Here is a 72,089-nt window from a genome sequence, read left to right on the forward strand (position 1 = left end):
AATGGTTTTCATGGTTTTTTAAATGGGTAAACAATAACATTAAAATGTTGGGATTTGAGAACTGGAGATAGGGAGATGCCTCATAGATGAGGCTACCTGCTGGATAATTGTGAGATTGCAAGTTCAGATCCACAACAAACAGCTTGCATTGGAGCTGGTAGCCTCAGTGCTGGAAGAGTTAAGTAGCAAAGAAAGAAGTTTCGCAGAAGTCCCCTAGCCAGCCAGCCTGATGGGGAATAGGGAAGACCAGGGGAATAGGGAAGACAGTGAGAGACTCTGTTTCCAGAGAAGAAGATGGAGAATGATAAAGGAGTACCCCCAACATCCTCCTCTGTAGCCTCTCTGCAAGACAAGTATATACATACATTACATAGGCACACAAACACATACACATTACACTATTGGGAATCAATATTACTTTTTATTTTGACATATGAAAGTGTGTTTTCACACTAAAGAGTAAAAAAAAATCATTATGAACTAATAAAACCTTTCACCAAGTTCACAAGACAAAGTCTTGTTATTTTGATTGATCATGAAACTCCCATGAAAAGATCTTCACAGTTCATATGACTAAGTATCTAACAATTTTAGCTGAGTTTAGGAAAATCTAAAAATCTCTGAGCATATTGTGTTTTGATTTTTCAGATAGCTAACCATTTTCAACTTGTCTAGGTTTCACCAACAATGTACCACAGAAGTTAAGGAAATATTTGAAAGATTCAGTGATAACGTGGATTCATTGTAAACTTTCCTTACACTGAATTTTCAATAAGTTGTTCATGGACACATCATTTTCAGAAAAGAAATGTTGTTTATTCTCCCAGAAATCAGCAAGTACCGAGCCACCCATTCACTGACCAATTCACACACAAAACAAAAAAGATCCTCCAAATACATACTACTAGTTTATTTACACCAATTATTTTGATTGGTTCCAAGAAATGATAGAGCTTTTCTTTCTGTCTTACTAAGTATTAAGAGCTATTGCAGTACACCACATAATGCAGTCATGTCGACATGACAAGAATAGCTTCCCATTGGCTTTCCAGTAAAACTCCTTCTCTTATGATTTTGATTGACAGTGCACCTCGTGCTTCTAAAACACCCTCAGATTCTCGTTTCTTAGTTTAAAAAAATTATTACTATATTCGCTCTAAATTATCAGCTTATTGTAGTAGCCTATAAAAGTATTTACCTGTAATCCAATTAACAAAATGAATGGTTAAACATACGAAGTAATTTAGCATGAAAATATTTCTGGTTAGGGAAAGTGTAGTATAAATCTGTAAGAATTAGTGACAATAGTGCAGTGCTCTACTACAGCTTATGCCACAGAACAAAGGGGTGAATAGAATGCCAGATGTGTATGAGAGAGCACACTTGCTTTGAAATAACACCCTTATGGTAGATATATTGATCATGAACATAGAGAATGCAGTAAAATAAAATTCGAAAATTTGTATTTAATCACTGGTGAAATCTGCATTGATTAAAAGGTTTCATCAGCTTGTTGTTTTGTTATTTCGGTGTGCAGCAATATTGTTAGTGCAACCTGAACCTGAAAAGATTCACTTATACTAAGTGTACAGTTCAATTATTTTTTCTAGGGGTGGAGAGATGGCTCAGTGGTTAAAACACATACCTCTTTTCCAGAGCACCCAAGTTTGGTTCCCAGCATCCATATAGGATAGGTAACAAACACCTATAACTTCAGTTCTCAGCAACCTGACATCCTTTTCTGGCATCTGCTGGCAGGCATGCTTGGGGCACACACATGCCTACATAACATGTAGGCAAAGCACCTACACACATAAAATAAAGATGAATAGACCTTTTCTACTCTTCTGTAAAAAAAAATTAAATCTTCTAGTGAATTTACTAAGTTGTACAGCCACCACCTCTGTCCAAACAGGATTTCCTCTCTCTCTCTCTCTCTCTCTCTCTCTCTCTCTCTCTCTCTCTCTCTCTCTCTCTCTCTGTCTCTCTCCCTCCCCCTCTCTCTATTCCCTTCCCTTCCCCCTCTTTAATTTAGACTACAGTTCACTAGTCTTTTCTTCGTTTTGTTTTGTTTGTTTGTTTTTTGCAGAGACAGGCGTTTGTTCTCACAAGAATCTCTTAAAAACACAAAACTGGAAGACATAATGTATATGCAAAGGACCTATAATACAAAAAGAAAATACCCTGTCAAAACATTATGAGACAAAGAAATTCCAATGATGCCATTGAATTTGTTTAGTGTTAGCCATCTGTGTTGGACATGGGCCTGTCCTCAAGAGTGGTTTGTAACCCCAGTGAGACTCTGTTGGGGAGAACTGATTTTTTTTTTATTTGCAAGTGGTTATCAGTTGGACGTAGCTTCTGGGTTACAGATGGTGCCTTGTGTTCCCTTCTCTCAGCACAAGGACCCTGTCTGGCAGAGACTCATGCATGCCCTCTAAATGCTGCTACAGTCTCTGTGATATGTGTGTTGATCCTGCTGTGTTTAGACAGCCTTGTTTTCCTGGTGTCCTCCATCCCCTCTTGATATTACAATCTTTCTGCCTCCTCTTTCTCAGTATTCCCTGATGCCTGAAGAGAGGAAAATTGATGGAGACATCCCACTAATCACTGAGTGTTGAAAGGTCTCTCACTCTCTGCACATTGTCCAGCTATGGGTCTCTGTATTTGTCCCCATCTACTGAGGAGGAAGCTTCTTCAATGATGGCTGGGCAAGACTCAGATCTATGAGTGTAACAGAATGTTGTAAAGATTCATTGTATTTCTCCATTTCTTTAGCAGAACAGTGGTATTTGGTTTTCCTCTAGATTCCTATTTGGTTCCCAGTTCCGAACCACCCAACGAGAGTCAAAGATGGGTTCTGTCTCACGGACTGATCTTGAACTCCACTCAGATATTGGTTGGTTACTCCTACAAGCTTTGTACCACTATTGTACTAGCCTATCTGGCAGGCAGGACATCGTTGTAGCTGAAGACTGTAGCTGGGTTGTTATTCACCTTTTCCTGTATTACACTTCACAGATCAATGACTAAGGCTGTATATTGGTTATTAGTTATTGATTTTTTTTCAGTTTAATAACTATTTGGAGAGGAGAGATACCTGATGAGTTACTTAATCAACCATTGCTAAAGTCCTGTTCTAAAATTGTTAAATGTAAGCAAAGTTACATATTCAAATGGCCTATATAATAAAACCTCTTTTAAATTAATGATGTAAAACAAAACAAATCTTACGAACTACTCTGTAATTTTCATTCTGGAAAGAAAAAAAAACTTTTTTCTCTTTTAAATCATGTTTTATTCCATTATCAACAATTCTTTTCAGCTAATGTTTCTTTTCTGTTTCAGAACTGAATCCAAAATACCACATTACGTTCATTGCGTTCAGCTTTCATGCATCTTTACTCTCCTGTGACAGGACATACTTCAGTCTTGCTTTTGTGTCCCGTTTTCCAATTGATGTGTTTACATCTACAGTAATTATGAACATAGATCAAAAGGTGCCAGCTGGCTTGCTATTTTCTGTTCTGTGAATTGGTTTCAATTTTACTTTCCTGACTTCTGTTTTCATTGTGAATTTTATGATTACATTGTGTCTTCCTTATTTAGTTGTCATTTGTACTTTCTGTATTCATGTTTACTCCAAATATAAAATACTTTTTAAAAATAATTTTAATTATTTTTGGAGAAATTTAGTATATAAGTTTTGTATTCAACACATACCACCCCATTCTTCCCTTCCTTTGTCTCCTCTATTTCTTCATGACCACTCTTTACTTATAGCTTTTACACACTCAGACACACACACACACACACACACACATAAATATGTGTGTGTGTGTGTGTGTGTGTGTGTGTGTGTGTGTGTGTTTTAGACTGACTACATGGAATTGGAAAACTTAGGAGGTTCTTATCCTTGGAGAAGACTGATTCTTTCAATAGAATCTGGGTGGGGGCCTGTGATATTTCCCCATTCATATTAGCATGTCAGCTGGTGTTGTCATCACACAGATATACTGTATATTCATTTGTCCATATGAAATTTCTTTTGATTTAAAAAAAATGTAATGTTTTAGAACACAGGTGAATGAGTTCCAAACTGAATTGACAGAGCTGACTCCTTGAACTCACATTTTCAACCATCCCATATCTACATTGAGCATATGGATACATGACACATTCCCTGGGACAATGATCAACAAAATAATTTACTACTAATGCATAAGAGCCTGCAGATAAGGGACAAGCAAGAAGAAAGATAGATTATGTAGATCAAAGTACAAGAGCATTCTTTAAAAATATTAACAGTAAAATATCATTTGTAAATAGTTTAAAATAATACCAATATATAGGTGCAGTAAATTTGCCTCAGTAAGTAAAATGTTTGTTGTAAAACAATAAAGTCTTTATTCTGTAATAATTATCATGACCATATGGGAGTACAGGACAGATCAATTCGGAGTGCCTAGAGATCAGATTTCAGTTTGATGTTTATCTCTCAAAGCTTCTTTTTAATCTCCAGAGAATGCTGAAGGCTGCATGTGAGGACATGCTTGTTGTAGTGATCATGTTTCATTAAAATTGGAGAATCAAATTCTGAAAATCCCAGTTGTCAATAGCATGTTCCTTCAATCAGTAAGTTTAGACTGTGATGTCTTATTTATGAAAATGCTAAGTAATTAGATGAAAGGCAATGAATAACAAAAGCAGAAAACATCCTTTGCTTTTTAAGTAAAGGGTTGCTAATCCCAAAACTATTGACGTGGTTTCCTCAAGAACAGGCTATTTTCATGTCCTTTAACTTCTTTAGATTCACACTTTCACCCTCTACACACACACACACACACACACACACACACACACCACTTAAAGGATAAGAAGTTGTACGGCCATTGTCATTCAAAAGTTTTTATATTTTTCATTACATACAATTCCCATTAATCTGCTTACTCAGCAATGAGAAATGCTGGTTCCTGACAGGAATTGTAATCAAATATTGGCAGGAAAGTACAAAAATTGTCTGCACACTCCTCACTCATTTTGAAGACTTGAAACAATTGTGCTACTTCACTTTCAAATTCTTTTATAAATCTAATTTTAAAAAGTACTCACATTGAGATGGCTTTAAAAGGTGGGCTGAGATACAACATTAAGGAAAAGACTGGATTGCTATGTCCTACATCAAGCACTTGAGATTGACTCCTTGATTAAACCTGTAAGGACTAATAAAATACCTCCTAGTACTTGAAACTTGATTGAATTCTTTGCCATAAAAGAATAATACCTTTCTCCATAGCTTTGAAGCACAGCTGTCTATGTGTTCATTCTATATCTGTGAATCTTCAATGTAATGTTCAATCTTTAAGGAATATGAAATAATTGAATAAAAAGTACTTGTTGGCATATTTAAATATTTTAAAGAGTTAGATAATATAATTCAAATTTCTCTTAGGAGACACTGGAAAAGATAGTCATTAGACATCTAAGATGCCAATTGTTTCAAGTGCTTTCCAAATTCTTCACAACAGTATTATGGTCTCAGTAAATCATGTGGTTTATAAGACCAACACAGTGCATAGTACATTGAACACAATACGTTCTTATGAAATTTTATTATATGGAACATAGGTTAGCTGAGACTTAATTAATTATTCAAACACTGTGTTTGTCTCTGCATAATATACAATAGAGCAACTTAGATGTTCAAATAGTTTTTATAAAAACTGGCCAAATTTTCTTCATACATATGTATATGAATATTGCATTTCAAATAATTTCTTTTAAGAATCTCCACATATCTATTTTATGTTTACTCTAACTATATAATAGCATGATAACCTAAATATTATTAATCAACTACTTGAGATCTTAAAAGAGACAATATGTAATTTAGGTCATTTATAAATAATGTAATTCAGCATCAAATTACTTCATAGCATGTTTAATGACTTTATAAATGTCAAAATATATGTAAGAATATGTAGAAAAAATTCATCACATGAAACTCTGATCACAATAAGAAATAAAGGGGGGGGGAGCTGGAGACATGGCTCAGAGGTTAAGAGCACTGGCTGCTCTTCCAGAGGTCCTGAGTTCAATTCCCAGCAACCACATGGTGGCTCACAACCACCTGTAATGAGATCTGGTGCCCTCTTCTGGCCTGCAATCATACATGCTGTATACATAATAAATAAATAAATCTTTGCCGGGCGGTGGTGGAGCATGCGCCTTTAATCCCAGCACTCGGGAGGCAGAGCCAGGTGGATCTCTGTGAGTTCGAGGCCAGCCTGGGCTACCAAGTGAGTTCCAGGAAAGGCTCAAAGCTACACAGAGAAACCCTGTCTTGAAAAAACAAAAAAAAAAAAAGAAAGAAAAAAAGAAAGAAAGGGAATACTTAAATTATAGCATCAAAATTTTAATTGTGATCTCTCAAGAAGTTGGATTAAATATTCTATGATCTTTGAGATTAAGGTAATCATCTTCATGAAAAAGAGTGCAAATTCTAAAGTTGTCTTTAAAACCTTCTCCCCTAAGGATGCCGTAAGCATTTATTCTTCAATTTTTTTTAAATGCCTTCTATGAGTTTGAGTATGTTGGTGCAGGTGACCCAGAGGATAATAAGTCACACCTGGGCTTTCCCTTCACCTCACATGCACACAAGCTTCTTCCTGGTGATTTTTCCTGCCCACTCTGAGTTACTATCTCACAGTCCTATGCACAAGACTCTGACAATGTGGATGAATGTTATCTCTACTTCACAGTCTCTTGCCAGGAGACACCAGTGGTCACATGGAAGACATTGAAAACTATGCTGAACTAACAAAGAAATAGCCTGCTCTGATGTTTAAATTTTAGTTCTACAAAAAATCTCAAGGTTTTTTGTCTTCCATGTTGGTGTGTATTGGTCAGCACACACATTGTGTGATAGATCTATACATAAAATTAACACATGCATTGAATATATATTGCTTTGCACATAGACATTTCCAGGTTAGGCAACCCTTACCTCTGTTTAAGAATATATAATATGGGAATACAAGGAATTCAAGTGAGTTTCATAGAACAACAAAAAATATGTTTCTTTTTCTATGAGACTCACTTCTTTCTGGGTATTCAATTTAGAATGCGTAATAGAGACATAATGAACTCTATTTTTAAATGTTATCTTCTAACCTGCTTTATCCTCATTTCTGACTGAATAGCAAAGGAAATCAATCATTAATTTGGTGTTCATATATTTAAAAAAAACCACAAGGATTCCTAGATTGCTTCAGCTGTCAAATTGACACAGCCTAGAGTCATCTAAGGGAGTCACAGTTGAGGGATTCCTGGACCTGATTTGTCTGTGGCCATTTCTGTGAGTGATTGTGTTGAATGATGACTGATGTAGGAGAGTCTATCCCATTGTGATTGGCAACATCCCTTTTCAGGTAGGGCTGGTCTACAGAAACAAACTAGATGAGCATAATCCAGTGAGCAAACCAGTAAGCAGCATTCTTTCATGTCCTCCTCCTGAGTTACTGTTGGAGCTCTTGCTCTGATGTCCCTTGATGATAGCCTATGGCCTTGAAATACAAACAAAATTAATTCATTCTTTTCCCAAGTTGATTTTAGTCAGAATGGCTTTTCAAACCAACAGGAAAACATACTAGACTACAAGGCCATTCACTTCCTTTGGAAATTTCAGTTTTATAATTTTTTAACATAAAAATCATAATACTCTTTTGCAGACAGGATGTGATCAGACAAAACAAAGTTGACCAATTCTTTGAAAAAAAAAAGTAAGCTATTTTGAATTAACTATCTGGCTCTACCATCTGTATTATCTTAAACATCTAACTGGTCTGTTCATATTTCTATAAAACATAATGGTTAAAAATGAAAAAAAAAGATATATCAAAGAATGGCAAAAATGATGAGGATCAATGGTGATATTTATGCAATACTACAGAAAATGTTAGCCTATGACTTCAGTTTATACTTTTCTTGGTGTATCATAAAGATGAAATATGTATATGTATATATATGTATATATATGTGTGTGTGTATATAACAAATATATATATATATATATATATATATTTATATATATATATATATATATATATATATATATATATATATATATATATATATTTGTTACCCAGTATGTCCTTCAGGATCTGTCTACATGTGAAAGTAATGTGCATCCAGAATCAGTCAATAAAGTGCAATTCAGAATTAGTAATAAACAAACTACAACTGTAAACAACAATGGAAGGCCTGGGTTGCATGCAGTGCAGGATAAGAGAAACAATGAGTCCAAGTTAGAATAGTAAAAGAAAACTGAGACCAAGCTGCCAGGAGGCCAGATAATCTGCCTGTACTCACTAACAAATCACGCCCTCTGCTATACCCTACATCCAATGATAGTCCATGCTGCTTCTAGCTCTACCTTGCAGACTCGGTTAAAATACGCTTATAGCTTCAAAAACAATGAAGACATTACTCACTTCACAATGACCAAAATATTTATTTACTTAAATTCTACTTGACATTTCATTGTAAAACAAACAAATGGAAAGGTAGAGATGATACATTTCACAAAGAAATTATGGTTTCTAATAAAACATTTGAATTAAGGTTCACCCTGTCTATGTAGTTGTGTTTATTCTTTGTTTATACTCCATTCTTTCAACAACTTCTGATTAACTAGCAATGATATTTCTGGATAAGAATGTATCTGATCTCTGAGATATGTATTTCTGAGATTGGTCCAGGGTCTTTGTAAATTACAATTTGTTGACTCTTTTCTGCTTCGAATGTCTTCAACAGTACAGTAACTGTTTGTCTCATACCTAACTACGGTCTATCAGCAAATCGAGCTGTTAGGATAATTCATTGGAACGGGAGGGTACAGCTTACTGATTTCAACCTTAACACAAGAGTCCAAGAGGTTTTCTTAGATTTTTTTTTTATCACGTGCTTCTTAATCTACTCTCCATCAGTCTTTATTGCTCCTTTTCCCCTCTTTTCTACAGTATTAAGACATACGGAGGACATCATTTACAGCACAGAGAATTCAGTCATATATCATGTTTGCACATAGATATAATGTGACTGTGATTCTGGAGACAAACATTTGAACACAGAATAGCACATAGATTGTGTCATCGTGTCATATGTAGCTACAGATGGGAAGCAGCCTGAACAAACCTGAGGTACTGACAAAGAGGTCGAAGAAATTTGGGGGTAACACAGGCACTGGCAGCTGGACAATGCTGGAGAGCTGTGCAGAGGTACTCAGCTCCTACTTTAGAATTGTATCTGAAAACCAAGAAATCATTTGGAGGATCTTAGCCTGCCTGAGACACCTCTTTGTGCTCAGCTGATCTTCTCTCTCACCATCACAACAGTTTACACATTTTTTTTATTGTTATTATGCTACCAAGTGCCCTTCCTTTCTCTTTGAGTTTGGCATGACCTGTGACCGGATCTGTGATTTAAAGAAACCACATTGAAACCAGTTAGATACTCCCAAATTCTAGAGAATTTAAAATCAGGTAATATTTCTACTTAGAATATGTATAACTTTAATCTCACTTACTCCTATTTCCTTAAAGAACAAAACAAAGCAAAGCAAACAGGAAAACAAAACCAAAAGCCAATCTTGGATATTTAATGCCATGATCAGCAACCAGGTAAAGGGTAGATTTTTCTTGTGATTGTTCACGTTTCCTACTGTCCTTCACGTAAGTGACATGTAAGCCACCCCCATGCTTCTGGATGGGGAAGCCACTGATGGTGGCCTGCTGCATTTTTAACACTAGAGCTGGGATCCCTGTGTGGAGGCATTTCTATCCTTCCCAGAGCCACCAAGACTGAAGGTTTCAACTTTCACATTCAGGACCACTTCCTCCTTCTTGGCTCACTCCGCAGGAAAGGGAAGTCTGTGTGGGAGTATGGAGCTCTCCCTCAGAATAACACGTTTCTGGCTGCTGGCAAAATCAGGGGGAAATAAATAAATAAATAAATAAATAAATAAATAAATAACAGCAGTAAGGATAAAATAGCTTTATTGAATGGATCACCAATAAAGGGAATGAATTTTTAAAAGCAACCAGCAAGCCTACCCCTTTGGGCTTCACAAGTCACCTCTTCCTTCCATAAAACATTCATCACCTTACCTCTGAAAATGATTTCTGACGATGACCCGGATATGAAAATTAGGAACCAGCCAGAAAGCATTTCCTCTCCTGTGTGGTGCTGGTCGCCCCCTCAGCGTCTTTTCATTTATCCTGGCAATGGTTTGTGTCTTTGCCTTTAAAAGTTAAGTCCACCTTCATCGCACATTGTAGGAAGAAGTGAAATTAAACTGCAGTGTGTTCCAGAGGAGAAAATCTACTTTATTCATCTCTCAGCCCTACTTTAACTTACACTGACCTAATTACACCAGGCGAGGCCCAGTTGGCGGAAGGAGCGCTTCTGCCACCTAGTGGTCATTGCTCTGAACTATGCACTGAGACCTCACCTTTTTTTTTTTTTTTCCCTTTTCTTTTCTTTTCTTTTTCTTTTTTGCTTTATTTTCTAAATGTATGGCATCGAAGTACAAACGGTCCTCTCTGGCATCTGCATGAACACTAAGGATCAGCGTCCGGCATTGGAGATGCAGGATCCGCTCTTTTGGAGAACCCAAAGTGTAATGTTCATCTAAAGAACTCCGTCTAGAGAACATTGAATTAATGGCTCCTCGGATGAACTATTGCTTGAGAAGCATTTTATTAAGACTGTATTATGTGATACGTCATGAAGATGAAATTGAAAAATCATAATGCAAATATTAATACTACTTAAAGCAACACTTGATGTACTACATTGAATTGAATACTTAAAGGTCTTACAACCCTCCCCACTAAATCAATTGCCCTCCCTCACAGCAACCACACAATTTTGCTAGCTGAATGATTTCTTCTGTGAAGCTCCAGGCTTGTTTGTTTGTTTCTGGGAGTGGGAGTGGACATTTAAGAATGCTTCGTTCTCTTTTTCTGGCCTCATTAACGAGTTATTGATTGGTAACTTGAAAGAAAAACTTGGATGAAAAATGTAGCCAGCCTGAATCACCAATGCTAATTAAGACCAGGGAAGGAAAGGAAATAAAAGGTGCTCCTGTCCCCAAGCACCAGGGTGGCCTGACTTTTCCTCTGCCAGTGCATTAAGGCAGCCATGGCCTTCCTATCTGCCTCATCTAGCAAGGAAACCATCTCTTACAAGAAAACCTCCAATGCATAACGCAAAGGAAATCTTTCGGTGCAGAGGGCAGTTTGTTCTGGGATCATGAAAGCAAAGAATCACAAATGCTCAGATTTCAATAAAGCATTCAAAGTGACATGATCATTGACAGTAATTTAATGTATTACGGCCATCTTTAATGCCATGGCTATGGACTGGTATATTATTAAATCTAAAAAGGGTGAGAAATATTTCATATTGTCCGTAGGGACTCCTTAAATCCCTACTGTTTACAAGACTTTGTTTAGACTCTGCTTATACACGAAAGTATGACTAAATGCTTGATTTAAAAAATGCTTCATAAAAACTCATAGTGTGGGACTAGAAAGATGGTTAAGAGCATTTGCTGCTCTTTTAAAGGACCAGAGTTTATTTCCCAGTACCCACATTAGACAGCTCGCAATTGACCATAACTCAAGCTCTAGGAGACCTGGTAGCTTCTTCTGGCCTCCTCAGGCACCTACATACATGTAGCATACATAAACACAGTCATACACACATACACATGAAAAAGTGAAAACATTACAAATAAAATAAACTATCTTTTATCATATTCAAAACAATGTGCTTATTTGTCCATTACTACTTGGAGAGTGATGTTTGAGTCCTCTGACAGAAAACATAACAGGTTTGTACAACTGCAAGAGAAAGCCAACCTGACTGAATTCAACTGGACCATTTTCAACTCTCACCAACCTGTAACCCAGAACAAGAAAGAATGAGTGTGTGCTTCAGTCTGTAAAACACAACCCATCCTCTATTTCCCCATTTAGACCATCTTTATTTGTTATTTCACTGGCTTCCTAGTGGGCCAAACTATTTCTACTGTACATCTGATTTCAACAGATTTTCAACAGATTCGTGACTTCCACTGTTGTCAGGTACATGAAGTCAACTCAAAACCTTCCAAGTTTGGGCACCAGAACTCATCTCTCTTTACAGTTATTTCTCCCACACCCAGATGTGTTGTGATTTTTATCTTTAAGGCAATCCTTTAGAGAAGCTTTGCAGGTTTTGCCCAAACTCACATAATGAATTTAGTCTTAACATTTTATAAGGGACATAATTTTATGGAACAGCAGCAGAGATTAAGCTCTGTTGATCTTATCAGAAGTACTGTAAAATTTCAACACAACTCCATAGAATCTGGCTATGATGGCACTATGCTATTGCTAGAATAATTTTGACCATTCATTGTTTTACTTTTTAGCATAAAGTGTCAACACATTAGGACAGGGAGAGAGAAAGAAAGGTAGAAGATGATGAAAGAAGAAGGAGGAAGAGGAGGAAGAAGGGGAGGAGAAAATAGGGAGAGGAAGAGGATGGGAGGAGGAAAAAACAAGAGAAGGGAAAGGAAAAGAAGGAAGATGAGGGAGGAGAGAAGAGGAGGGTCAAGAGAAGAGAAGGGAAGGGAGGAGAGGGGAGTGGAGGAGAAAAGGGGAGAGGAGAAAAGAAGAGATATTAAAGTGCTAATGGAAAGCAAATGCTAAGAAGAGAAATGAGAAAAGCAGAATAAAATTAAAAAGAGTAGAGAGTAGGTAACAGGGTAAAAACAGAAGCTTAATCTTTATGTTGTTCATATCACACACATAGATTGTCCTTCAAAACAGTAAGTGCATCTATTATTCCCACTTTCATATGATGGTCTAAGTCATCGGGGGCTACTGTCACACAAAGAGCTGCACTGAAATTAAGTCCTAGTCCATTCCAGCTGCTTCTTCAAGTACAGTCATTATGAGAGCTGTCAGTGAAGTATGGTGCTCTGGTTGAATGATATACAGGAAATAAATCTAAATCTAGTCTAATATTTGCCCTGACTTCTCTGTGAATTTGAATAGGAAGAAGTAAAGTCACATGGCTTCTAGTAAGAGATGAGAAAGCAAAGTCTTTTACTATGACTTTAAAGCCTTGAATTGAGGAAGAGGTCTACACATAAGGACAATAGGTCCAGGAGAATATGTGACTACTAGTGAACCAGTGCACACTATCCCTGGCTTTCCAACACTAATATCTTATTTTGCAAGAATCTAATACATGCCGTGAAAGTATTTCAAATCACAATTTAGAAGGAAGGAAGTAGAAAAACAATGTTTAACATAAGGAAATATATTATTTATGAGCTAGAATGTGACATTAATTCATGGACACATTGGACACTGAACTCAGAGCCATAAACATATACCACACTTTAAATTTTTATCTTTATCATTTTTTAACTAGCATTCAAACTAGTAGCTTTCACTATGGTATTTTTACACATACTTGCTTTAAGGATAATCCTCCACCACTCTCTTTTCCCATCCTTCTAACACTCCTTCTCACTCATCCCCTTCCTCTCTCCAGTGGTATCACTTCTTCAGGTTAAATATAGTCAGATTCCCCTGCAACCATTGCATGGTATCATTCATTACTGCGGCTTTTATTGCCCCTCTGCATCACAGAACTCCTAAACATATTCTTTCTGTCTTACTCATATGAAAACTCTATAAAAAGTTGACCTCACACAAGTTGATAGTAGAACAATAACCCCAAGAGACGGAGGAGTTGGGACACTGGCAGAGATGCTGGTGAGAGAGCGGGGTTCTATGTTATATGCAGTCATCAGGAAGACATTAAAATAGCAGAGTGAACCTCATGGATATCTATGGAAAGAGAGATGTACACAGAATATCTTTGTTGAAAAACCACTTCCCTTGGATGTGACATACGTCTCTAAAGTCTAGCAGTAGCAAACATGTGATGAGTAAGAGGCTAGGTGGGAAAAGGAGTCTATAAGCAATGGACACTCCTTATAGTGTTTCCAGATTGGAGGAGCTCTACATCAAATTTAGAAGGTGCAATGCCTAAAGCACATAATAATTTTAGGAGTACATGAAACTTTTAATTTCTTTTAAATGCAACGATAAAATAAAATTTTCTATCAAATGAAATGTTTTACTATGTTATTAACATATTTGATTCTATCCTAATGCAGTGCAGAAACATGTACTTATAATTTTTGCAGAGGAATGAAGCCCAGAGGCCACAATACGTAAGTTTCATAAAAGTCACCAAGTACCCTGTTTTGGATATTCACTCAAGTGTGGCAGGATGCCAGCAGAAGTAGCAACTGTGAAGAGTTTGACAGTCTGAGCAGAAAGACTTCTCCTTCTGAACATGGAGAGCAGTGGAGAGTGCAAAAAGGAAGCAGAAAAACACAAGAAACAAACAGTAAAGAGTTTTAGGTGGAAAAAGTAAGATCTCAATCCTGGCAACCAAACTAATAATGTAATGAGAAGGAAGGCTTGACTTTACTGGACAAAATAGAACATCTCTTGACTTGATTTTTATTTATTTACTAATTCATGCATTTATTTAGGTTTTGGTGTGGGTTTGGATTTTTTTGTTTGTTTGTTTTTTGTTTTTTGTTTTTTGTTTTTTGAGACAGGGTTTCTCTGTGTAGTTTTGCACCTTCCTGGAACTCACTTTGTAACCCAGGCTGGCCTCGAACTCACAGAGATCCTCCTGCCTCTGCTGGGATTAAAGGCGTGCGCCACCACCACCCGGCGGGTTTGGATTATTTTTAATTATGTTGTTATTTCATGTGTATTGGTAGTTTGACTGCATGTATATTTATGCATCACATGGAGGTCTGGTGAACACAGAGGCCAGAGAGGCATCAGATCCCCTAGAACTAGAGTTATAGATGGTTGGGATCTGTCATGTGGGTGCTGGAAATGGAACTCAAGTCTTCTGGAAAAGCAGCCATCTCCCCTTCCCCAGGGTGAGCTTTGAAACTGAGGAAGTCATTACTAATGTATCAAGTTTTTCACTGAGGTTTCTTATTTCACTGAATTTCTACATTTTCATTGGTACCCTCTAGTTAATATCGTTTGGTGAAAAGACATTTAGATTTGATGAATAACATTTTGACAAATTCCACTGGAAAAGTTCATAGAGTCTTGGTACAAAAAAAAATTTACTAAACAAAGTTTAGGTTTTTACTTCAGATAGAAATGATAAACCATGTGTGAAATTTATAAATACCTCAAATACAAGTGTCATTGATGTTTACAATTTAGTCAAATTATAATTTAATACTGTTTACGTTCTTAAAATTTTACTTGCTTATGCCTTCATTCAGAATATAACTTTAACTTTCATTTTAATTCCAGCCCATTAGACTCATGTCATTCTTGAGAAAAATATAATAGTAGTATTGTATACAGTAGTTCAGAGAAATGTAAATTACTACAAATAAAGAAAAGTACCTGATGTATAAGCCTTGTTTGTTACTTTTTCTTTTTCCTAGTCATTCTCTACTTTAACAAAGTACAAGAACACTGGTGTAAGGCATATTTTGTAATAATTTCCTCCAAATAGAAACATTCTCTTCTGGAGGAGTTTTTTTTTTAATGTAGGACTAAAATAAAATACACTAGTCTCAGGAAAAGTGATGCATAAGCCTTAGGAAGTTCCTGAAACTTACAGGATTAACAAATCCCCTTCTAATGCTGTATAACTTGATTACAGAGAAAAACTCCACCAGCAAAACCTCCTACAGGTTGTTCAAGGTGATCCAGAGATGCAATTACAGTGATGAACCTGTCTTTGAGTTATCTGTGCTCCTATAAATAGCCCCTCATCTATACTCCCACACGCATACTCTCCTCATTAAACTAACTGGCTCTTTAAACCAGATTTTGGTGGAATTATTTATTTGGTCTCCTGGTGGTGCAGTGAACAGACATGTGTTCAGGTTTCCCCATGAAAAGTCACACAACAATGTCTTTATTTACATTTCTATTTTTGTGTGTGCACTGTATGTGTGTGTGTACGTGCATATGTGTGTAACATGATTTAAGACCTACTCTAGAGTTTGTTTCAGTGAACATTTCACTCCAACAACTTTTCTTTGGTATGCATATATTTTAGAATAGTATAATTTTTTAAAGAAGAAGAAAATAATAAGAATCCAGCAAAGCTAGATAAGGAGAACTTGGAATGTGTTCAGGGGGATTTATTGCAAGTTTCAATAGATAGATTTATTGCAACTTGAAGAAACTATGCTATTGTCACTGCTGATACCTTAGGAAGTATACTATATTAATAGGGCACCATGTGGACAGTGACATTTCACGTGGTCTGTTCTGTAGAGGCTAGGAAGTCAATCAGGTGAGAAGGAAGTGAGAAAGAAATGGGAGAAAAAAACCACTGGTATATTCTTTACTATCAAAAGCCTGTTAAATTTGTAAAAGCATTAGATATTATGCTTAATGAATTTGAGTATTCAGGTGAAATTACAATGGGTGATATCATCATGATCAACCAAGAACATGGAAGCTGTTGTGTTGAGAATTGATGTTTGGAAGGTACTGAGGACAGGCAGTATCCAATCATGGTTTGGCCTGAGATAGTAATATGAAAAGTAGCTTCTTCATGGCTATATTTGATTATTGATCAGTATTTCCTGGAGAAACATATGTACAAAGTGAAGAAATCCATGAGTAAAAAATAATATAAAGATGAAGTGTTTTTTATCTTTAAAACTGGAAGAAGTAATTGAACATGACACATAGCTAAAACACTGCGATCCAAAGAAGCTGCGGTCATAAGATTGTTTGTGTGAGACTAACCTGCATCGTGTAGTGAGACTTCTAAAACTTAGTAGATTTAATCACTGTTAATGGTAAAGGAAAAGACAGATGATGGACAATTTGGAGGGAAGAGAATCAACAGTTCTCATACAGATATAGAAGCTTAAAATGTCTGTATGATCTCCAAAGAGCCAGTTCATACACTAGGGATAAATCCTGGCCCCACTGCCAGTGGCCCCTAATACTGCTCAAGCCACACATCTGTCACTCACATTCAGAGGACCTAATTCGGTCCCATGCAGGTTCCCTAGCTGTAAGTCCAGAGGTTGGTATATAAAATGGAAAAACAAAACCTTTTAAATAAAAAAAGTCTATATGAAAAGCAACAAAAGAGAGAGATAAGCAGTTGTATGTCTATGCATAGAAGAATTTGTAGTTTTTCAGAAGACAACTGGAACTTCATGCCATCATACTGAATGCAGCCACCAAAAGTTAGAATACAGAACAAAATACAAAGACAACTTCAGTTTTGAGGAAATCCATCACTAAGATCCAAAGGGAAATATGCAAAAGAGAACAAATCTGTGGACACACAGACAGTCAAAATTGAGAAAGTGTTGTTCTGGATTAACACTAAAAGTTATTACATGGAGAGGTAATCAACTGTAATTCTTCTCACCAACTTAATGATTATAAACACTGACCATTGGATTTATCAATGTAGAGATCACTAGGGTTTCACAAGAGAATATGGAAGAATGTTACTGAAGTGGGTTCAAGTAAGAACTGGATGAAAGGAAGTAAAGAATGTGCGTGTGTGTGTGTGTGTGTGTGTGTGTGTGTGTGTGTGTGTGATATTTGAAAATATAGTAGTATTGAGCATTATTTCTATTTATGTTTATATCATTGCAAACATTTAGAGAATCAGTAGTGAACTATGAACATCAAGACAAAGCTAAACAAATTCTTGAGCATTTTTTTTTAATTAAGTTCTAACAAGGAATCTATTCTGAGAATTGTGAAGAAAAAGAGGATGTTTTAAAAAGAGAGAGAGCAAATTAACAGACCTAAAATATACAAACTATTTCTATCTAAGTGTATTTTTAATTTCTAATTTTATTGACAAAAAGGGGGCTAAATACAAAGGGTTATTGAATTGTGGGAATAATTATAACCAATGCCCCAAATGGCCTAAATAAAGCCAGTGTGAAGGTCAAGTCTATGGTCAGCTGAACCCATCACTGATCTTGGAGAAGCTCAGTTCTTTGTTTTGTCATCTTCCACCTGAAATGCTGAAAACAGATGAGTCACGTATTTTCAAATGTGATCAGTTATTCAGGTCAACAGTAGATAGGAAATGAGCAACACAATGTCTTGTGATTTACTGGGTAAGTCCAAGTGTTTTATTTCCTAAATAAAACAATTAAGTTTCCAAAATGAATTAGGATGAGTGATTTAATAACCTATCAGGTCATAAGTTGACAGAGATTGATTAAAATTTATTGTAGTAAAGGCAAGCATAAATAAAAGCAACAAATGTTAACCTTGGTAAATTGGATACCTGAGACCTGTCAAGTGTGCCATGTAACACTGGGCATTTTTTGGTCTCGAGTGTCTCTACTTAGCAGAATAGAATTTGAATCCTAGTTAAGGAAAAGATAATTTTTATTTTGGAAAACAAATATGTAATTTGAGAAGTAATTCACATAGAATCAACATAATAATAGAAATTATATATATATACTTGGCCTAAGAACAAGGGGACAAGAAAGAAAAAGCACAGTCAATACAGTCATGGAATGACGTCATAATGAAGAGCAGAATTCAGATAGCTGGATGTGTCTCTAAGGTGTGGTGAGATGGAAGAGACCAGTCTATGCCATATAAAATGTTTGTTTAGAAACAGATTAGTTCATGATTATACTGAAAGTGTCTTTTACATTTTGGCAGAACACTTTAAGGAGTCTTTAAGTCAATGCTATTTTAAAACATGAACTTAAGTTAATCTGAGGGAAATGAAGATTTCATAGGACTCTTTCAATACTTAAAGCACAAAGGCTTCTCATTGAAGAAGGCGGAGTATTTGAAGATGTAAGTTTCCTGGCCTTTACTTTATAAAGTTAAGAGAAACTTTTCAAATCCTTCTTATTTTCTCTCTAACTTTATGAATTTGAGATTCCACATTTTACCTACATAGAAAAAGTCTTGAAACTTTTGATGTTCACCAATACCAGTCACTTAGATGAATTTACTTATTTATATTGTATACAGTAGGACAATTTAAGAAGATGTACTAACACATTTACATAGATCACATGCACAAACACACTTTAAAAAGAATTAAAACTGAACATTTGTTTTGTATTAAATATTCATTAGGATATTTGAGGGAATAAAATATATTCATAAGCTGTTTTAAATTTTTAATGCAAAAGATTTTTACCGCCAAATGGATTCATTAAAGACGAATCTTAAATTGATGTGTTTTTCCTTTAATAAATATGCCAAGTTTAATTATCCAAATCTAAATAGTATAGGAGAGAGTGAACATTAAATCCACTGTAATATTATTTTATGCTGTATTATCTTTATTGATATAAATTTAATTAAAGTATGAATTGGCAAAGACCAAATTGCTTAATTATTTAAACAAAGCTTTACTTACTCATCGCCAAACCTAAAGCTTAAACATGCCCCAAACTAGCCTGTCTTTAGTTTCCTACAAGAACATTCCATGGAAATAAATTAGGAAAAAACATAACAAGTACATTTTTTTAATGTTTTAATCCAATAAGTAGACACTTTAATCAAGAACTTCAGAGAACACTCAGTTTTTAGCTGGTCAAAAATAAAGTTCTGAAGGCATGTCTAGGGAATGTGGTTTTCTGTAATTCTTTTTAGGTTTTGTATTTTATAACATAGAAACAAATATTACTTGAGCTCATATATTTTCAATCATTTGCCTTCTGTTGGATTTTCACACAATTGGAAACATAAATGAAGCCATGATAAATTATTCCCTGAATGTTACACTCCTATGTACATGTTTTCTTCATTTTTAATATCTAATTTATAGTTGTGCAGTAGAAAAAATCTTGAAAAGTGAATAAATGAAAGAACGAGTGAATAAATGAAATATTTCTTCTTCCTTTAAAAAAATGGAAGCACTCAGCCTTGTGGCATTAAATTGCTTAATTGTGATAATTGGAAAGATTGAAGCTCCAGCTGATAAGCTAAGAGTCTCACTACAGCATATATTCTCATAGAATCAATAGCTTAAGTACATAAGAACTGTGGAAGTAGAATTTAGAAGTGATATAATAGCAAGAACTTGTAGTTCACTGTCTCCATAAACATTAACTCAAATGATCTTAAAATTAAAGATAGCAGACAATGAATGAAATCACTACTAGATCAGAGAAGTAAATGAAGACTCTAAGCCAAAGAAGAGTATGTGAGATATAAGATAAATTTCTGTGATCTGGTGAACAAATATATAAATTAGATAAGCATTCTCAAAACAAAAGGAAAATTTAAGTAACTTTTGCAAATAAGATAGAAAACATTTGTGTCCTTGTAGAACTTAGGTTCTGCTGCCTAAGCTCCAATATGAAAGTACAAAAAGAAAAAAAAATGTTTGGAATATAACTAATTCTTGATAAGGATCCTTCATACGAAAAAACCAGAATAATGGCTCAGCGAGGTAATTACTAAGCAGGCCTAGCAAGCTGAGTTCAACACTGAAAACCCATGTTGGAAGGAGAACTGACTCTGCGGAGTGGTCTTTTGACCTCCACGTAGTAACTTGAGACAATGGTTCCTCTCCCCCTCCACACATACATCATATACACCTATACAAAATAGTATTAAGTAAATAAGTATTGAAAATAAAAATTAATGGTCCAAAGCAGCTTACTTATGTCTTCAACACTGTGACACATAGAGGGCCAAATGTAAGACAGGAAGATGAAGTTCTCAACATCAAATCTAATAGGACTCCATAAAAACAAGCAATGCAACTCTATTGTTCACTAATTTCCTTGTCTAAGGATGTGTGTACCACTGCTTGAACAGACTAAGGCCAGAAAGAAATGGAAGAATGTTCTTTCCATCTTGATTATAGAAAAAAAAAAAAAGGATGTGATAAGGAAATTATGATATTTTGAAGGTTCAACATTCTAAGTTTTGAAGAGTGTGAAGAGAGTAACATGAATGTGTCTGACAGCAATTAATTAAGAGTCCAAGATAGATTTGATGCTAAGATGTTAACTATGGTAATGACACATTGGTCTTTATCCACATTGAACACATGCTTAAAGTCATTTATGTGAATAAATGAATACTCTACTGATCTCTTCTTATTCTTCTACAATGTCAAGGTCTTTTTTATTTGCAGGCCTTTTTACCAGTGTCTCATCTATGCAGAGAGTTCTTGAATGTGTCTCCTTAGGTAGTGCCTTTTATAGTTCCACTAGACAGAAATACCAACTGCTCAGAGTGACCTTTGTAGAACATGGTCCATCGTACATGCCAAGCACTTTTGTATGGATTTTGCATACATTAATTTCATGAGTCAAGCCCCATGAACTAACTTCTATTATATTTTACTTTGAGAAAAAAAATGATGTTAGAAAGTGGTAACCTTGATAACTGAAAATAAAATGACTAAAGCCGTTTCTGTGTTAATAGATGTTCTTAGCTACCAATTTCTGAAGCCTTAGTGTACACTAACCCACATCTGTAGATCTTACAATGCATAACTCCTTAAAGTTACCTTAGTCAAACATTTCCTAGTAGATTTTGTGGTGATAGGTTGTGTACCCTAATAAAATTTGCTTGAAGATCAGAGAACAGAGCAAGCCACTAGATTAAACATGGGGCCAGGCAGTGGTAGCACACACCCTTAATCCCAGTTCTTGGGAACCACATGCCTTTTATCCCAGCACTTGAGATCTCATGCTTTTGCTTGGGAAGTCACATGCTTTTAATCCCAGCACTAAGAAGGAAGTGATATCGTGGGCAGAGAAAGGTATATCAGGCATGAGGAGACAGGAACTGAAGCCATTTGGGGGGAGGCATTACTTTCGGCTAGAGAGCCTTTTCAGCCTGAGGAGTCCCAGAGCTAAGAGGTGGCTGTGGCTTGTTCTGCTTCTTTGATCTTTCTTTCAGCTTCCATCCCAATATTAGGCTCTGGGTCTTTTATTATAAGACCTTTAGAAATTCAAACAGTAAGATGTCCATTATTTACAGAGATCTCTCCAAAGAGATGAAATGCTTGCTCTATCCCTATATTTTCCATGTATATATGAATTAAAACACACCTCCACAGCAAAAAAGAGAAACTGGCTGATATCTTAATTGCATTAACTTTTATATTTATACCCTTGGAACAATGTGCTATTTTGGTCTTTCCCACTTCAGTGGATTGTATTTTTCTGCCTTACATTTACATAAAAAACACTTTATATTATGGGGTAATAATGGTGGTAACTTGGCCAAATATAGAAACAGCATGTAGGCCTCCGCACCAGAGAAGGCATGACTCGCTCACTGGTTCAAGGATCAGACCCAGATGAAGTGACCCAATGCCTTGCTTATCTGCAGATACAGAAACAGAATAATGATTCGCTACAAGGAAAAGGACACCAAGATTAGGGTGCTACCATTGTTAAGGGGCTAAGTTGGCTGACGTTGCCCTTGCAACAAGCTATAGGCCCTGAGGACATGATTAGTAGAGGAGGGGACAACATCACCGGAACTACTGTAACAGGATAAAAGATTAAAATTACTATTCTACAGTGTAATTGTAATTTGTAAATTATCACATGAGGTTATTTTTAGATGAAAAGTGAACCTAATAAATGTTTAAAGTAGGAAAAGATACCTCCTGAGAAAATAAAATGCTGACAGACATGGATCTGCCTTTCCAGTTAAAAAATAAATAAACATTAAATCTGAGAATGACCTCTAAATGACTTTCTAAGCATAATTTAGAAAGGCCAAACAATACAGAGTTTGTTGGGTTGGAAAAGAGCTGGCTGGCTGATCTCTAACCACCTCTAGACAGCAGCAGCACACTCTCAAAATAAGATGTGCTACAGAGTATTTTTTTTTCCAGTATAATGTTTGTGAATGGCAAGAGAATATACAACTATGTGATACTTAAATATACCATGTAACTGACTGATTTGTGTGTGAGCCACAGGACTATGAATAGAGAGATGAAAGGAGCAAGTGTAATTGGCCTAATAAAAAGGATATTTTTTGAAGAATCCCAAACACCCTTCTGCTAGGTAGATTTGAATCTGCTCATACAAAGGAAGGTACTACGTGATAGAGAAGAAGGAAAGATTCTGTCCAATTAAATGTGACCACAAACTCTCTTCCAATACTCTTATTACTGAAAGTTAAAGACTCATCTACGGACTTTGTACTATGTGTGTTTAGAAGTTCATATGTATGCATTGCATCACATGTATATGGAGACCAGAGGCCAACAATGGGGTCTTTCACTGGACCTATAGATTACTGATTGATTCAGCAGCTGAATGGGTCTAGCTATAGACCCATTGGATAGAGCTCCAGGGATCCTCCTGTCTCTGCTCCCCCAACAGTAGGATTAGAGAAACAGGATGCTCTGCTGGCTTTTTATGTGAGTTCTGGGAATCCAAACTCTGACCCTCAAATTATGTACCAAGCATTTTATTAATTGAATATTTCCTCTGCTCTTATTCTATGTTTTTACGTATGTATTATTGATTTTCTTATCTGTTGGGAGAAATGGAATATAGCTAACACCACCCCGCCCCCAATATGGCAGCTAATTTCTCCAGCTGTACATGTATAAGCCATTGTGACTACAGTTTGAAGAGTTCTCTGGGTGGCTTCACCTTCAAAACACTTCAATAAGCACTAGAATAGTTAACCCATGTAGATGTGAGAGTCAGACTTGAAGAGATGGTTCAGTGGGTAAAAGTATTTGTTGTGCAGGTGTAAGGACCTGAGTTCAAATCTCCAGAACCGATGTTGTAATTTGTATGTCTGTAATTCCAGCACCTATAGGGAGACATGGGGGGAAAGAAACAGAAGAATCCCCAGAAACTGGGAGTCAAGTAACTTGATATAAGCAAGAGGAAAATAATGAAGTGGACCCTGTCTAAACTAAGGTAGAAGGTGAAACTTGACTGCTACTGTTGTCCTCTGCCCTCTACTTGTGTTCCACAGCACACGTTCACCCATGTTCACACACACACACACACACACACACACACACACACTCACACACACACACATACACGCACACACGCGCACACACACACACATGTACACATCATATACATGCACCCACACAAAAGAAATATGAGCATATGCTGGGCAATGGTGGCACATGCTTTCAATTCAAACACTTGGGAGGCAGAAGCAGGCAGATCTCTGTGAGTAAGAGGCCAGCCTGGTCTACAGAGTGAGTTCTAGGACAGACCCCAAAGTTACACAGAGAGAAGCCCTGTCTCAAAAAAACAAAAACAAAAAACAAACAGTAAAAGAGAATAATAAAATTGAAGATTTAGCTTCAAGGTAGTAAGTGATGTGAATGCGACATAACAAGTAACTAAAAAGAGAAAGACAACCTAAGGATGGAAGAATAAAGAAATATAATTAGCCAGGCGGTGGTGGTGCACGCCTTTAATCCAAGCACTTGGGAGGCAGAGGCAGGTGAATCTCTGTGAGTTCAAGGCCAGTCTGGTCTACAAAGTGAGTTCCAAGAAAGGCTCCAAAAGCTACAGAGAAACCATGTCTTGAAAAACCAAAAAAAAGAAAGAAAAAAAGAAAAGAAAAGAAAAAAGAAAGAAAGAGATATAATTAGACAGTAGAACATTCTATTACATTGTATGAAAACAGAAGTCAACAGTGCTGGGAAATATATGCTATTTCATTGAATGGTTTCACCTTCAATACAGTAATAGTGGGTTTTGGTAGAGTTGCACACCCTTGTAACTATGCTTACTTTTAAGAGTCAACAAAATCCCCATTACTTAAAACAATTATTTTGAACTTTTAGTCATTGTGAGTCTGCGATAAAATCCTATGGATATTTTAGGCCAACTTTACTGATTATAGAACTTGCACACAGTATTATACACAGTAATTGTCTATAATGCACAGCTTGATGAATTCTGACAAGTAGATTAAGACATGTATCATTTTACATTTAAGTGGGAACCAGGAATTTAGCCTGTGTACCCTCAGGCCAGGATTAAATTAGCAAGAATGACTTATTAATAAACTATTTGAGGATAAGTAATTATAGATGTTAAAACTCTCTGACTTCATGTATCAAAAGAAATGTCACATAAAATTGCCAAACATGAACATTATTTAAAAGGAAAAAGTAATTAAAATAAATATTAAGTAATTGAAATATTTATAAGATTAATTTGTAAATTGCCATTTATGTAAGGTGTATTTAATACATGATAAACTCCTAAACACACATTTTAAAGATTTATACTTAAAACACAGTACAGCCAGGCATGGATTGTGTGCACCTGTCACCTTGGCACTTGGTTAGTCACAACTTGTAATTCCTACACAACTCAAACACCATTTTTTTTTAAATCACCAATCTCCTAGACTGCTAAATACAAATGTTTGTGTCTCTGTGTAGACATGCATTTGTCTCTGTGTGTATGTATATATGTGTGTGCATGAAAATAATGAGTATACAAATCAGATCATTTAAACAGAAGACATAAAAGTAAGTCCAAACACTTTGTAGTTTATGAATAATAACTAGTCTATAACTTGAAAGAACTATGTTGGAGGAAGAAAATCATGAAAAGGACTCTGTCTACCTTACTGTCAGACATGAAGAATATGCTGATGTATGCAAATGAGTCTAAGCAGAAGAAACATTGATCTTTTTTGTGGATCTTTTATATTTTTGGATCTTTTATATTTTTAATATTTGAGAAGAACTATTGGGTCTGAATCACTCTGCTTGTATTATTTCCAAATTGCATTATCACCCTATTCTAAAGTTGAGTTAATTTATTTCCTAAGGAAATTTTGCATCTCACATGGGTTAGAGCATTGGAAGAATTTTGATTTGCTGTATATGTGTAAGAATTTATCTATATACATCTGATGAAGGAATAATAAATATAATATCAAATAACTCAATAACATTTCAAAAATATAAGCTAGTTAATGAAAAAACTGAACCATGAAAACTGAAGCAAGTGTTCTCAAAAGAAAAACACAAATGGTTAATAATATTTTTAAGAGTTTTCAACACCATTGAAACATCAAGGAAATGAACATTAAAACTGTTGATTCAATCTCACTCAAGTCAGCATGAGTATCATTTTTTTAAAAGGTAAGGGAGGGCCCTGGGTAGGGGAGACAACAAATGCTGGTAAGATCTGGGAAAAGAGAAACATGTGTTTATATGTTAAGTGGGATTATCAACTGCTGAAGCCACTATGGAAATCAATATGGATATTTCTCAAAAAAGCTAAAAGGATAGCTACCCTGTGGTCCAGCTGTATAACTCTTGGACCTGTGTCTCTATTTCACTACACTGATACTTGCACTTAACTTTTCAGTGATGCTCTAGTAACAATAATTAGAAACTTATGAGTGGATAACGAAAATGTGGTACATATGGGAATTTTATTCATCTGTAAAGAAAAATGAAATGTGTAGGAAAATTGATGCAACTAGAAAATATCACACTGAGTGAAATAATCCAGTCACAAAAGACAAATGTTACACACTGTTTCTTATTGGTGGATCCTGGCTTTATGTTTTATAACTACTTGGAGTGTCTCTAGAGGACAAGGAGAAAGAAATGAGACTTTAGAAGGGTGGTACTCATTAAGTGAATGTAAACAGTAGAACACACAGAAGGTGCATGTAGAGGGAGTAATATGGGGGTGGAAAGAATTAGTGGGAAGTGGAATTAGGGGGATAAGGAAAGAACTAGCTCAGGGGGGCAGTAATAAAACTAAAGTTATATGAAAAAGAGAGAGAACTATATTAGTTTAGGGTAATTAAAATTTTTAAATAAAGAATTGAATGGAAGTACCCTGCAAGGTTGAACGATGTTGCTCTCAGAAGTCATTGGTTATTAAATGAAAATTTAAGTGTCAAGTGTGAGACACCTCCCTAGGCATCATAAGTCGGGGAGGACCCAAAGGCTCCCTAAACAATACAAGCTATTGCTATTTCTCATGTTTACTCAATGCAACTAGATAACAAGACACTATTTCTCAAGACCCCACACACCTTGATTGCAGAAAATAGAGAGCTAAGCTAAAAGTTTGCTCCTTGCTGGCTGTCTTTCAGAGTGCTAGAAGGTCCTATACAGGCTGCTGAGGGAAAAAAATTAATAGTCTTTCTCAGCTGTGAACCATGCATATTATAGTACCAACCTGTCCTGTAAGATGTGTCTATAGATATAACAGTGTCAGAAATGTTACTGTGGTTACCAAACATTTTCTGATTAAGAAGTTGAAACCTCTGAAGCATAATGGAATTCATGATATATGCTAAATGTAAATTCATGGTGTGTGTGTGTGTGTGTGTGTGTGTGTGTGTGTGTGTGTGTTATATGGTATGTGTGTGTTATATGATGTGTGTGTGTGTGCTAAATTCATGGTACTATAAATTTGATCAAAAACCCATAGCTAGGGAGGACAGAATTCCAAAGGATGATATTGAATAACCCATTAATATAATTTTCTGTGGGGAAGACTATTTCTCTCACTCTAAGTATTCCTTAGCTGCCTGCAGTTTTTTGTCTATGGTTGAGGCCTCATGTTAGCATGTCTATTGGTGTGGTCCTTATTCAGGTCACATATAGGCATTCATGTTGATGGGACTGTATGGTAGAGTTTTCTGACATACCAGAAGACACAATCTCACAGCAAACTCCCTGTTCCTCTGGCTCTTACATTCTTTCCACTCACTTCTTCTGCATGAACCCCAAGCTTTACGTACAGGAGTTATGTTGTAGATTTGTTCATTGGGACCCAGCTACACAACCTCATATTTTAATTGGGTGTGGTTTTCTGGAATAGCCTCCATCTGTTACAAAAAGGAGCTTCCTTGATGAGGGGTGAGGACTTCACTTATATGTACAATTTTTAAAGCAAGAAATATATATATATATATATATATATATATATATATATATATATACTCCTTATAACACTGAAAAATAAGTTTTTTACATGTTTGTGGATGTATGCTAATATAAGCGCAATTAAATATATGTAATAAACATACTTAGGATAATTGGATAAATTTAATACTGTATAAAAGTATTGACCAGTGTTGCACTCCTTTAATAAATCAAAAACTACATTTCTTTGTTAAAATGTGTCTTATGATATATATGCTGAAATATTTATGACTGAAGTGTCAGAATATCTACAGTTTAGCTAAAACATGCATATTTGTGAGTGTGTGTCAGAGAGCAGAAAATGAAAATGTTAATTGGTAAGTCTCAGAAAATGTATATTGATGTTCTCTTCACTCATTATGCAAATATTGCAGATATCTCCAAGTACACATTTGTACTGGATTTCCTAGCCTAGAAATGGTTGATTCTTTCACTTATTTCTCAAACTAAGAAACCCTGTTTTGCTTTCTAACACACATCCACAGTCCCAAGTCATTGCTGCTTGTTAGTTCTCAGATATACTTTGTCTGATAGTCTCAGAACCCATCTCATGTCTTGTATCAATGTCTTTGGAGAACGTGAAATTTTGTGTATCTAGTGTCTGTTTCCTGTAAGGAAGTCAGAATTATCTTGCTGACCCATCACCATACTTTAAACACCATCTGTGTTGTTCTATTATCATCAGCACAAATCTCTGTAAGAAAATTGCAATACTTCTGTCCCTCACATTATTTAAATTTCAGCTGAATGGTTCTTTTAATCTGGTTCAACATTGTATTCTTTTGATGGGGTACATAATGTATGGTCCTTGGCCAAAGGGTCTCCGTGGGAATCCCCAAACATCACAAGCTATTGCCAAGGCTCTTGGTTACTCTCCATATGGCAAAATCCCAATTGCTGAAGACAATACTCACATATCTTGTTGAACACAGAGTAATAGAGCTGGTGACTGACTAGTTTTACCCCTACTGACTAGCTTTCATGATACTAAAACGTACACTGCATTTTGCCAGAGGAGAAAGGTAGTAATTAACTCAATTATAAATCCTGGGACCTACAACAGTAGATATATTTGTGCAGTAATGGTACAAATGTCATGGGAGTAACCAACCATTTTCTTATAAATTTAAGGTCAATGGGTTCCATCTCAGGGAAACCATATCTGACATTGCCGAAGTGGACAAGAACCTGAGACTAAAGCCTAGGAGAAAACAAAATATGACTATTCTCTGTCTTACTCATCGTTCTATTGTTGCAAAGAGACACCATGACCAAGGCAAGTCTTTTATTTTATTTTATTAACATTTTTTCATGTATTTTGCATACTGACCACAGTTTCCCCTCCCTGCTCTCCTCTTACTCCTCCCCTGGACTCCCATCTACCCCTTCCCTATCCACTCTTCCTCCATCTCCATTCAGAAAGGGGCAGACCTTCCATGGGCTTGAACAAAGCATGGCACATCAAGTGCCAGTAGGGCCAAAATCCTCCCCCAGCATCAAGGCTGGGCAAAGTAATCCAGCATGGAGAGCAGGTTCCTAAAAGCTAGCTAAGCACCAGGGCCAGGTCCTGTTCTCACTGCTAGGAGCCTTACAAACAGACCAAGCCACACAACTGTCACACACATGCATAGGGCCTAGGTCGGTCCCATGCAGGCTCCCTAACTGTTGGTCAAGAGTCCATGTGCTCCTAGGTGCTTAAATCAGTTGTCTCTGTGGGTTTTCCATCATGGCCTTGATGCCCCCTGGATTGTGCAGTCCCTCCTCTATTTCTTCAGGAAGACTCCTAGCACTAGACCCAGTGCTTGGCTGTAGATCTCTACATCAGTACCCATCAGTTACTAGATGAAGGCTTTTTCTTGACAATTAGTGTATTCATCAATCTGATTACAGGAGAAGGCCAGTTCAAGCATGCTCTCCACTATTGCTAGGAGTCTCAGCTGGGGTCATCCTTATAGATTCTTGGGAGTTTCCCTGGCACCAGGTTTCTCCCTAACCCCAAAATGAAACCCCCATCAAGAAGTCTCTTTCACATCTAGTATCCTGTTATGAGTGAGTACATACCATGTTTGTCTTTCTGAGTCTGGGATACCTCACTCAGGATGATTTTTTCTAGATCCATCCATTTGTCTGCAAACCTCATGATGTCATTGTTTTTCTCTGCTGAGTAGTATTCCATTGTGTATATGTACCACATTTTGTTTATCCATTCTTCAGTTGAAGGGCATCTAGGTTGTTTCCATGTTCTGGCTATTACAAACAACGCTGATATGAACATAGCTGAACAAGTGCTCTTGTGGTGTGGTTGAGCATTCCTTGGGTATATGCCCAAGAGTGGTATAGCTGGATCTTGGGGGAGATGGATTCCCAATTTTCTAAGAAATCGCCATATTGATTTCCAATGTGGAACAAGGATGACTGGACTGCTACTCACATCACCAGGCAGGCTACCTGGAAAACAGGACCCCAAGAAAGACACAGGGATCGCCCAATGACAGAGAAATGGAATGAGATCTACATGAACAGCCTGGACATGAGTGGGGGTAGTGAAGGGCGAGGGTCGAGGGAAAGAGAGCTTGGGTGAGTGGGAGATCCCAGCTGGATCAACAACAGAGAGGGAGAACAAGGAATAGGAGACCATGGTAAATGAAGACCACATGAGAATAGTAAGAAACAAAGTGCTAGAGAGGCCCACAGAAATCCACAAAGATACCCCCACAACAGACTGCTGGCAATGGTCGAGAGACAGTCCGAACTGACCTACTCTGGTGATGGGATGGCCAAACACCATAATTGTCGTGCTAGAAACCTCATCCAACTACTGAGGGATCTGGATGCAGAGATCCATGACTAGGCCCCAGGTGGATCTCTGGGAGTCCAATTAACGAGAATGAGGAGGGTTTATATGAGCGAGAATTGTTGAAACCAAGGTCGGATAAAGCACAGAGACAAATAGCCAAACAAACGGAAACACATGAAATATGAACCAATGGCTGAGGGGTCACCAACTGGATCAGGTCCTCTGAGTGGGTGAGACAGTTGATTGGCCTGATCTGTTTGGGAGGCATCCAGGCAGTGGGACCGGGTCCTGTGCTCACTGCATGAGTCGGCTGTTTGAAACCTGGGGCCTATGCAGGGTCCCTTGGCTCGGCCTGGGAGGAGGGGACTGGACCTACCTTGACTGAGTCCACCAGGTTGATTTCAGTCTGTGGGGAAGGCTTTGCCCTGGAGGAGATTGGAATGGGGGGCGGGCTGGGGGGAAGGTGAGGGGGGGGAGGGGGGAGAACAAGGGAATCTGTGGCTGATATGTAGAACTGAATTGTATTGCAAAATAAAAATTAAAAAAAAAAAGAAGTCTCTTTCATTACTCTCCCCCTCCATCCTACCCCCAGCCCACCTCCAGTAAGTGCCCAGCCCTCCCAACCTTCTCCCTCAAGTTCCCATCCCTAGTTTACCCAAGAGATCTCTTCTATTTCACCTTCCCCAGGAAAATCCATGCAGCCCTCTTTGGGCCCTCTTTGTCATCTAGCCTGTCTTCGGCTGTAGATTGTAGGTTGGTTATCCTGTACTTTATTCCTAATATCTACTTATGAGTGAGTACATAGCATGTTTGTCTTTCTGGGTCTGGGTTACCCCACTCAGAATGATTTTTTTCTAGTTCCATCCATTTGCCAAGGCAAGTCTTGCACAGCCTTGATGCAAGGGGAGGGGCTTGAATCTGCCTCTACTGAATGTACCAGGCTCTGCTGACTCCCCATGGGAAGCCATACCTCACTGGAAGAGGGAATGGGGTATGGATTGGGGGGGGGGGAGGCTGGAGGGACAGGAGGAGGGAAGAGAGGGGGATCTATGGTTGGTATGTAAAATGAATTAAAAAATTCCTTAATTGAAAAAAAGAGAAAGCATTTAACTGGAGGCTTGCTTGCGGATTCGAAGGTTTAGTCATTATCATCATGGTGGGGAGCATGACAGCATGCAGATAGGCTCTGGAGTAATAGTTGAAAGCTACATCCTAATCCATAGGCAGAGAGAGAGAGACATAGGGCCTGGTGTGAGCTTTTAAAACATCAAAGCCCACTCCAATGACACACTTCCTGCAAAAAGGCCACACCTTCTCCAACAAAGCCACACCTCCAAAACCTTCTAATTCTTCTCAAATAGTGCCACTACCTAATGGCTAAGCATTCAAATATATGAGCCTGTGGTGGTCATTCTTATTCAAACCACCATATTCTGCTAAAGGAAGATAGCAATAAAAGGATTCCTAATGACATTCTGCTGTATGCACAGATCAGTGGTGCATTCAGCCATCATCAGAGAAGCTTCCTCTTGAAGTATATCAGAGACCTACAACTCTACAGTGTGCAGAGATTGAGAGAGTTTAGCGCATTCAATCCTAAATGGGTTGTCTTCATTGAACCCCTCCCAAGATTCAGGGATCCATGTGTAAGGAGCCAGAAGGGATGAATGACTTTAAGGAAACAATGTATTACATACAAAAACAGGACTGACACACATATGAACTTAAAGATACTGTGGCAGCACACAGAAGGCCTACACAGGTTCAGTCCAGATGGGGTTCCCAACACTGAGTTAGTAGAGAACACTGGCTTTTACCACTAGTCAAGAAACTATCCATAATTGATACCCACTGAAACAGGAAACATTAAATTTATACACTGGCATATCACTGGGTATATTAACCATATTTCAGGATGGGTCTCATGCCTAGGAGCACTTGGCCAACACAAACTCAATGGTATTTTTTTGTAGACATTTTGTCTTACATTGCTTTCTTTGGGCATTTATTTTTTGTCTTAGTGGTTTCTGTTCTATAGTCTGATTTCCATTTCTGTGTTTTTGTGATTTTTTTTCATGTGTTTATTTGTTTTCATTTTTTTCTTTGAAGACATAATGAGAAAAAGAGCACAAAGATGGATAGATGGAGATGATATGGGAGGAATATGGGCAGGGAGAAGTGTGCTCAAAATATATTCTATAAAAAACATTTTTTTTTCAACTAAAAAAAAGAAATTATATTTCTGACACCTTCTTGCAAATTCTTGTGGCTTAAGTAGGTCTCATTTGAGATGCACTCTTTCAAAATGTCTTACCTCAACCCCAAGCCTGTCTCAAATATTCACACCTCACACTCATCAATACCTGTGCTTTCTCTGCTCCCTATATCCTGACCATCAGTGTGTTTTTGTTCTTCAACTTATTTTGTGTCATTAGCATCTGCCAGAGTACCTAAAATTGGTGCTTTCAGTGAACAATTGTCATGGCTATATAAATTTGTGATGAAATATTTATTAATTTAAACACAGTATTACAGCAGGGCTAATCAAAGGTGTTAGATGACCAATGGGAAATTGAGGATTTAATACTTTTTAATTGATTCACTTTCACCCTCCTAAGATAGTTTACCACCTTATAGTTCTTGCTCTCCTAGAACTCTTTATGTAGACCAAATTGGAATTGAACTTACAGAGGTTTACCTGCCTCTAGTTTTGCAAGTACTGGGGATAAAGTTGTGTGTCACCACCCTAGGCAACAGTTTCCAATATGAACAATAGATTGTTTAGGAGCTGGAGTGCTGTCTCAGCAGTTAAAAGGTTCTTACCACTCTTGTGGGACCCAGGATTAGTTGCTAGCACTGCATGCTTCCTCACAAGTATCTATAACCCTAGTTCCAGAGTCTCCTATGCCTTCTTCTAGCCTCTGAAGTTACCAAGGATGTACAAGGCTTTCATACATGTAGGTAAAATGGCCAAACACATGAAAGTAGATAGATAGATAGTACATTTACATCTCAGATGTAACTGGTTGATTTCTTTTGTGGAAATGGGTCTTGGTAGAGGAAAGAAAATAAGTTTAAAATACAGCAAAAGAATTAACAAGGTCAGAACTCATAGTGCTTTGCCTAGGTCTGAAGTCTGAAAGAGTTAAATTAACTGAGAGAGGCATGAGATAAGTAGAAATACTCTAATAATCCTGGGTTTATGCATGGGTATATCACTTTGTTAAAACTTATTACAGTAGAAAGTAATATGGGCCAGCACCTTTCCTTAAAGTTGATCTCATAAATGCATTAGTAATTTCAGTAACTCCTCAATAACATTCCAGAAGAGAGTGTTTTTCAGTTTCAGTATTGGGGATGAATACTAGGAGATATTATTAGTTAAGATTCCTGGATGGTAGTAAGAATTCTGAAATCAATTTAAAGAGCCTTTTATGGTAGTTTGTATATCAAAGCAAATTGATGGATCTCACACTAGTATTATTCACTGATTATACCACCAAACTGTTGATTTTCCCCTTGCTCATGCACAGACTACCAGGAAATTAAGACTGTCTTGCTATATCATCTGCCAGCTGTGGGGAAATTGAGAACAACAGTCATTCAGATCTCCAGATCATTATCATCCATACAAGAACACAGAACCTCTGCAACCATGATCAACACGGCCCTGGGTATTTCTTTTCCATATCATATCCATATATCGAATAAAAAACAACCAATTATCTGACTAGAAGGTAGGTGTTTCTGTGCATATACACTAATTGATTCTCACTTTTTGATAGAGATATCCAATATTAGGGCTATGCTGGGGTAATTTTAGGGAAGAAGTCAGAAAAACTCAAGCAGGAATGATGAATCCAAAAACCTAAAATATCTTACAGAAATAACTGTAAAAGATGTGAATACTTATCTGAAATTTTCTTGTTAACTGTCTAATACATATCATGTCAAACCAAATTGTATAGAGCCAAGAAACTTTAGCAAAGCTTCAGATCTTTTAAACCAGAGATATCCCTTGCTTTTTATTGTATCAGCTTGACACACACACACACACACACACACACACACACACACACTAAAGACAATTGAGAAAGGAAGGATTGATAGAAAAATAGAGGACAAAATGTTACTAGCGCCGGGCGGTGGTGGCGCACGCCTTTAATCCCAGCACTCGGGAGGCAGAGCCAGGTGGATCTCTGTGAGTTCGAGGCCAGCCTGGGCTACCAAGTGAGTTCCAGGAGAGGCGCAAAGCTACCCAGAGAAACCCTGTCTCGAAAAACCAAAAAAAAAAAAAAAAAAAAAAAAAAAAAAAAAAAATGTTACTAGCTACCAGATGCATGTTTTGTGAATAATGGGTAGAAGTAGAAGCGAAGAACTAATTAACCCTTTCTTTCAATTGAGATAAAATTTGCCTAAAGTACAAATCTTAAGTTTTCCAGTGCATTTATTTTTTTTAACATTTTTTTTTTTTTACTGATTCTTTGGGAATTTCGCATCGCGCAGCAGAATCCCACTCATTTCCCAGCCCTTCTATGTCCACCCGCCATCGTTACAGCCTCTCCCACAAAAGAAAAGAAAAAGTAATAACATGGGAGGCCTACCCTTTTCTGAAAGGAAACAGAGGAGGATGAGTGCATGGGGGAGGTAGGAAGGGGAACTGGGAGAGGAGGAGGGAGGGGAAATGTGGTCGGGAGGCAAAAACAAACAGACTTTGCTCCTCCATCCTGCACACCTCTCCATCACATATTCCTTCATCTTAGTAGTGTTGGAAGCTGCAGTGTGTCATGCAGTACATCCTTTTGCCCAAAGAGCTTTCCTCACAAATGTTCACTGCAGTAAGTTGTTGGTCTGGTTCAAGGCCTCTGGCTTCTGGTCCACCATCAATACTGGATCTTCACTGAAACTTCCCTCGGGTATCCTGCTCTTGCCCCCAGTCATGGAGATCCTGCAGCTATGGTTCCACAGGATCATTACCTTCACGAGGTCTAGCAGGTCACAGATGGGGTAGAGGTTGCCGTGGGCCAACTCAAAGCCCTGGATGTGATCTGAGTGATAACTGAGTTGATCAATCTAGGCCTCCACCAGGAACCACCCCGCAGAAGAGGATCAGGGCCATCTCTCTTATGTCCAGGCCACCCAGCCAGCAAGGATGGGGCCAGCTCTCACAGGGCCGGCAAGGGGCGGGGCTTGGTGAGCACGTATCTCTGAATCATCAACATGGTTTTAGGCAACAGTCCAGACCATGGACATCCTCACAGACTTTGGTGGTAACACAGGCCACAGACATTAACCCAGACCTCAGCTGTGTAGGGCCGCAGACCCAGACATCACCGGGTCTCAGGTGGCAGTGCAGGGCTCTCATATCAGCCTGTTCCTCACTGCCATTACATCTCCAATACTGCCTCTCTCCACAGCATGTGAACCGCTCGACTTCTCTCTCCCATTTCTCTACCATGTTTGCTCACTGCATGGTGCTCAACAACTGCATGTGAGGCTGTGGGTAGACCTCTGACTGCTGTCTTCTGCCTGGCAGTGGGTGGGCCTTGAATACATGAAGAAACAAATGACTTCATTACTCAGAATGTTATAGAGCACATTATATCACTCTAGAAAGTTCTCTATACCAAGTTCCCATAAAACTCTCATTCTGAGGAACTTTCTGCTTATTATAGCCATGGATTAGCTTTATCTATTAACAGGTTTGGCACAAATGCAGCCCCGTGGCACAGTCTTTTCGTACCTGGCTTCTTTCTCAAAACCGAATATGCCTGAGAATTGCTGCCTTTGTATGACCAGTGGGCCTGATGCTTACAGAAACTTCTATTCCTTTCTTCATTTTGCAAAGCTTGTAGTTTAAGTTCTGCTTCTGCTCTGAGGTGCCCATGTGATCCTCAGTGCACAGGGTGAGGAGGATGTGGAGCCTGAGTGCCATGGGGAAGGTTGCCCATGGAGACCAATGGTAGGTGAGGTCCTGGGGAACTCTCCAGGCTGAGCTGTAGCACATGCTGCAGGAATCCAGCTAGGGTTGAGAGTGGTAGTACCAAGCGCCACCAATAGAAGATGAAGGTTCTCCGTTTCATGTTCAGCAATTCTCCCTGTGTCTTTACACTGTGACAATTCACTTGTTTCTTTAAATCTAGACAATATTCAATTTTCTGAAAATACCACAGATTATTTTTCCATGCACTTAAAGGAAATCTTGGTTGCTTCCACATTTTGATAGCTATGAATAAATGTCCACAGGTGTGAATACCCATTAATATTCACATGTAGGTTTTGTGTGAATAAAAGTCTTCAAACATTTAAGCCAATACCAAAGGATGATCTGTGTTATATAGTGAAAGTATATTTAGGTTCATTAGAAACCATGGGAAAATCTAGTTCCAGCTGTGGGAAGGCTGAGGAAAGAGGACTGTCTGAAATTCAAAGAGGGTGGGAGCTGCCACAAAGTGACTTACAGGTAAGAGCCAGGAGTACCTAATGATATTGTGAGACTCACAATCATACAGGTAAATATAAACTTGTGTATTATATAATGTTATATTATATAATTATATGATATGTATTATATACATATCAAAATAAATAATTAAACAATTAAATGAAACACCCTCAGAAGTTTTTTGTTTGTTTGTTTTTGTTTTTAGATGAAGGTATATTGTCTTTATCAACATAGCTTCAAAATTATAAACATGGTTTTATTAAACTTTTAAGGAATATTGTTTTACAAGTTTTAATACTTTCAAACTAAAGATTATTTTCACAAATGATGTAATGAAATAGTTTGTTCATGTAAATAATTACTTGATATAAATGCCAAAATTTCTGAGAGACTTCCTTTTTTTTCACATTTCCATCCTTTATTACATTAACCTTCTTCCCAGAACTAACACTCTACAGACTTCGAAGTTTTTATTGTTTATTTTTTAAGAACTATTTTTGTAAGTTTTTTTATTATTATTTTATTTTATTTTACAATACAATTCAGTTCTACATATCAGCCACGGATTCCCTTGTTCTTCCCCCTCCTGCACCCCCACTTACCCCCAGTCCACCCCCCATTCCCATCTCCTCCAGGGCAAAGCCTCCCCCACGGACTGAGATCAACCTGGTAGACTCAGTCCAGGCAGGTCCAGTCCCCTCCTCCCAGGCCGAGCCAAGGGACCCTGCATAAGCCCCAGGTTTCAAACAGCCAACTCATGCACTGAGCACCGGACCCGGTCCCACTGCCTGGATGCCTCCCAAACAGATCAAGCCAATCAACTGTCTCACCCATTCAGAGGGCCTGATCCAGTTGGGGGCCCCTCAGCCATTGGTTCATAGTTCATGTGTTTCCATTTGTTTGGTTATTTGTCCCTGTGCTTTATCCAACCTTGGTCTCAACAATTCTCGCTCATATAAACCCTCCTCTTTCTCGCTAATTGGACTCCCAGAGCCACCCTCAGAAGTTTATACCCTTACCAACCTGAGTCAGCATTTTATTGGCTCTGTGCACTCACCAGGATTTGATATGTTCAGGTCTTTGGGTTTTAGCTGAGCTAATAGGAGTGTAGTGACTTCCTTTCATTTTGTGGTTTTCACATCCCCCAGTGACATCCAATGCTGGATATGGTCACACATCAGGCATTTCATAGCCCATGTTGAAGTTTACAATAGTAAGTAGGGACAAGAAGCATCTTTTAAATTCTGGCAAAAAGAATAATCTAGAATTGTCCTAAGAACTGCATTGTATAAAATAAGGTATAAAAATGAAAGAAAACCTTTATCTGATAAGGCACTATTATCCCAAGCATACATAAAGGCAAGTAAGTATGTTAACAAAAAAACACAAAATGAAGAAAAGATTATTTAAATCATAGCTACTTTCTCCTTGTGCCCATTTTTTGTTGTTGATTTTGTTTGTTTTTATTTCTTCAAGGCAGCTCTGCCATGAAAAATAGCTCTTATGTAAGACTTAACAATTTCTGAACTGGGGAGATGGCTCAGACATGAAGAGCACTTGCTGCTCTTGAGGCAGATTATGGTTCAGTTCTCAGCACCCACACGGTGATTTATATATAACCACCTGTAACGACAATTCCAAGATTTCTCACACCCTTTCTAGCATCCATGTGCAAAAAGCACTCATGTGGTACACATACATGCATATAAACAAATACTTACATGCATGCACATGAAATAAGTATTCATCAATTTCTGAAATCTGATTATATTTTATTGCTGTTTTTTTATCTAGCTTCTTAGTGTCTAAGTGTATTCCTTTGAAATTGGGAATTTTCTTATTATGTATCTTATGTTTATTATGTATATTATGTTTAAAAAAAAAAACAGTGTTTCAGGAGCTATTCTAGTACCTGATCACAAAAGTGATTATATCATCAATATTCTCTTCAAAATATTTTCTAGTTTTTTCTCTTTGGAGACTCAACAGTTTTTTTTAGATTATGTATTTTGTAAATATTATTTTTATATTTTTTATTTTTATAAAATATTATTTTATATTATTTAATTTGTAAAACTTAAAGAGCTTCTTATTGACCGAATTATCAGTATCTGATTTTATTTCTCTGTAATTAGGCAAAATTTATGTCATGGTTATATTTTAATTTGTCAAATACACAATGTAATTTATATGTAAATATTTATGAACCATAGAATATTTTTGCATTATTTAATTTGGAATAAATAGACATGTGGACGCCATTTAAAGCTGAAAGTTTTTCTGTGTCCCACCTGTCCTGTGGTCATGACAAATCTCTCTCACCTGCCGGTCATGCAGCCACTCAGACCCAAATAAACACACACAGGCTAATATTATTTTTAAACTGTGACCATAGCAGGCTTTTTGTTATCTAGTTCTTATATCTTAATTTAACCCATTTCTATAAATCTATGCTTTGCCACGTGACTTGTGGCTTACCGGTACTTTTACATCTTGCTTCTCATGGCAGTGGCATCTGGCAGCAACTCCTTGCTCTGTCTTTCTCCTTCCTCTCTTTCCAGTAAGAATGTCCTGCCTAACCTTATTCTGCCTTACCATTGGCCAAACAGCTTTATTTATCAACTAATCAGAGCAACACATATTCATAGCATACAGAACGACATTTCCCCATCACTTCCACTGCTAGAATGCCACGCCTTTGTGAAGCTCTGGGTCCCCAAGAGGGGCAGGAATTTGCCCCACATTGGGTGCCAGATATAACTATAATTAATGAGGCAACTCCACGTAATTTACCTGGTAATCAAGAGATGTTTATTTCTGGGGTAACTTACAGCCAATAGGGTTTGGTTACAGGATCCAAGAGAGATAAAGTACTATCCAGCAGAGAATTCTGGCTTGGTCTCCCATCCAGCTTCCAGGACCATGAGGTATCCAGAAGGGGCCAGCACATAAAACCTTGAGTCTTAAGGGGCTCCCTCTCAGCCATGCCCTAGGGGTAAGTCATAGGCAGGTATGGCAGTTACCTGCTGTCACTTTAGGGGCAGTGTTTCAAGGTCAAAGCTGGAACAGCTACCCACTACACAGAGGGTTTCTAGATTTATTTTATTTTGTAGAATTTTTTTTGAAACTGGGTCTCTTGTTTACATATAAATATTTATGAACCACAAATTTTTTTATTTAATTTGGAATACATAGATGATTTCTAGATTTGTTTTATTTTGTTGAATATTTTTGTTTTGAGACTGGGTCTCCTGTAAACCAATTGGACTTTGAACACCTGACCCCCACTTTTTTTAAAGATTTATTTATCTATTATGTATATAGTGTTCTGTCTGCTTGTATGCCTGCATAAGAGGGCACCAGAACACATCACAGACAGTTGTTAACTGCCATGTGGTTGCTGGGAATTGAACTCAGGACCTCTGGAAGAGCAGCCAGTGCTCTTAACCTCTGAACCATCTCTCCAGGCCCTGACCCCCCACCTTTTATGAGCATGAAACCCTCTACCTGGTTTTATTTTACTGACTTCTAAATCTACTTCCTTCTATTGTGAAATATGTTTCTTAGAGTGTCAAGCATTCAGTCAATTCATTTAATTACCAACATATACTATCTGTATTTATCTTTATTATTCTATATATACATAAGGGAGATTATTAGGGAGATCTTTCTCAAAGCAATCCATTAGTATAAGTGAGTGAAAATAGACTTTTCTATGTATTATTCTTTCTTTTCTATCTTCCCTTCTATCAATTATTGTGAAGAAACAGTTGAATTCACTCATTAATATTATTAACCTTTCAGTTCCATTAATTTTCCTTTATGTAATTTCAAGTTACATTATTATGAGAATACATTTCAGAATTTTATAAAGTTTTCTAGATAAATTGAACCCATTATAAAATGATGCACCACAAATGATACATTGTTCTGGTTGCAAATTTACTTTGATAATTCTGGTATTTAGAGAACCATTCTGCCTTTATTATTAACAGATAACATTACTGAACCAAAACATCACTCTTTCCTCATTGGGAATAAGAGATACTTAATTCTGAATCTAATATGAGTATTCATGGCCAAGAAACACAGATTCAAGTTACCCAAAATTCTATGTTCCAGAATGGAACATTTGGTTAAAATTTTTATATTAACAAAACAAAGAAAGTTGTAAAACAAATTGCTTTTCAAATACATTGATGAAAACACTAAATAATTGGAATGGGATCTAAGCTATCTGCTTCTGATGGAATCAGCCTTTGGGCTGTTGGAAAATAGGGTTTATTGAGTACATTCTGACAGGTTTTACTGTTCATCACAGGGTCAAACATAGATGTTAGCAAATAATGGATCTTTGGGCAAGTAAAGATAGCTCAAGATGATTGTAATTGGTCTCCGAACTTCAAAAAATTCCAGCTTCTCCATAATCATTGAATCTCTGCTCATTTCCTAAACCTTGTTAAAGTTTTAGTGGAAATATCACCTTGTTTACTGGGAAATTTCATTCATAAAAGGTATACATTTTTATTTAAAAACTTTAACCAATTTCTGTCTTTGTACTGTAATTATCCTTTGAATACTAAATGTTACATTCTTATCCTTTTTATATTTGTAATTACAATTTAATCACATTACTCACCCCTTTGCTTTCCTTCCTTCAACCTTTCCTGTGTCTCTTCCTTTCAATCCATCCCATGTCCTCTCAATCCCTCTCAAATTGATAGCCTCTTTTTCTATTTTGCTTTGATATATATATATATATATATATATATATATGCATATATACATATATATTTGCATATACTTTTGCAAATACAACCTGTTGAGTCCTTTTAGTGCCCCTTGTATGTGTATGTGTGAAGCTGATCTACTTTGTACTGAATAACCAACTAGAGAACTTATCCATGGGAGATAAATTCTTCCTCTCTTATCAGTCATTAACTGTCTTTAGTTCTTTTTCTGGTGGTAGGAACCATGAGATTTATCCCTTTCCTATTAGCATGTATATTGACATATCTACTGTCCAGATCTTATTTAGGTAACCATATTGCTGAAGTATCATGGGTGTAACCTCTCTCAATTTCTAGAGCACATATCTCAAAGCAGATATCCTGGTCCTCTGGCTCTTACAACCTTTCTGACTCTCCTTTCTAGATGTTCCCTCTGTCTCAGATGCAAGAGTTGTGTTATAGATTTATCCATTGTGTCTTGACTTCACACAATCAATTGATCTCCTCACTGTTATGACCCTTTATGGTTTTCTATAACTGTCTCCATTTGCTACAAAGGGATGTATCTTTAATGTGGGATGTGGATGTTAGAATACTTTTTCACATGCAATTACAAATAACGCTACCCTAGTAAAGTGTTGGTAGAAGGAATGCCCTTAAGACCTATGTCCTCACTGGCTTCATGTAGTTTCTGCAGTTACTCCAAGTTATTTACTCATATCTGAAGATTTGGAGCTAGAAATCACAGATGAGTGAGAACGTTCAGAATTCACCTTTCTGGTTCTGGTTGTTTCACTTAATATATTTTCTAGTCCTATCCATTTACCTGCAAATTTTGTGATTTCAATTTTCTTTGCAGCTTAATAGTATTCCTTTTCATATACTCCCATCTTTCCATTATTCATCCATATGTTTAAGGACATTTAAGTTGATTCTGTTACCTAGCTATTGTGAATTCAGCAGTAATGAATATGTCTGAGCAATTATCAGTGTAGTTGTATGTCAAGTCCTATGTGCATATGCCAAGAGTTTTACAGCTGAGTCATTGAGTAGATTTATTTTAATTTTAAGAGGGTTTGCCACACTGATTTCTGTGGTGACTTGCTAGATTGCATTCTCACCAACAGTGAATTAGGGTTTTCCTTTCCTGACATACATACTTCCCAGCATTTGTGGTCAATTGTGTTGTTAATCTTGGTCATTATGACAGGCATGGGATGAACTTCAAAATAGTTTTAATTTGTAGTTCCCTCTTTGCTAAGGATGATTAACACTTTTTGAAATATTGCTTAATCATTTCTATTTATTCTATTGAGAGCCTTCTATTCAGTTCCTTAGCCTATTTTTCAATTGAGTCATTTATTTTCTGCAATCTTTGTTTTTTGAGTTCCTGTCATAGAATCCTTTAATGAGATGTTATAATCTGTGCAAGAGCTTTCCTGTTACCAGATCTAAAGTAGCTTCTACATATAATTATTAGCTTTCAATTTACCTTGATTTTCCTGTGATCACTTATAATTTGGGGGCATTATGTTTATAACATGTATAGTAGCATCAAATTTTATGAAAATTAAAATATCCCCAATAAGTGTGACTCTTTTGTAGAGAAGGTCACTTAGTAAAGTTTTGTTCTTAGTGATAAAGTCTACAGCATATTTATCGGTCAGTTTTATGTAGATGTTTATCCATGCACGTAACAATAATGTGTATCGATAACTTATCACGTGAACTCACTGAGAAGCTAACTCTAAAAATAAGATTTTCTCTTCCTTCATTCCTCTAGACATAAGCATATTTGTCTCAATGTGTCCTCCAAAGTCTCTAGTCTAAGGATGGGCTGGTCCCTCTTACTCTGGGATAAGAGTAAAGACATCATACACTTGAGAACAGCTAGAATATAAGCCATTCTTGTAGATATCGCAGTACTCGTTACATGCTATCAAAGTCTGTGCAATGGAAAAGCAGCTGGCAGTTCAGCCATGGGATATTCAACCATGAAATGCTCAGTCTTCTGAAGTTCATTCATGGAGAGAAAGCTGACTACCTCAGCTTCCCTAGTCTGTCTCTGAATGATTTCATAAATGCCTGGTTTGACAACCTCAATTCTTTCTGGTGTTATTCGTTCTTTTACTTGGAAATCTCACTGCATGTATTGGGAACTCCAGTTGATGATTTAAAGGGACTTACCCCATGGATTTCTGATAGAAATTTTGAGTCTGTGATTTGATAATGTTTTGTAATCTATCTATATCATTCTAATCAATCACCTATTATAGATAGCCATATATGGCTAACTATCCACTCATCCATCTATTTGTTATCTGTTTTTTTTCTTTTTACTTTGACTTGGCCTATACTTAATAAATTCACCCATTCAAAACCAAAAATATGGGTATCTTAGATCATTGTATAATACAAAGCAATAATTTGACTAATGAAATTACTTGAGATTAATATGTTGTTAAATACATGTATATTATTTAAGGTAATCTTAATGAAATGCTATTTAAGAGTAAAGAAACAGGGCTACTAGTGATTTTACAAATGAAAAACACTAAATATCTTGAACATGATTATCAATTTCACCTAGAAACAGAGTAAGCTGACAGTTAAATCCAAAGCTTCTGATATTAAATGTGGCATAATTTTGTCTTGTTGTAATTTGTACCATAAAACTTGATATTGAATAAAGTTAACTGATTGCAGACACATCTTACAACAAGTGTAAACAAAAATATTCAATAATATTCACATTTGGAGGCTTTGACTTCTTTCTTAACATGTCTCTGCATTTGAATACACTTTCCATTTGATCATGAGTAAAACTAGGCTTCAGAACATACAAAACTATGGGAAGGAATCTCAGGTAAATCCTTAACAAATATGCATATACTCAAAAATCCCCGGATTCATTTGTCCTAAAATAAATTTTTATATCAAGAATAATATAGTGATAACTTTTACCAAATGGAATTTATTTATTATGATTTTACCTTAAGACAGTCATGATAGTATGGTCTACTAACTCCAGCATTCAGGAGGCTGAGGTAGAAAGATCCTGAATTTCAAAACTTATTTGAAAAGGCCATAAAATATCAAAGTCAGTCACAACCAAAATGAAGAAAGAAAAATGGAATATAGTAGTTCTAAATTTAAAGATAAATCATGCACAAGAAATTACATAGGCAAGGTTTATCTTATATCCTGTATGGTCAAAAATTTCACATTGTTAGAAGAAGCTAAATTGGACAATATTTAATTTCTGTATTTGTGTATTTCATTATTTAGTGGAGTGCTAGTGTGTAGGCAGGAGACGGTTAAATTTGAAATTGTCCTTTGGTACTTAGGAGAGGGAAATTTGGATGCTGAGCAAGACAATCAGAGGGCCAGTGTCCCAGTTTAAAGTCAGATGAGTGTTGGGTAAAATTATAAAAATAGAAACTGCCTTAGGACAGTAATGAAAGCATTCAACATTGTCTCTCAAGGTGACCAGGGTCTCTATTTCTAAATGCAGGATGCTCTGAGGGGAAAATGCTGCTAAGTGAGCCATGTGAGTGAGGGATTTATCTCCTGCTCATGACTCAGAGAGCTCCTTTCTCAACTTCAAAGAGAACAAACAAGTTAACCTTTACTGGGCTTACAAGGTTATTATTAATAAATAGTCATAGAGCAATCAATTATTTTAATTCAAAGTAACAAGAATAGGAGCAAAGCATCTTATATGCTCTGGCTGAGTTTCTATTCATTTAAAATAATAAATATTGAATTCTATTTGATCTTCATTTCTCTTATCAGGCTTGACAAAGCATCCTAGTTCCTCTCCCTTTCCACAGCACTTTTACTTATTATTTGGTTCTATAAGTAATATTAATACAATTAATATATCAACTTAGCTGTTACTGTATATTTTAACACACAGTTTATGGGCGGATCCAAAACCAAAATATAATAAAGAGAAGAAATATAAGGAGGATGGGTCATTAGCCCACTCTCACAATAAGAAAAGAAATGGCAAATGAATAATCTTTCAACCCACCAGAGAATTGAGGTCTCAATTCAATCACTGACCATGAATTTAGATAAGATTCACTTGCATGAAGAAACAGGACTTAATTTATTTCAAGCCTGCATGTATCAATTTACTTTATGTAAGTCCCTAAGAAGATATAGATTTGGTAGAATCATTAGAAATCAAGTATAAATGGCCTAGAAACCACAGATAAGAGGAGGGCTACACTTTCCTTCAACCCTTGTCCCAATGAGTCTTGCCAAATACTCAAAGAAAAAGTGAGGGAGGATATTTATTTTGGCAAGAGAGCAGGGTGACAAGAGCTCACGTAGTTCAGGATGATGTCTAAGTCATTATGTAGCTAAGAATGACCTTGAACTCCTGATTCTCCTACCTTCACCTCTCATGACTGAAATTATGGGCATGTGCCACCAGTTTCTAAGAAAGGACTTTGAAAATCACCTACTGTGTTGGTAGTTAAAGGAGGGAAGGGTAATCAACACCAAGATTCATTACAAATCTTTCTCTTTTACTTCTGAAATAGATCATCTGTAAAAGGAAGAATGTTTAATGTGTATGCTTTTGTGTCTATAAGTGTATATATGTGCACACATTTATGTGTCAAAAAAGATACATATCTGTACCATTTATCTAACTAATCCCGTTAAGTCAAGAGTAGAAACAATTTATGTAAAAAAAACAAAAATTATAAATTTCATCTACCTAGAGGACTTACAGGAATTTTCAATATTCCTAATGTAGCAGCAACAAAGGGGATGTATTTGTGTTTTGGGATCCAGATACACAGAGATTAAGGCTGAGGCCTAATCAGAATATAAGAGCTGACATCATCTTGTTAACAAGCATTGAGTGGGAAAAGATTGTCTCTAGGAGAAAGACCTGAACTTAAGGAAAGAACTACATGTTGAGAAAATTATCTTTGACGACCAGGTCCCAGACAAAACACAGAGGATCACTAAAGCAAAGCTAAGATTGTGGTTTGCTGAGAGTATTCATGGGAACAGGCGACCTAATCATAGCTACTGAAGGACCACCAGAAGGGATGGTAGATTCATTCTCAAGCACTGTGCATGTATGTGTTTAGGGTACAATGTTTTACATAGAATAACTACATTCAAATTAAAATTAATAGCTTTCATTAACTTTATGGAGAAAAATGTGCTCAAGAAAATGTGAATAAAATCAGTCCATCATACATAAAAGTAATACTATAATAAATTATGCCCATGTGAGATTGATTTAGGTACACAAGATCACGAGATCAAGTTGCCACTTGAAAACCAATGCTATTCATCATAACTAACAGCCTATATAAAACCTATCTTATTCAAAATATCAAAAGGGAAAAGCTTTTAAAAATTAAAATATTTGAAAAGTACCATGATTACCTCAATAGATCAAAGAAAAGTACCGAACAAATTCCAGTATTCACAATTTAAAAACATTCTCATACGCTTGGAAGAATAAAGAATTTCTTTAGTTTAAATGAGACAGCTGTTAGTATAACAGCTAACATCAAAACAGCATGGTCATAAATGGTGAGAGAAAATGTAAACATGAAAAAAGAAGTTTTTTTTTCTCTCTGGTTCTCACAATAGTGCATCATCAGATATTCTATTCAATATTGTTCTAGAAATCATAGAGAAATTAAGGGAAGAAAAAGAAATGAAATGCATTTAGGTTGAAATGGGAACAATAAAATGTCTCTGACAAAATATAATTTTTTTTAGGTAGAACATCACTGGGAATCTATTTGAAAGGTTCTTAGAAACAGGGGCAGGTACTGCTCAGTTTGTAAAATGCTTTCCATGAAAGAATAAAGATCTGGGTTTAGAGCCCTGGCTTCTATCTAAAAAGCTGAGCATGGTGGCATATAAATGTAACCCCACTGTTCAGGAAGTGGACACAAGTTCCCCTGGGCCTTGTTGAAAAGTCAGTCTAGCCAATCAGTGAGCTAAAGGATTAGTAAGAAACCCTGCCTCATAAAAATAAGATGTGGAGTAATAGAAGTCACCGAAGTAAACCAGTGGCCTCAACACACATGTGTACAAATTGTCCTCAACACATATGTGTACAAATTGATACACATGAGCACATATAAACATAGTATAAGAACATACTGACACACATAAACACATATACACACAAACACACACAAACATACACACATATACACATAAACATGCACACACAGAGTACCCACAGCTAGTAAGTGTGCACACACAGAGTACCTATACCTAGTAAGTGTGCTTAAGAAGAGTTGAGATTACAAAGAGAGAGAGAGGGAGAGAGGAAGAGAGAGAGAGAGAGAGAGAGAGAGAGAGAGAGAGAGAGAGAGAGAGAGAGAGGAAAAGAGAACCTAGACCTCATAAGTGTGCTCAAGAGCTTTAGGGTCACACACATAAACACACACAGACACATACACACACATATATACACACAGTACATAGACCTAGCAATTGTGCTTAAGAAAGATTTAGGATGACATCCCAATATAATAAAGTAAATCACATTCTTCTATTCAAACCATTTTAATGAACAAGTAAAATTTGAAATTTAGAATGCTATACAAAATATAATGAAAAATATGAAACATATTTTCCAATGAAATTGTTTTATATTATTGTTTAATGAATACATTTAGTCATTATTTCTGTAAATATTTTATGTATGTGTTATTCATCCTTCATCCTGCCTTTGCTTTCTCTGTTCTCTGCTTTTTTTTTGCCAGTCTTGAATTTACTATTGTCTATTAGATTCTTTAGAATATCTACAAATGCAATTATGTATTTTGAAAATGAAAGCAGTATTTTTCTTTCTGCTCCAGCTCTATACCCAGATTTCTATTTTACTAGCTAGAACATTCAGTTCAACACTGAATAGAAATAAAAAGAATAAAAGTGCTGGCCCTTTTTATGAGAACTGAAGAGCAAAATAGTCCTTTCTTTCTAAATTCCATTTTTTCTTGTTCTTATTTTAAATTCTTTATTTAAATATCTGGACAAAAGTATTACACCTGTTAAAATTCTATTCACTAGTTCCACCAACATCTTTGACATTTGTGGTCAGTGTCTATTGATTTTTTAAAAAAATAAATGGCTTTGAGTCACAATTTCTTATTTCTTTGTATGCTTTGAGTTTTTTTGGTTGGGTGCTGAATTTTGTGAAAATTGTATTGCTGATTGTCTTTTTTTCCCCCAATGGCTTTCAATAGAGATTGTTAAGGATAGTTTTGACAGGCAATGTTTGGAACATGAGTTTGGTTCTTTTCAGGTCTGTTTTGTAATAATTCCTGGGAGGCCTATAGAGTTTCTACATAAGATACATTTAATCACTCTCCCTACAGACTGACTCCCTTGGAGTCTCTCCTCCATTTCTCATGGACATAAAGATAAGGGGTAGCTTATTGGAGCACAAGTATCTCTTTAATTGTGAGCTCTAAAAGCCAGTTGATGCTTTCATTACTTAGAAAATCATTCTTAATGATGTCCATAATCATTCTACATATTTAATGCATCCTGGTTTGAAAAATTTAGGGAATGCTTCTGGATTCTCTGTATAATTTTCTCTCTTCTGTCACAAAGTAAAACCACTTCCCGTAAACATGCTGTCCCAGATCCCCCAAACTACAAGCTTTATTTCCTCGTTCTTGGAAGCTCTGTGGTTTCTCATTTTCATAAGCCTGATGTCCAGACATCCCTACTAACAGAAAATTGCAATGACATTGGCTATCCTTAGTGACTATCCTCTCAGGCATCGTGTTGAGCTTCCCAATTAGAATGATTGAAAAATGTTGTTTTTCATGTTACTTGGAGTGTATGTTCTGATCTCTATTTGTGTATCACTTCTGGAAAGAAAATCAATTATCTTTTTTAATTAAAATAGCTTTGGATTTCCAGAAAAGTTGCCATTATATTACCAAGGATCCACATACAACAGCTAGCGACAGGCTGGGAGTGTAAAAGGAGGGTGATTTAGAAGTTGCCTCCCTGTGATCCTGTGAATCAGAAGAGTCATGGAAACAAAAGACAAAATCCCAAAGAGAGAAAAGAGCCTTGGGATTTCCAAAAGAGTTGATAGAACTGCTTGATAAGAGACTGAGAGCATACAAAGAAAGAAGTAGAAGCTCTGGCCGGTGAGGTGGGACACATCACCATGAGGAAGTACATCTCTGAGGAAATCAGATGGTTAGGACACACTAAGAGACTAACTTCTTCTCCTGCAAGCCTTGAATTCAGTGATGGAGCTGGTGGGGGAAATGCCTCCTCCTGTGTGGAAAGTCAATATTAGAGCAGATATTGAGTTTTTTGCTCCATAACTTAGAATATTCATAGCTAGAAGGTTTGTGTTGTTTGAGACTGAGCTGCTCTAAGAAATCTGAAATCAAGGAACAATTGCAGTTCAAGAAGACTAAGGACACCTTGCTGCAGTGCCTGGGTCAGGTATGGTCCCAGGTGGTAGAGGATCAGATAGTATGCATGGTGAGAAAATCCACAACAGGAGTCTGAAGCTGTGAAAGGGTATGGTAATTGATATCCATGTGCTCTTTGGTTTCCAGCCAACCCAGACACTTAGGTGACTAATTGCAACACAGGAAATCTATGAATGTATTTCCAACAATTTTGTCAGCCTCCCCTATGCTGTAAGTCTTGCAGCCAGGTGAGCCCAACACCTGAGTCCAAACCAAGTGGAGCATTCTGGAAATCTTTTCTTACCTCATGGGGTGGTTTGCTGCTGGACAAGATGTGAAAACATCAGAAACTTGACGGTGGAGTACTGGGTGCCGTGTGTTCTTCCCTTCAGTACTTATCCCTGTGTTCTGTCTGCTTTGCTTGCTCTAAGACACAAACAAAGGGCACCTATTGGTTGGGACATTAGAATCCCTGAGTGTCAAGAGTAAAAACATGCCTATTTCATAGACTGAAAAATCTCTGTCGCTAGCAGTAACTACAGGTAGTCAAAGACAGGATGTTTCAAGTTTAAACACAGCAAAGTAGAGGGTAACTTTCCCTTACCTGCCTCAAATTTCATCACACAATACTAGCCTGAACAGCAGGACTGTCAACTATTGATAATGGATTTGATGAAATTATACCAGAAAAATCTTGAAATCTTTGAAATATATGGGCATATAAGTATAGGAATGTAGAACCACAAATAGACATGTCCAAATAAGAAACACACAATTAAATTTCTAAGATTTCTACAAAAAATAAAACAGTATTTAAAGTTGCAAAAGAAATATCTGTTCATTCAAAAGGCAAATTAAGTAAAATAACATAAGATCTCTTGGCAGAAATTTCAAAAAAGGAAGCCTACAAAAATTTATTCCAAGCCTTCTATCTAAATAACTATGATACAAAGTAATTACGGTCCATTAATATTATCACTTTAACTTAATGAAGAAAAGTACTTCATACAAGATAGGAAAGAATCTAAAGTTCATAATCACATGCCATCAAGTAGATGATATTTGAAGGAACCATATAAACAGAAAAGAAAGAAATATAAAAATATGAAAGCTTTGGTGAGAATAATTTTATGAGTGGATTATATAAACAAATGAGATACAAGAAAAACGAATCATGCTCAACTCAATAAATCAACCAAACTCACAACTAACACTAGAGAAAGAAATACAAATAAGCAAAAAAACATACAAAGAGTCTGAATTTTAAAAGATTATAGTCCATATACCAAACAAATAAATGTCCCAAACAAGTCAAAATATCTCACTCATTTCTCTCCAAGTAGCCATTAAGCCAAATTAGTCATAAAATTGTTAATTTTACCACATATTAAGGGAAAGGTTACCAAGAAAATATGATTATAAATGAGGGTGTATAAAACATCTAGAGACTGAGTTTAATACAGCAAATTCTCCTGGCCATAAAATGAAATAGATCCAGAAACAAGAATTATAAGTTAAAAATCAATTATGATTAAAGAAAGACATTGGCTTCTAGAAGGTTTCAGTGCATCAAGGTATAGTAGAGTTCCCAGAGGCAGGAATATGCTATGAAGTCTTCTCACATTACAGTAGAGCAGGGAGCAAACAGCTCAGCCACAAACAGTGCATTAAAGTCCTGTGTCTCAGAAATACAGTCCTCACAGTCCATCTTCTTAGCATTAACCTGGTCTTTCCACTAGAATCATCCACGGAGGTCTGCTTATTAATGTTCTAGTATTTTTCCAGCCCTCATCTCCAAGCTCTTCCAAATTTCTTGTACTCTTGCCAATTAAGCATGAATTCTAAAATGTTCCACAGTCTTGTAAATAATGTCACCATCTGGGAAAAAAGTATTCAAAAATATTTGCACACATATAGATGAATAGGTGATGATGATAATAGTGATGATGATAATGATAGATGGCAGAAGATAGACTGATAGAGGAAGACAGACAGACAGACAGACAGACAGATGACAGTAGACTCTTAAGATCCTTAACAAGGTGTATGTGAAGGTTTTCTCACAAGCTCCTGTCTTCTTTAGCAGAGAAAGGCATTTTATATTTTCCATTATAACTCATTTTCCAAATAAAACATTTAAACCATCAAGATGTATCTTGAGCAATAAAAGCTCATATCAGACCCTTGACTGGATGTTTTAAAATTCCTACATACAGACTTTATAAACAATTTAATTATATTACTAGCATTTTTACATTACTGTTATCTACAGAAAATCAATCATACAGAAAAAAATTTAGCTCATGGCTCATCCTTTTGAATCAAATGCTCTCAATTATTTTAGCTTAAATATTTATTCATTTTTCTTTTTGGTAATTGCAGTATTGTTCCTGGAAAATTTGTTTTATTTTCTGTTTCAAAATATATGTGTTGACAATTCATATCCATTTATGGGGAAAAAAGAACTTAATTTTTCCCCATAAAGTCTCCCACCTATCACTCTAAACCCATTAAACTTCTTCCCATCTCTTTATCATTCATTCTATCTCCATTTTGGCATTATTTCTATGTTATTTTTTATTTCCTGCTTGTTAGAGTTTCATATTTTACTTTACATTTTGTCCCTCGGTTGAGTGACGTTATCCTGTGTCGTTATTTACCTTGAACATGTGATTGAAACTAGTGTGAATCCTGTTCATATTAACATAAACTACCCCCTGTCAAGACTTATCTATGGGAGAGGAGAATTATATACACAGATTTTGAGTTGGGAGAACTCTTGTCCTTTCTCTTAAGTCAATCAAACCCTGCCTGAGACTGGCCAGAGGAGTAAAGGAGACAACATTCTCACCGTTGAGCATCTAAGTATCTACTTAACTCACCTGTTTTAGTAAGACTACTTAACCCACCTTGATGTTCATAATGGTTGAAAATGAGGGTGCGTAGTCAAGATGATCATAAAAAGGCCTTTGTGTTGACAAAAATGATATTTAAAATAAAATAAAATTCAAGTAAATCATGTAGCTTCACAACAAATAAGAGATATTCTTAATATGTAACTCATTGTCTCATGTAACTTTTAGAAGGAATTGGTAAATGCCATCATAAATAAAATTTCTAAAACAAACTTTTAATAACTACTCCCAACATGCAGTATCCAATGTATATATAAATTGAAAATTAAAGAAATGTACATAATTTGTGTGAATTTTTAACCAAACTACTTAATTCAAGCAAACACAAGGCTTACTAAAATCAAAGTTACACTGAGTAGTTATTAACCTAAACTTCTCATTCCTTAAGAGATTGAAGCTTATATCCAATAGTTACTAAATAAATATTTATTACAAGGAGATGCACTGTATGATTTGAAGACTTTATAAATTATCTGAGCAGCACTAACTAAATAAAATTAGATTTTTTGAAACTCTTGCTTTATTCAATAGGAATAGCAAGTTCATTATTTGCCAGTAAATGGAATAATCGGCTAATTAGCAGCACTTGTTATGTGATGAATATTCAATTACCAGAATAGAAAGGAGAAAAGAGGCATGATACCTTGGTAAATTAATTCCTTCTTGTGGACTGAATTTGCATCCACCTGGCAGAAAACATAAACAGCTTCTTAGTAAAACCCTTGGAGTTTTGCCAAATTCAAGGAATTAAGGGACATTTAACCCTTTCATTCTCTGGCAGAAGATTGTCCCTCACAAATGTTTTCTTCATAATGTGGTTGAAATTAATCACATCTGCCTAAGCTGCATATATTTTGCAATGCTTAGAATGGTAATTAACCATATTTCCTGTCTCATTTGTGTCGTGTATCTCATATAGAAGAAATCTATAAAGAATTTGTAAGAATCGTCTCTGAACACATATGTGAGCTGGTGATACTTCAATGTAATTGTAATGATCTTGAAAAAGCATTGTGAAGCCTATAATCACCCTAGATGCCTTCAATAAGAAGTGAATTTCCCGGTTCTCATCCAAATGCTGTCTTTACTTTCCCTTTTCTAGATATTCTCTTTTCCCACATTGAACGCTTTCTCTCTCAGATTCTAGATCTGGACATGAGAATATCTGCCAGTAAATGATTCACCAAGACAATCATAGAAGCTGTGCAAAGTTGGGAGAGTTCCAAAATTACTTGCAAGTTAGTAAGGAAAGAAAATACGATTAGTTGCTCCAACTAGTCATAACCTCATCTACATTTTATGGCTATGTCTATTATTGCTGGTGCTATGTAAGAAGTATGAGAGCTGTGTGTCAACATCAGAAAATAGTAAAAGCTGGCAACACATATGAGTTAGCTGTGTGGAAGAATGGAGAGGAGTGACCTCTATGGCAGTTGATGTGATGATGGGAAGGAGTGACCTCAAGAGCAGGTGATGTGATGGTGTAAACTGCTTTGTTGGCACACTGTTAAAATTACAGGATTCAGGATTTAGTTATGACTCTTACAATGTGTGCTCTCTACTGCAATGAGTTTAGAAAGCATAAATCTTTAAATATACCCAATCTTCACTCTAATTTTAATCAGGAAATTTGATCTTATGATACAAATAAAAAACAAGAGTATTTAATTAGTGCCTATTTTAATTAACTAATGATCCAATTTAGGATTGATTAAGGTAGAGTGCCACTGTTACATGAATTTAATATAGCCACATTATTTACAAGTGATTGCTCATTCTTGTTCTACTAAAACATAATTGATTGTGGGTTGCTTTCCAATATTTTTAAAATAATATACATGTTTTTGTTGTGTCTTGCTTATTCCTCTAATTAGTGGTGTTTTGATGAGGGACTTAATGGGAGCTGTCATGGCAGTGGATGTAGGGAGAGACAGAGGGCCTATAAACCATAGCTCCTTGACAGGGCACTGGACTATCCCCACAGTCCTGGAACTCTGGAGACTGTGGCTTAGGAATGAGTGTTCAAAGGCAGTCTTGTCTACATGGTGAGTTACAGGCCAGACTGAAAAACAAAGAAAGACCTGGTCTCAAAAACAAACAAATATACCAAATAAAAAAGTACCTTACCGTAACCCCAGAGATGTCTCTGATTACAAATACACCTCAAAAATGACAATGTAAAGGAAATTAAAATCCTAGACCATTTATTTTTCTGTGTTAAAATTTAAAGACTCTTTCTTCTGTAATTTGGGCAAGCCTAGGAAAGGATCCTTTTAGACATACCTAACTCTTCTTTAAACTACCACTAACTGAAAAGTAGTACTCTTTCTATAACATGAATTACATTATTCTCTCCCCTCTCCCTCAGGATGGAAATGTTAAGGGAAGGACAAACAGAGACTCAGAGAAGACAATCCTCCACAAACCAGGAACAGAATCCTCCCTTGACACACAACCTGCCAGAACCTTGAATTTGGGCTTCTCAGAATCCAGAATTTTTCACCAAGTCTACATTATATTGTCCAGTAGCTTGAGCTGACTGAGACAGGGTCCAATAGGGGTGGCATCATAAAATCCCTGTTTGTCTATCTCTACCTGTAAATGGCTTGAAAACTGGAGCTTTGGGTGTTTTTTTAAATTATGTCTTCATTGTTTTGCTATTATATCATTTCCACCCTCCTTATCCTTCCTCTAAGCCTCTCATATGTACCTCCTGTTCTCTTTCAAATTCATGACATTTTATTTTAATATATATGTAATATATATATACATATATATGTATGTATGTATATGTATGTATAGAGGGGGTATATGTACGTATACACACATATATATTTCTTTATCTGTAAATAAATATTTATATTAATTAGATCAAATTTCTTATCATTACCTAATTCTTCATTTATATTCCTTGCCTGGCTCTAGAATATATGCACACACACACACACACACACACACACACACACACACACGACAATTTATAGCAAATAATCCATACTCCACATGTATTTGATTAATTAATTAATGCTTATTGATTAATTGAAGAAAAGAAGGATAAAGGTCAAGGATCACTTTCTTAAATCTCTTTCATCTTATTTTTCTAAGTAACCATACTTTTGGTTTTTAAATCTAAAGTTCTGTTGTTCAGAGTACACATGGAAGAACTTGTCTTGGTGGACTAATATTCTCTTCTTATTCTATCAGATAATGTCATGTCCAAGTATATGTTTGACAGATATGGAATCTATAAGAAAAACATTGAGGTGCTCTGAGATATTGTATGAAGGCAATACAGACTCCATCTTAGGGGAGGGCCACCATCTTAGACCACCTGCTATATTCAGTTCTAGGAAGGACCTCAGGAATGTTCCAGGACAACTTGAACAGACACAGGGCAGTATGTTCCTATTGACATTCTGTCTGTGGTTTATGGCCTTTGAAGATATCTAGATAATCCTGCTGAGCAGTCCAGATAATCCTGTTCAGCGGATTGTGGTTTCCCATCAAAAATCTAACCCAATGGTCTCAAAAGTGGTTTCCTGCCCAAAGTCTAGACCAACAATTTAAAAAAAAAAATCACCTTGCCCCATATCCCTTCTACCCAATCTCAAGCATGTACTTCCCTATTTTATAGGGACACCTATAAAAAACTCTCTACACCTGGGCTCGTGGCCACTGTCACATTTCTTTCCATCTGTCATGCGGTGACCCAGGTTGAACCTGACAATAAAATGATCCTTATGTGCTTGCATTGGAAACCGGCTCCTTGGTGGTTTTCTCGAATCTGGGGTTTTCGCGAAATGGGTACAACAATTGCACTTGAATGCTAATCATTTTTTGGATGCTTTCATTGTTTCAAAAATCAATCCATGCCATTAATATTTAATTATGCACTGTTAGTGAATGACCATGCTATAGTTTGTATCTAGAATATTTCCCAGAGGCCCACATATTAGAAATTTGGTCCATTTCTTAGTTAGTGTTCTATTTCTGTGAAGAGATACCATGACCACAGCAACTCTTGTAAAAGAAAGTATTTAATTTGGCTTGTTTGCAGTTTCAGAGGTTTAATCTGTTGTCATCATGGCAGAGAGCAAGGCAGCATGCAGGCAGATATGGTGCTGGAGAAGTAGCTGAGAGTTCTACCTCTGGGCCCACAGGCAGCAGGAAGAGAAAGACACTGGGACTGATTTGGATGTTTTGAAACCCCAAAGCAACCCCCGACCCAGTAACACATTTCCTCCAACAAGGCCATATCTCCCAATCCTTCTCAAGTAATGCTATTCCCTGACAACCAAGTATTCAAATAAGAATGGCCTCTCCCACCACAGTTCACAAAATGTTCCAAGGGGAGCAGAGAACTTAGGGTGGTGGAGCCTATTAAGAGATATTTAGGTTGAAGAAAGCCTATCTTTGAAGGGGTTAGAGGATCTTATCCTCTCCATTTCCTCTCTTTTTTTCCCCTGGTATGTTGCGAGTCAGCTGTGCTCCCTTGTCCCAGTATAATATTCTGTTTCAGCACAGATCAAGTGTTATAATTCCAATCAGTCATAATCTATAGCTCTATGCCAAAATAAACTTTGTACTCTTCTAAATGAATTGTTTCAGGCATCTTGTTATAGTGACAGAAATTTGAATAACACAGTCCAGAATATTCTTTGCAGAAATATAGTTATAATCATGATGTTATTTATGTAATCAACAGTAGGGAATCATAAGAAAGCAACTAAGTAAAAAGCCTAAGCTAAACATAAAAAAAATATTTTAAATGCATCGTTTTTCAATTTGATGAAAAAGATCATCTTTGAATCTCTAATGATTATTTTAATCTAATTAATTCCCAATGCTGCAGTACTCCAAATGATTCATATTCGTCATTAAATTTTAGAAACCCTTTTCTCATTTTCAGTCCTCACATTTTGCGGCAGAGAATAAAGTGGAGTCCTTCTCTTCCCAGCTTCATTAGCATTGTAATTTCTTGCCAAGAGGATCAACTTGATATACTTGAATTCAACTTCAAGTTGAAGTGTACACTAATCCAGTTAAAACCTCTCTACAAATTTGACATAAATTAATGAAGTTTCCAAATGTTTTGTCAAATACATATAATGATGCAAGAGATAGACTCATTTTTTTTCTTCACAATACCATGAGTCCCTTATTATAATCTCAGAGGAAGATTTTGAAATTTAATATAAATAAATTTCACGTGGTAAATCATGCATAGCCTGTATTTTATAATTTTTATTACCTAACTTATTTATTTTCACATGATATTGAATTACCATGCAACTTAATATTTCATTTAACTTAACTTGTTCTTGTATTACTTAAACAAATAATAAGAGAATTACAAATTAAACAATGCTTGTGAAGGGACTGGTAAGTTGGGCCAAGCATTAAGGGCCATTTGCTGATCTTTCAGAATCCCAAATTCAGTTCCCAGTACATACATGGTGGATCTTAAACATTTACAACTTTAGTCCAAGGGGACCCACTTCTTTCTTCCAGTATCTGAAGACACCAGGAACATACATGAGAAACATGCATGCAGGTAAACACTCATACAAATGAAGTACAAATAAGTGAGTCTTAAAAATAATGGTCTATGAACATTTTGTTTACATTATATTCAGATGTCAACAGCATATATTAATCTGGGGAAGTCATTTTTTCTAACCATTTTATATAAACAAAAAGAGTCTGAAAAATCTATTATAATCATTCTGCATGATAGATGTTACGTATTATTCTCGACCAAAATTTTCAGAGAATAATGTTGCCCTTATGCTACAGACCTGCAGATAATCATGAACTTGGACTTAACTTTGTGTAGGAAATGTGAGAACAGAACATCATATTTCCATTCCTCATTGAGTTATTCACAATATCCTGCCTCAGAAACAGTCCAGATTAACTCAGAAGTGCTTGTGCATAAGTAACCATCTAAGATGAGATGACATTGAATCATTAAAGAGGTGTTAAAAATGCAAGCCTATTACTGAGTGGAGAAAAGCAAATGTATTCTCTCTGATTTGTGTTTTTCAGTGCCCTCCACTGTGGAAACAGTTAAACTTCCTTTGACAAAGGAACTCAAGAGAGAAATAGCATCCTTCTATCTACATCAAATCAGGTTATGATATCCCTAATGATTTTTTTAACACTTGTTTACATAGTATAACAATACAGTAAATTTTAATGAAATGTTGTATCAGCATTAATAGTATTTGAAGAAATTATTTTAAAAACAGCAAATTTCCTTCTCATTCTCTAATCATGAACACTATTCATTTCTAGATTTTTGGATGCTATATGAGAATATGTAATATCTATTTCTATTGAAAAATGAATAATTATCAGGAGACCAGGTAAAAATAAATTGAAACTAAAAAAATAAATAAATAAATTTCTTTGCTATTGTATAGAAAAGCAGAAATAAATGGTTGTGATAGAAACTCTATGTCCTGCCATGCCTGGAACATTTGGTCACCAACCCTTTCATAAAGAAAGCGTTTGCATGATTTAGAGATCCAAACACACAATAATGCCCCTCTTCTCTGTCTTCTTGGTTTCTCTGTCTCTCTCCCTGTCTCGCTTGCATTCTCTCTGCTGTTCTCATTTTTCTCATCCTCTTCCTAAAATTTTCTAGAATCTTCTTCCATACTTCTTCCCAGACCTCAGGTTTATAGAGATAGCCTAAATGATTGTTTCTTAAACGAGTTTCCAGAAGATTCTAAACTAACCTTGTTCCCACTTACAAATGTCCTTATTCCTTAGTCTTCTTCCAGCTCCCTGGAGTCTAGTTTCTCTCTGTGAACTGAATTCTATTTATAGTTTTCCACACTTAATTATCCAAGACTCAGAACAAAAAGAATGCTTTCCCACTGTTTATATTACTGCCTGAAGATGCCACAAAACACTGTTTTATCACTTGCCTGAATGATGAAGTAATACAGTAAAATAAATGGAAGTTTATTTCAGCATTAGTACTATTTAAAAAAATAGTAAATTGTTTCACCTGGCTCCCCAAGGCTTAAAAGAGTCTCCCAATTTCCATCATATCACATTTTATTCTAAACTTCAGAACTGGGTCACATGATATCTGTCTCTTTTTTTTTCCTGTTTTGTCTCTCTTTTTTTTCTCTCGCTCTGTATATCTTTTATGAACCAACTAAAGGTTGCTGTCTTCTTTGAGTTTTCTGTATTTAAAGACTAAATTCTCTGAGGTATTATAGCCTTATGAAAGTAGATTCTATTTTCAGGTTTGAAAGGACTTGTGTTAGTTTCCTTGTGTTGACATAACAATGAACTGCAATCCAAGGGAATTACAACAAAGAATACATTCTTCCGAGTTTCTGGAAGTCAGAACGGCAAAATCAATGTCAGCCAGGAACTCTTCCCTCTGATAGCTCTAAAGAATTCTTTCCCACTAACTCTTGCTAACCTCCACTAATTTCTCAGTGTTCAGTGTTCCTTCACTTCTTGCCCCATTAGTCCAGTTTTCCCTCTGCCCTCATGGCCATCTTCCCTCTGTATTTGTGTGTCTTTATCTATATCCCTTCTAGTTGGAACACCCGCCATTCATCCAGTGTGCTCTCTCCTTAACTTCCTTCCTTGTTTTCACAAAGGCCATGTTTTTCATGTTTTGAGATCACAGGCCTTCTAGCTGCCATTCATCCTCTCCCAGCAAAAGGCCACATTCACAAAGTAAAGATGGTGGGTATCTGCAAATTTTGTTAGGTGATAATATGCAATCCATTATAAAGTCACTCAAATGCAAGTGGACCAATCATTTATGAAAAGAGCATGGAGATATTCCAACTAACTCTGCTTAAATACTTATGTTGATGCTAGAACTCACACATTAGTATGCATCTCATTTTTAAAGGATGTCTCAGAAGTATAGAAAACAAATACATAATACTGTCTCTGAAACATAAATATATGTATGCTTTCCTCTTGATTCTCTTCTTGAACTCTACAGAATGGAGGGTATTCCTTTGTCAATACTGCTAACTATTGAACGATTAAAGACAGTTTATTTCCCAGAAGATCTTCTCCAGGATATACATTTCCATTTTACATGATTGCCTTTCAAAAATATGCCACGAGCAGACTGAAAACCATGACATGTGTCTCTCCGGAAACCTGATTTAGTTCCAGTTGTCTCATTTTTAAGAAAATGTCTCCTAATTGCCTAGTTTCACATATAATTAGAGTTCATCTTCTCATAATGGCTTTGATGTCAGACAGATGTGGCTATGAATCCTAAATTTGCCACAAAATAACTGTTTTGACATTAAAATTAAATAATTTCCCTAAGCTTCAACTTTCAGCTTGGCAAAATGGGGATGTAACATTACCATAAAGAGTTAATGAAAGTAGTAATTAGATAATAGATCATTAGCATAATGCTTGCTAGACATACTGGTGACTGATGATAACTTTCATTGTTCCAGCTATATGGAAATATCATTTAACACCCCAAAACCTGTTGCATTAAGAATGGGCTACAACCCTATGTTACTTCATGTTCTGATAACTCTATAGCAGCACATGTAGACTTGTGCACTGTTTGACAGACCAAAATATCCTTACCTTGCTATTTGTGTATAAAAGCCAAAGTTCTAATGATCGGGGGCCTGAAGTATGTAATTTTGCATTTGAAATGGGTTTTGCAGATCTTTAATCTCTATTCTTTATCATAAAGACATTTGAGGAGGAAAGTGAGGCATGCTAGGATTTTTCTAAAAGAACTCAGAATCTCCTCCTTGAACTTCATCTGTTTACAAGACCCTTGTTTTCTGTTCACTACATATCCATCACCAACCCTTGGGAAGTGAGGCAGAAACATTTGGTTATTACCTGATAGACACTTTTTTTTTTCATTTTTCTTTAAAAGTAAATTCTTTTTTGAGATAGAGGATAGGAAAATGAACTTTATATTTTGTGACTTCCTCTGTAACTAGAAATATCTCTGTGATAAAATTCAGGTACATTAGCTATAAGTAAAAATTTTGTATGGGACTCCCAAAATCAGGACAGTCTAAGCATTCTTCACAAATAACAACCCAACCAGAGAAGCATGTAGGGGACCCATCACTACTGGGCCTGCTCCATAAGTGGTGCTACGAGTCCTTCAAGGCGAAGGAGAAGCACACTAAACAGAAGTACAAAGTATGTGAAAACAAACGCCTCATGGGTAAACATGTACATAAATTCACAAATCATTTTTAACTCTAGCATTAAAGCTAAAACAACAATTTTAACAGTAACTGCACTTTAGGAATGCAATGGCTACACAACATAAAAGGATATAAATTATACTCCCCAAAGCATAAAACTAAATGAGTAGTAAAAACCCAGCTTTTTACAGAATGGAAGTTCAGTTGTTAGCAACACAAGTGCAGTTTTTACTGCGATTGTTTAATAAAATTCCCAGATTCCCATGGAAACTTCAAACCAACAGAAAGAATTGTTTAAGCACATTACTACAAAAAAAAATCAAATCATACACATACACAAATGCACACAAAGACATATATACACATACGTACATTCATATATGCATACATACATGCATACATACATATACAAATAAACACATAAATACATACACATACAAACTCACATATGTACCTATTATGTTATGTGACACTGTTCCTGGCGAAACATGAACCAGTCTACTCATCCAGATAGGGAACTGAGGAGAGATGAAAATACGTATACCTTTAAAGCCCAGTTTGGCAAACCAATGAGTTTATTGGGTTGCATACAGGAAATGAGGGAAGTTTCTTACTGGAGCAAAAACAACTCAAAGACAGCTGTGTCACCCAAAGTTCACCCAGCATGAGTGACAGCTCATGAAAGCTGGACACGTGGAAAGTTCTGAACAACCTGCAGGCAGCTTAGGAGGTGGGAGAGTGTCTTTTCCAGATGGCTGGCTTAGCTGGTCTGAGCCTCTGCCTGTTAGCTTAGCTGCCCTCTGGTTCTTCTAGACAGCATAGTTGAACTCTGTTGGACTGGTCTGAGCCTCTTTTAAGATGCACCTCTTGCAAGATGCACAGCTTGCCTTAGGGTGTCTTTCAGAAGTCCCCATTGCTTATGTGCTACTAGAGGAGCTGCGTGGTGAATCTGGTCAGTTTCAGGAATTATTGTGTTGTTTATTTGCTGTCTTAAAAGGTTCTCTGCAAGATGGGATGTTTCGCCGCCTTTTAGAACATTCCCTCTTAACCAGATTTCCTCCAAGACAGAGACTTTTACTCCTGAGAAAACCCACCCAATAATACACAAACCCATATATGCACACACACACACACACACACACACACACACACACACACACACACACACTCAAAGAAAGAGGACATAAGAGATACAAAGCAAATACAAAACAACTCAAAATTAGAAATAAGTCCTAACCCTCTAACCGTGTCACAACTATGTAATATTTAAATGGATTATATTCCTCAATAGAGTGACTGATAGAAAAACAAAACAAGAAACAGAAAAAGAACAAAACCCTTTTGTTGACAAGGAACTCACTTTAACTTTAAGCAAGAAATAGGTGGGAAAGAAATGAATGGAAAATTATATAAATGTGCCAGACATCCAAGCATATCATTTTGTAGCATAGACACTGTTGCATCCGAAGGTATGACTAATGTATCACAATATTAGTAGGAGACTTTAATACCCCAAAATAGATAATGAAAGGGACATCTAAACAGAATACCAATAAGCTAACAGACAGCAGTAACACCACTATTGTCCAAGTGCATCTAAAATAGACACACACACACACACGCACTCTACACAACAGAATGTATGACCTTTTCAAGTGTAGAAGGAGTACTCCCCTGTATAAATCACACTGGGACACAAAGCACTCCCAGTGCACTTAGGACAAAGTTGTAAAAAAGCAATAAAATTACACATTAGTAACAAAAGTAAAGCTGGTACATTCAAAAACATGTACCAATTAAAGACACATTTTTAATATCCCTTGATGGCATATCAAAAAAAGCAGGGGAAGGAGGAAAAAAATACCTTGAGATGGAAAAAAATAAAAATACAGCACACTGTAACTTAGAGAATTCAAGAAAAAGAATAAAGCTTGCCGAACTTCCTAGCTGAATGAACTGGAAGGAAACACTAAAGATAAACTAGAGCCGGGCGGTGGTGGCGCACGCCTTTAATCCCAGCACTCGGGAGGCAGAGGCAGGCGGATCTCTGTGAGTTCGAGGCCAGCCTGGGCTACCAAGTGAGTCCCAGGAAAGGCGCAAAGCTACACAGAGAAACCCTGTCTCGAAAAACCAAAACCAAAAAAAAAAAAAGATAAACTAGAACTGTACAAAATAGTCAGCACAGCAATAGAAAACTATTGCACCTAATAGTTGATTTTCAAATAAATAAATAAGACAAGTCTGTAGTTACAATAACTAAGCTGTAAAAAGACACAATTAAATGAGAAAATAGATACTGCAATTGATACCATAGAAATGTAAAGGACCATAAGAGCAAGTGATAAATAATGATACACTAAAAATTAAATAATCTGGAAGACATGGATCTATTCCTACTCACATATACCCAGGACTCAATTAAGAAGAAATAGAAAATTTAAGTAATGCACTAGTTAATAAGAGGTTAAACTGGTAAGAAAATACTCCCAACAAAGAAAAGCCCAGATAGTTGTGCTGATGAGTACTACAAACATTTAAACAATTAACATAAAATTTCCAATAACAGATATTAAAACAGGAAACACCTCCAAACCCATTCTATAAGATCAACATCACCCAATAACAAAACCAGAGAGAGGTTACAGAACAAGAAATAAAATGTAAGGGCAATATCTCTGATGAAGAACAACGTAGAGATCAATAATACATCAGATGAATCAGACAATAACCAAGTCTGGGTTATACCTTGTATGCAAAGATGGTTCTACATGTATTGGTTGTTTAAGATGATGCACTAGAAAACAGAATGAAGGATGAAAATAATGTCATTTGATAGGTTTGTGTAAAAATGGCCCCCTAGGCCCTTTCATTTGAATACTTGGTGCCCAGTGGGTTATCCTAGTTAGGGATGCTTAGGAGGTGTGGCCTTGTTAGATGTACATCAGTGGAGCAGGCTTTGAGGTTTCCAAGACTTGTACCATTCCCAGTTCACTCTCTCTGCTTCCTGTTTACAGTTCAAATGTGAGCTCTCAGCTGTCCCTGTCACTTATGCCTGGTGCTTGCAGCAATGCTTCCAGAAAAGATAGTGATGGACTCTTAGGCCCCAGGCACTGTAAGCCCATAGTAAACCCGAAACTTCTATAAGTTGCCTTGTTCATGGCGTTTTATCACAGTAACCAAAAAAAGTAGCTGAAAAAAAATCATCTCAAAATACAGAGAAAAAAAAATGACCTTATTAAATGTCTTCCCAAATGAAGTATAAAGAAATATATCCCAACACGATAGGAGGGACTATATATGGAGGACCCATAAGTAATGTCATATTCAAAAACGTAAACTGAAAACTCCATTAGATCAGCAGGTGATAAAAAACGCACACTCTTGCCACTCCTATTAAGCACAGAATTGAAAGTCAGAGTGTAGCACAAAGAGATAAACAAAAGGATGAAAGAACAGAAGAATCCTGAAGAAAGGGACAGGGAGGAGAGGGGAGAAACCCAGGGGCATCTACATTCAAAGGGAACAGCACTGCTTTCTAAAGCTGTGTTTTTATATGTAGGAACTCTGATGACTGCAAAAATGAACATTTGTTAGTTGAAAAATAAAAAAAAATAAATAAAACTTAATTTGCCTTGTTTCTGTATAGTAACAAAAGATGATCAGGAAAAATGTTCAATATATTTGTATTAGTCTCAAAAATAAAAATTTTAATACTAAGCTTAAATAGAACCTGGAATTTTTGGATATAGTACACTATACAAATTGAGGAAACTAAAGAAGAAAGAAGATGCTGTTAGGTTTCAAACCCAAGGCACATGGCTGAGGTGCATATTTAACATATCAAAGCTGGACCTGGATGCCGGATTCTCCCAGCATCCCTCAGTCCCTACCTGGTACAGGGTATAGCTTGAATATCCTGCCCCCTACCCTGAACTCTCCAGCCCATGGACCAGGCTGCCCTTCTTCCAGAGGCTCTTCCTTACATAATCCAGTTAAGCTTCCCTTTTGTGCCTTTGGCCTCATGGCTGGTGCACCTCGTACCCCTCTCTCCTGTTTCCCTCCCTCTCCCCTTCTTCAAACATGGCCCAGCTCAACCTAGTCATGCCCAGCTCTGGTCTCTCCCAGATGTCCCTGCCTCTGCCTATGTTCTCCCTATAATCTATGATAAACTTTCTCCTCCATCGTATCTAGGAGCAGTCATGGCCTTTCCTTTCCTTTTTATTTCTTTTTTTCATTTATCTGGTGCTGAAACCTGGAATAAAACAATGTTTCTACATTGAGAGACCTGATTGTTAAAAAGTGCCCGTACTACTCAAATGGATATAAGGGTTCAAGGAAATCCCTACCAGAATACCAATGTCAAAATGTTCAGAAATAGGGAAAAATTACAGTATTCATATAAAATTCCAAGCCATCTTGAAAAGGGGGAACAAGTCTAGAAGCAGTGCTCTACTAGACTTCAAAATCGACTGCAAAGCTGATGAAAAGAGCATGCTGCCTGAGTAAACCCAGACCCGTAAACCAACAAAACGGAAGCAATCCATTCATGGACACCAACCAGTGGCACAGAATGGGATAGGTTCCTCAACAAAGAAAGTTGGAAAAATTAGGCAACTGCATGTTGCATCATGAGAGGGAACTTTTATGTCATACACACATGTGTGTTCAAATATCCAGGAAAAATACATTTGAAGTGTTACATGTGAAATTATAAAGCTTCTAGAAGAAAGACTGGTGATGATTACTTGCGAAAGTGCCACCCCAAACACAGGCAATCAAAGCAAAACCATAGAGAGACCCTAGTAAACAAAAATGTCTCTGCAAAGGGAAGGGAATAAGTATGAAGTAATAAGGTAATCATGGAATGGAAAAGTATTTTCAAACAGTATGTCCAATAAAGATAAATATCCAAAAAATATAGGAAAATCCTACAATTCAATAACAGAGGATAGCATGTCGAGAACTTCAGTTAAGGGACTGAATGCACATTTCTCAAAAGAAGAAACACAACCAACCAACAGGTTGTATAACGAATTCAACACCATTTGTCATCAGCAAAATGTACCTCAAGGCCACTCTTAGATGTCTTCTGTCTGCTGTCCCACCAGCCAGCTCCCTGAAACTTCTTATTAATTATGAAGCCTCAGCTGATAGCTTAGGCTTGTTCCTAACTAGTTCTTACAACTTAAATGAACCGATTTATATTAATCTATGTCCTGCCACACCGTTCTTCTTCCCAGAGTTCTCTCTCTGCCCAGAATTCCCACCTACACCTCCTGCCTAGCTATTGATAGTTCAGCTTTTTATTACACCAATCATAGCAATACATCTTCACACACTGTACAAATATACCACAAAAGTCTGCCTCTTAGAATTGCTATTAAAACAGCAAAACAAAAGACAGCAAGTATTAGAATGTTGGTGAATTAAACTATTAGACACCTTCAGTTCGATGGTACATTTGTGCATCTGCTATGAAAGGACATATAGATGATATTGCTTATTTGTTGGTTCTCATTTTTCTGCTTGTTTATTTAAAAACTTACTAAATAATTTTATTTTACCCTTCTTTATGTTACTAACAAGTTTAAGCACATTACAAAATCTGAAAAAAAGCAAAACGCCCTTTGGTTTCCAAAAAGTATATATAAAAATGTCTATTCAGAAAACAAAAATCCGATAATTACATTGACCATCTATCTTTAAGAGTGTAACCCTCCCAAGATATAATAAACATGTGAAAATTAAATTAGAAGGTGAGATAGTGTTGTTGAAGTTCATTTTAACAATTTTAGGTCACCAACTGTGCTAATTAAATTTAAGTTAAAGTTATAGCCGGATAAAATGAGCAAAAAAATTGTGTAACTACTTAAAAGTATCCCTCAAGCAAAATCTTATTTGTGCTTAGAACAGTTAGCAGTAAACAGTACGAATGGTCACAGAAATTGCCAGCTTTCCTAACAGCCATTCTGCAATAAGGGGGAGAAAATGAAAACATTACCATCTTTAAACAACAGGAATCAAAATTGTAACTGTTACCATACTAAACACTTGCATTAAAAAAAATAAACAAGCCCTGTCTCGAAAAACCAAAAATAAACAAATAAATAAATAAGTAAATAAATAAATAAATAAGTAAGCACAGTACTATCTTTGACTAATTAGCCCAGAATTCTATTGAAACCCACAAAGCATAAAATAGTTTCCTATTGGTCAACAGATTCAATAACCAATAATACGATTAGCTCGTCAAATATTTGAACAGCGTGAGGTGCTAGTAGTCTTGGTACTCATTGCTCACCACATTCTGTCACTGCGGCCTGGTGACTGCTCTGGAGAAGGTATCCCTGCCAAGGAAAATTAAAGCAGCTGGAAAATATAAGCACAAGACAGAGAAAACACGACAGTTGGGGAAGAGGATGGTATCTCCAGGAGAAAACTTGAAACGAGGAGGAGGTCTGAAGAGCTCTTATGTCAAGTCTAGATTGTTTGCAGCCCTCGGTTAAAGCACCGAGATGAACAGACCAGGGTGAGTCTACCGGAAAAACAGACACATGCATGTACTTCAGACATTGGAAATGAAAAAATTAATGCAGTGGTGGCGCACGCCTTTAATCCCAGCACTCAGGAGGCAGAGGCAGGCAGATCTCTGTGAGTTCGAGGCCTGCTTGGTCTACAGAGCAAGTTCCAGGACAGCCAGAGCTGTTACACAAGAAACTCTGTCTCGAAAAAGAAAAACAAAACAAAAGCAAAAACAACAACAACAACAACAAAAAACCAAAAAACTATACATCATCAGTTGCATGTAATTCTTTCAGATCTCTGAAGAGCAAGAAGTCAAATAGTTCAGTTGTAATCCTTGAAGCAGCTACATGTGTTTGCCTTCACAGTGGCACTGTCCCCTCTCCCAGGAGGGCCTTAAAACAGTGAAATTTCCCTCACTCTAAAGTCCAGCTGCTACGTTAAACTAAAGCCTAGTGGAATGTCTCAAGCTCATTGTACAATACCAATCACGGACTATTGAGATCTGCTGATTCATGTTGAATACTGCAAGAAGCAGCAGAAGTTTCTCACTTTTGTATCAGAAGATTCTGGATGGTATTCTATGTTTGCTTACTTTGAATCACATCTTCCATCTCTTGCATAAGGAACTACCCATCTGCCACTGGCACTCTGACATGCTAGGGTGTCCTGTTGCTCAAATTCTTAAATGTTCTTATAGTAATAATAAAAAAAAACCCTGGAGCCAGATATTGGGGTAAGTGGTGAAAGATCAGAGAGACAAAGGAACAAGCCACTAGAGAAACTTCTCACCACTCCAAACTCTCAGGCTGAATGGAAGGCAAGATCCTATCTCCAGGAATCCTCTGACTGAAAGCCTCTGAGTCCTCAGCAGAAAGGGAGCTAATCAGCTGGGAGGCTTTAATTCCTGTCTCCTTACACCTCATATACCTTTCTCTGCCCAGCCATATTACTTCCTTCCTAGTGCTGGGATTAAAGGTGTATGCCACCACTGCCTGGCCTCTATGTTTATTCTAGTGGCTGGCTCTATCCTCTGACCCTCATGCAAGCTTTATTTGATACACAATATATCACCACAGGATCCTTGTGTATTTTCATGCTTTTCATGTTGTTCTCATCAAGCAGCATGATACAGCTGTGAGACAGAGGGAATATAATATTGAATTATTTTATTTTGCATTTTTTTGTTATAGTTACCTGAAACTTTCTTTATTTTTTTTTTGTATAAATTTTTGCCTGCATATGTGTATGTACACCAGCTATGTGCTGGTGTCCCCAGAGGCTAGAAGAGGGCACTAGATCCCCCAGAGATACAGGTAGTTGTGAGTCATCATGTGCATTCTGGGAATGGAACATGGGTCCGCTGCAAGATCCGCAAGTGCTCTCGACTGACACCTCCCTCCCCATTTTGCATTAGTATGAGGCAAACACAGTCCCTCAACCCAATCGTAATCTCAAAAATAAGAAGGCAATTCATCTTTTAGAATGGACGATGAGGTCTAGTTCAACATTACTTCTTTTGACTGCAAAACACAATTTTTTAAAAGAGCAATCTAAAACAAAAAGATATGTGCTATAAAATAATAACAAAGATCATAGTATCATGAATCATATACTTCAAGTTTTGTGCGACATGATGGATTTTTAAATAACTTTTTCGAAATAACAGTAAAATAAATATTTATTTCAAATGTCCTAATACCAGGTTAAAAAATCAGTTTGATCTTCTAAACTAAACCATAATTATTACATATTTTCTAGTTTCATTAACTTAATATGTACTTTGAAGTCACTCTCCAATTTCACTCTCTGCAATTATTAGCATGCAGATTATATAAATATGCTAATAGAGTTTGAAATGTAAGAATATTTAAAATGGTGAAATTCTATCACTTATTTTACAGCTACTGCTCCCAGTCATTTTAATACAATAATTAGGTCTAATAAATTGGTCCATAACCTAGGAAACCATTCTGTATGAATCAATGTAATCTGCCAGCTTTTTGGTTGTCATAGAAACTGATTATAGCCAGCATGCTAACTCAAGACATGTTTTAGGCAGAGTTGATTAATATACCAAAATTTAGGAATAAGCCTATTCATACCATGCTAAAACAACTTTCATAATTGTATTATATTATATTTTCTGATACATCATATCTTATTTAAAATTCTAATAAATGTATGTAATATATGTTCATTTAAATGAGTACATAAAGTAAGATCTTTGAGAGGAAAGACAGTATTATTTTCATTATGGAAGGATCCCATCCTGTCATTCCACATTAAAAAGTGTATCAGCATAACTTGCCCATCAATCCAGACACCCATACTTAGAGACTGAGTTGTTCCCACCATTACATCACTGAGACAATGAAATTGATCCGAAGATTTTCAGAATCCAACATTGGTATTCCCTGAACTGCATCATCTTTAGAACTCAAAATTTCTGAAATAAAAAGGATATAATTAGAGCCTTGAAACAACCAAGCAGTGTTTTGTATGAAAATAATAGAGATCCTGAGAGTGAGATATTTGTTACTCAAAGAGTTTTATATATAAAGCATTAGAGGAAAATATGAGTCATTATTTTTGATGAAGTACATTTTTATAAATTACTTCTTTTCATGTGATTGAAATAGCGGCATTATAACATAAGAAAATTGCAATCCTAATGTATCAGCATCTCTACCTGAATACAGAATGCCACTAAATCTTCTGTAAAACAAATGAATTTTATATTACATAAAAACCATCTAGGAAAAAAATAATCTATGGTATATTCATACATACTATACATATACACACATACATGTGTGAAGGTGGCATAGATAATGTTTGTATAAAAATATACTTGTGCATATATGTGCTATTCAAATATGTACATATATGTTCTATGTAAGTAGAGGGAGAGGGGGAGAAGGAGAGAAGAAGAGGGAGAGGTGTAATGAGACCATGTACATGTGTCCATCAGTCCTAATGAATACAAATTCTATCCAATTTTTTTCATCTATATCCTTGTCAT

At 36.4% G+C, this 72,089-nt stretch overlaps 2 long non-coding RNA genes across 2 annotated transcripts; both read left to right on the plus strand.

Annotated features, from left to right (window-relative positions):
* The first annotated feature begins 18,672 nt into the window (after window positions 1-18,672).
* On the plus strand, window positions 18,673-29,236 carry LOC131918283 (uncharacterized). The gene is made up of 3 exons (XR_009380931.1): window positions 18,673-18,935; window positions 23,898-24,017; window positions 29,161-29,236. It is a non-coding gene; the product is annotated as an uncharacterized LOC131918283 (long non-coding RNA).
* Window positions 29,237-34,363: 5,127 nt separating this feature from the next.
* Window positions 34,364-55,975, plus strand: LOC131918284 (uncharacterized). The gene is made up of 2 exons (XR_009380932.1): window positions 34,364-34,563; window positions 55,726-55,975. It is a non-coding gene; the product is annotated as an uncharacterized LOC131918284 (long non-coding RNA).
* Window positions 55,976-72,089: the final 16,114 nt, after the last annotated feature.

This window comes from Peromyscus eremicus, chromosome 8b (genome assembly GCF_949786415.1).
Source record: "Peromyscus eremicus chromosome 8b, PerEre_H2_v1, whole genome shotgun sequence".
In the NCBI taxonomy this organism is placed as follows: domain Eukaryota; kingdom Metazoa; phylum Chordata; class Mammalia; order Rodentia; family Cricetidae; genus Peromyscus; species Peromyscus eremicus.